This window comes from Elephas maximus, chromosome 22 (assembly GCF_024166365.1).
Source record: "Elephas maximus indicus isolate mEleMax1 chromosome 22, mEleMax1 primary haplotype, whole genome shotgun sequence".
Classification (NCBI taxonomy): Eukaryota; Metazoa; Chordata; class Mammalia; order Proboscidea; family Elephantidae; genus Elephas; species Elephas maximus.
Window position 1 is genome coordinate 5,654,337 of NC_064840.1, and position 69,193 is coordinate 5,723,529.

Below are 69,193 nucleotides of genomic sequence, written 5' to 3' on the forward strand. Positions count from 1 at the left end.
GAGACAACTAGGGAAATGAAACTTAATTTTTGCCAATCTGAGAATAAAACGTGTCTTATGTTTGAATGTACGTTTTCTGGGTTCCCGATGAGGTTTTCCTAAATGTGTTGGCCATTTGATTTGCTCCTATGTGAACTGGCTGTTCGTATCCTTGAAAAAAACCCAGACAACCAAAACCCATTGCCGTAATTCCGACTCACAGCGACCCTATAGGACAGAGTAGAGCTGCCCCCATAGGATTTCCGAGGAGCGGCTAGCCGACCTTTTGGTTTGCAGCCGAGCTCATAACCACTATACCACCAGGTTTCTGTTCATATCCTTACAGCATTTTTTTTTTAAATATTTGCCTTCTTTTTTTCTAAGTAAACTTTTTTATTGAGATGTTACATACATACATAATACAATGCATTTTCACAAACTGAACACAGGGTAACCAATGCTCAAATACAGAAAGGGGGCGTGAGCAGCCCCAGAAAAGCCCCCTTTATCTCTTCCCGTTTACTGTGTCCCCCCTCTCCCAAATTTAGGAGATTCATTTTGCTTGTTTTTGAACTTTATGTAAACGGAGCTTCTTTTGTTCAACATTATATTTATGAGATTCATCCATGTTGTGTATATGTCTTTTTTTCTTCTTGATTTATAGGATGTTCTTTATGTCTTCTGGAGGCTAATTCTTTGGTAAATAATATTTTAGAAAGAAATACAGGAAAATATATTATTACCTACTTAATGTTTTTTTTTAATGTTTTTTGAATGGATGCACTTTTTATTTACTTAAGTAAATCTATTTAAAGAAGAAATGGTAGATCTCTATCATCTATAACTTTTTTTTTGCAAAAATCAATTGAAATTATAACTAAAAAATGTTCATATGTAGACTACCTAAATCCTCTGGTGCACTATTTGTAGATTTTGGTTTATTGTGATTTTTTTTTTCTTTGCAGGATTTAGGGAGCTTATCCAAATTCAATCACACTCTTCACTCATTAATTCCTTCATTCAGCAAATATTTATTGCTTACCTAAAATTTTTTTTTTTTTTTTTACTCTGCAGCCAGAGGTTGTTCTAGGTTCTGCAAGTGTTTTTCTTGGGGCAGTTAAAAAAAGATAACTTTATCCTTTCCAAAATTCTAAAATAACTTCTAGTGCCTTCACCTTTTTGAGTGTGTCAATTTAAATGTTTGCCCTTAACGAAATAATGCTTATTAAAAAAAAAAAGACAGTACGATGTAACTGTCCTATTCCTAAAATAATTATAGGATTCAGAAAATACATTATTTCTGAGCACACTACAGTATAATGTGGTAATGAGAGAGTTTAAAGGTTTCTAACAGGTGCCTGGAGGAGCGCTGGTGATGCCGCTTTGGGGAGAAAGATGTGGCAGTCTGCTTCCGTAAGGATTTACAGCCTTGGAAACCTTGTGGGGCAGTTCCGTTTTGTCCTGTAGTAGGGTCGCTGTGAGTTCGAATAGACTGGCCCGTCAAGGGTTTTTTTTTGTCTTGTTTTAAATAGATACCTTCTTCTGCCTCTGGCTCCGCCCTCCCTGCACCTGGCCCCACCCCTCTGCCCGCCCCTTTCCGCACAATCCCGCCTCCAGCCCCACCCCTCAGTGACCCAGGCCGTCGTAGTTCTCGCGAGAGCTCAACCCGGAAGTCTCACGAGGTAGACGGGTGGTCTGGCAACCCACGTGGGTTGGGCTTCGGACAGTGTTGCGAGTCGGCCCACGGAATCCGAGCGCCATGGGGAAGCTGCGCCGGCGGTACAACATCAAGGGGCGCCAGCAGGCGGGCCCTGGCCCCTCGAAGGGACCCCCCGAGCCGCCTCCAGTGCAGCTGGAACTCGAGGGTAAGGGATCTCGGGACAGAGGGCTGGGAGCCACAAGATGGGTCGCCTAGGGCAACGCCGCCAGGACCCGGAGCCAGGGACCCTCCGGACTGTGCCCTACCTTCCCTACTCTGGGGCGGGGTCCTAGGGAGGAGCCCCCATTTCAGATGACCCTAAGGCAGGAGGGCAGTACAGCCTAGATTTAACAGTGAATGCGGGCCTTGCCTGGATTTCTCTCGCATAGGGTCCGACCCTATATAAAAGCATGAGAATTCGGGCAAGAAAACGAGATAATTTCATCCATTCTGGCGCCTTCGATTATAATCTCCGTGCCAGCGACCCTTAACTTTCAGACCTGTCAGCTCAGCTTCAGGACCTCGACATTTCTGGTCGGACGCCTCCTTTCTAGTAGATTCGCCTGGAGACATAGCAGAAAACAGATTTTAAAGAATCCTGCTTTCCTGAGTTTACATACTTCTGGGAGGAGAGAGGCAAAGATAAACGCTAAGCTGTATAAAATATTACCTGGCTATAAAAAAAAAAAAAAACTGGCTATACTAAGGATATAAACAGAGGAGGTGGGTGGGGGTGGGCTACAGTGTTCCATAGGGTGACCAGGCGGGATAGGGGGGTAAGGCCTCACCCAGAAAGTGTTATTTGCGTCAAACCTGGAGGAGGCCAGAGTGGCAGAAAGAACCGGCCGGATCGTGTAGGATCCTGAAGACTTTGGCTTTCACTCTGAGGGAGCTGGGAGCCATGGGAGGGTCTAGAGCAGATGAGGGACACAACCTGGACTTAGGTTTTTTTGTTAATTTTTATTGTGCTTTAAGTGAAATTTACAAATCAAGTTAGACTTAGGTTTTAACGGCATCCCTTGGGCTGCTGTGTTGAGGGAAATCCTTGGGGACAAAAGGGTGATCGGCAAGGAAGCTGTTTATCACGTTAATTCAGAACAGGAGTCAGTGGTGGAGGAGGTGAGAAGTGGTTGGGTTCAGGATGCATTTTGAAGGTGGAGTTGACAGGATTTTCTGACTGACTCGGTGCCTGTATGAGAACAGAGGAGGAGTTAGGAATGATTCCCAGGCCTCGGGCTCAGTCTCTGGAGGACGCTGGGGGTGGGGGGTAGCCTGGGAATGGCTGTGTATGTGAGTGGTTGGCATGCCCGTTAGATATCCAGGCAGGCAGCTGGTGATTCGGATGCTCAGGAGAGCCAGGTCCAGGCAGAGACAGCGGTTTGGGAGTCATCCTCATCTAGATGGTACTATCTAAAGTCGGAAGATGGGATGGCTCACTCAGGCAGTGAGTGTGGACCAAGCAGGGAAGAGGTCAACGGACTTGAGGCCTGGGGCTGTCAGGACTGGAGGACAGGAAGAGTCTGCAACAGAGATGGAGCACCTGTGAGGAGGGTGGAGAGCCTGGTGGCCCTGGGGACCAGGGAGGAGACTCACCCTCAGAGTCAGGGAGGGAGAGAAGGACCATAAGGTTTATCACTTGGCAGGGGGGTGACCTCGACAGGAGCAGTTTCAGAGGAGAGTTGAGGCAAAGCTGGATGGAGTGGGTTCAAGGACAAGGACGTCTTGCAGGCTCCTGAAACTGCACGTGTACTAAATTGAACTCATCTAGCAGCTTGAATGTAAGCTCCTGAAGGGCCTGGCAGAGTAACCCGCTGCCATTGAGTTATTTCTGTAGCAACCCTGTAGGACAGGGTACAATTGCCGCATAGGGTTTCCAAGGATGTAATCTTTATGGAAGCAGGCTGCCTCAGAGCAGCTGGTGGGTTTGAACTGCTGACCATTTGGTTAGCAGCCAAGAGCTTTAACCACTGCACCACCAGGGCTCCTCCTGGCAGGTTAGGCATTAGGAAAGAATGGGCCCAGATTCTGGAGACGGAGGGAGGGAAGGGGAGCCAGGGCTGCTGGAGAAGCCTGTTGTCCTCAATCCACCAGTGTGTGCTCTGAGGTTCCACATTCTGGTTCAACCTGGGTGGCAGCGAGGGCGCCAGAAAGGCAGCAGGGTGGGATTCCAGTGGCCTGAATTCCCTTCTTGGAAGTGGCGCAGATCGGCTGGGAGTTGAGGCTGATTGACTCTCTGTGCCTGTGTTTCTTTATCTGTAAAACATGACCAATGGTAATAGCTGTCCTACCTGTTCTTAGAGTTTTGGAATTCTGGGGAAACATGTTTATGGCTGAAGTAAGGATGCTTTGAAAAGTGAAGAAGGTGGAGGTGTGGCATGTCCCATGACGGACATCAACCATTGTAGGAACAGCAACAGCTCAGAGCATGAGAGGGTCCCACCAAGAAGGCAGAAGACACCGGGGTGACATTTTTAACTGGGTGATCAGAGCAGAGGGGCTGAGGCCTCTTGTACTCAAAAGATTTGGGAGAAGTTGTTTCTAACATCAAAATGAGACATCTGTGTTTATCCTCGCCTTCCTCAAAGGCCAGTGGGATCTTTCAGCAACATAAGTCAGATTGCACTCCTGCTTAAAACCTTCTAATGAATTTCTGCACATATAGGATAAAATCCTGCCTCCAGCCCTATGTGATCCTGCTGCCTCCGCTCCACTTTGACCTTCTCTGTCCCCGTGGAGCCCCAGAGTGGTGCAGTGGTTAAGTGCTAGGCCACTGATTAAAAGGTTGGCAGTTCGAGTCCACCCAGAGGTACCTTGGAAGAAAGGCCTGGTGATCTCCTTCTGAAAAACCAGCCACTGAAAACCCTATGGAGCTCAGTTCTACTCTGACACACGAGAGGTCACCATGAGTTGGAGTCAACTCTGTGGCAACTGGTTTTGGTTTTTCCTATTCCTATTCCCCCCCGCCCTTTCTGTCTGTTGCACTTATACCAGCATCCTTGCTGTTAACTGAGACACACTAAGCTTCCTCCTGCCCCAGGCCTACACCTGTTGGTTCTGTGTGTACAGGGGTTTACAGATGGGGCAGGAGGGCAGCTGGCAGTGACACCATGGTATGTGTGCATCATAAGTGTCTGGCCTCCGGGGCTGTGGATGAGCCAAGCATATCTTTTCAGATAAGGGGACGTTGAAAGGCATTGATGCAAGCAATGCACTCGTTCTTCTGGGGAAGAAGAAGAAGAAAACCAAAGCCCCTCCCCTATCGAAGAAGGAGAAGAAACCTCTGACCAAGAAAGAGAAGAAAATGCTGCAGAAAATCTTAGAACAGAAGGAAAAAAAGAGCCAGGTACGCCCCACTCTCTGAGGGCTGGAGAGTGGGGAGAGATGTGGGGTCTGCATCCCACAGTGCCATCCAGTAGAACATTCTAGAATAAAGGAAATGTTCTATGTCTGCCTGCATGTGGCTACTGAGTATTTGAAATGTGGCCAGTGTGACTGAGAAATTGAAATTTTTTATTTTATTTAATTTTAATAAATTTAAATTCGGATAGCTATATGTGGCCGCAGTTACTGTACTGGACACACAGTTCTAGAGTGTTCAAACTCTTCCGGCAGGGAGCTCCTTGGGTCTCAGTCAATCTAGCATGTGTCCAGGTATGCTGAGGCCCTGATGTTAGTTTGTTAGCTGGGGAGTACGTAGATCAATGCTCTCTTTTTTTTTTTTTTTTAATTTTTGTTATTCTTGTTGAGAATATACACAGCAGAACATAAACCAATTCAACGATTTCTACATGTACAATTCAGTGACATTGATTATACTCTTCGGTTGTACCACGGTTCTCACACTCATTTTCCAACTTGTTCCTCCCCTATGAACATAAACTCACTGACCCCTTAGGTTCCCTTCTAGTCTTTTGAATTGGCTGTTGTCAGTTTGATCCCACGGCGGTTCTTAAAACAGCACAATGCTCAGACATTCTTTCTTAATTAAACTAAGCTATTTTGTTTTTAAACTTTTTAGGCACTGGGTTAAGCTATTTTTAGGTCATTTTGTGTTATTTATTTTTTAATTTTAGAGAATTTCGAACTGCTTTCCTTATTTTACTCACAGTAACAGTCCTTTAATATAAAATCCAACATTTTCACCCTTCAACGTGTACAGTTCAGTGGGTTCCAGTGTATTCATGGTGTTGTGTTACCATCACTACTGGACCAGCCGCCCAAAGCTTGCATCTGTTAACAACGTGCAGCAGTGCAGTTGTAACCTGACCGTTGATTTAAAAAGACTTCAGGTGTTAGCGATACTGCACTTATCTTTAGAGCCTCACCACCTTTTTGAAGAGAAGGTCATGATGTGAAAAGTTGAATGTACTCGTCCCCCCTCCCCCCCCAGCGAGCAGAGATGCTGAAGAAATTGAGTGACGTCCAGGTTTCGGACGCCGAGATGAAGCTCTTTTATACCACATCCAAGCTGGGCATGGGAGACCGCATGTACCACACCAAAGAGTGAGTCTGTCTGTCCTTTTCTGGAGCCCCTTCTTCCTGCCCGGGTCCCCAGGGGAAGGGCTCACAAGACACAGGCTCTCCTGTGGGTTGAAAAGGAGCTCTGGTTAGTGCTCAGCTGCTAACTGCAAGGTCAGTGGTTCAAACCTGCCAGCTGCTCTGTGGGAGAAGGACATGGCAGTTTGCCCCTGTAAAGATGGGACTGTTCTGTCACATGGGGTCTTTATGAGTCGAAATTGACTAAACAGCAGTGCGTTTGGTTTTGGTGTATGGGTTGACAGGGAGCCCTGGTGGCACAATGGTTAAGCGCTCAGCTGCTAATAGAAGATTGGAGGTTCAAACCTACTAGCCATTTTGCGGGAGAAAGACCTGGCGATCTGCTTCCGTAAATATTATAGCCTAGAAAACCCTATGAGGCAGTTCTACTTTGTCACATGAGATCACCCTGAGTCAGAATCGACTGGACAGCACACAACATGGGTTGACATTGAAAATACATTTGGGTTGATGGTCATTAGAGCTAAAGAGCCTCTCAAGGGTAAAGTCTGCAGGTGCTCCTAAACTCCCTATAGTGCACAGGGCAGCAGAGTTTCACGCTCTCTGGTGATTTCTGTGTTTTCCTGCAACACTGAGTCCTGCTTTTCAGGTTCTCCGGGCTCTGACATGGTGATGAGGCCAGAAACCGCCATCACGTGATCAAGGGTCGATTTGGCCTGTTATCAGGTTTTGTTGGGCTTCTGTGGTGTTATTAAGGCTTTTGGATTGTTTGCCAGCAGATTCGTTTCCTGGGGCTACTGGGAGAAAAGACCACAAACAGCGTGGCTCAAAACAAAATGAAGTTATTTTCTCACAGTTCTGGAAGCCAGAAATCTGAAATCAAGATGTCAGCAGGGTTGGTTCCTTCTGGAGTATCTGAGGAGAAATTTATCACAAGCCTCTCGTAGCTTCTGATCGTTGCTGGCAGACTTTGGGGTTGCTTGGCTTGTGGCAGCGTCACTCCAGTCTCTGCCTCTGTCGTCACGCGGCCTTTTCCCTGAGTTCGTGTCTGGGTTTTCTCTTAGTCTCTGCCTCCATCATTACACAGCCTTCTCCCTGTGTCTGTGTCTCTCGTTTTATCTCAGCCTCTGCTCCGTCGTCACACAGCCTTCTCCTTGTGTCTCTGTCTCTGTGGTTTTCTCAGTCTCTGCTCTGTCATCGCACAGCCTTCTCCCTGCGTCTGTGTTTCTGTTTTCCCTTTTTGTAAGGACACAGTCTATGGATTTAGCCCTAATCTAGTATCACCTCATTTTAAGAAATTACATCTGCAAAAAACCGTATTTTCAAATAAAGTCACATTCTGAGGTTCCAGTGGACATAGATTTGGGGGATGAGGAGACACTATTCAACCAGCACAGGCAACTTATAAGTACTAGGAGATTTCACTTCAAATCAGGTTTCCAGCTGGCCTTGGGCAGTCGGGTGGTCTGGCCACCCCAGGCTCGCAGTCCTGCAGGTTGGCAGGTGGCTGGAGCTGAGGGCTCCTAGCGTTTAGAGGGAACCTGGGTGCTCCTTCCAGCCTAGCCCCCACCCTTCTCTGCTGTCCCACACTTGGCCTGCTTTGTTCATTCATGGTATCACTGACCTGCTCCCTGTAAGCATCATTCACGTGATGGACTCTTACTGAGTGCAAACTCTGTCCCAGGCACTGCTCAGAGCTGTGGAGACAGAACAGTGCACATAAAAACGTCTCTTCCTTAAGGAGCTTAAATTCTGGTGGTGGGGAGATGGGTAGTAATGACTCAGATATGTAGTGTATCTATGCTGAGAAGTACCCAGAAGAAGGGAAAGGAGGAAGGAGGGAGGGGGTAGGTGTTGCAGACTGCCTGGTCTAGGAAGGTCTCCTTGATAAGGTGGCGTTTGAGCAGAGACTGGAGCGAAGTGGGAAGAATTATCTGCAGGAAGGGTGTTTCACACAGGGAGTAGCAGATGCAAAGGCCCTGGGGTGGGAAGGGCCTTGGCATTTGAGTCCTGACCTTAGATCAGCGTGTGGTCACCAGAGCTGCCTCAGATGTCACCTGGTGAGCACTAGGACCTCAGTGCCTGATGCTGTCCTCTCCCTGCAGGAAACCTGACGAGGTAGCCCCCCAGGGCCCAGAGAAGATCAACAGCCTCAGTGGGGCCCACCGGAAGCGCCGCCGCTGGCAGTCAGAAGAGGAGTCTGAGTCCTCCGAGGCGTCTGAGGCTGATGAGGCTCTGGCTGCTAGGCAGGTGGAGGCTGGTGCAGGAACAGCCGCAGTGTGTCTGCCACCAGCCCCTCCAGAGGCCCGGGGCCAGAGCCCAGTGCCCAGCTGTCAGCCCACTTCAGCTGGGACTCCCGCCAAGGCTCCTGCCCCTCCAGCAGCTGCCCCGACCCCAGCCAGGCCCCTGGCGAAGCCCGCCGTCTTCGTCCCTGTGAACCGCACCCCTGAGATGCAGGTTCGCTGCTCCAGTGGTTGTGATTAAAGGCCGGGTCTCCTGGTGAGGGAGGGGCTGGTGGTGTGGAGAGAGGCAGCCTGGTGGTTTGGGGGAGGTTACAGGCCCTCTCTGTCTCTCTCTCCTTACTTGGAAGAGAATGACCATACCTGCCTCCTTGTACCTAATCATACAGTGAAGCCTGTGAGAGCGAGAACTTGGCAGGACTGCCTGGTTTTTCCAGGTCTCACAAGTGTTCTGCCTTTAACAGGGTGCAGTCATCACTTTTCTGTTGCTCTCTATTTAGTGGAAAATATTTGTGTTTTTCTTCCCTGACAGGTTTCCACCTTACCCAGGTTCCGGCTTTCACAGGTTTTACTCTACATCTCTAGTACTAGGTTTCTCCAGGCGTACTACCTGGCTGTTTAGAGACTGATGAGCAAATACATGTGAGGATGGTTTAGAATGATCCAGGCTCATCATCAGGGCTCCTGATAGCAGTGTGTGTCATCATCACCTCCAGCTCCTGACTATGGTCCTAGCCCAGGTCTAATCCAGATAAGAGTTTGGGCCGTGGACTCAGCTAACCTGAAGTCAAGACCTGGTTTCACCACTTTGTAGCTCAGTTCCAGAGCCTTGTTTTCTTTGCCTGTAAGATGGGGGCATTCAGTCTATATAAGGTGCTCCACTACTCCTTGCCCAGTCTCCTTATCTGGTAGTGAGGGTGTCCGTAGGTTATCGTGGCAGTGAGAGGATTTGGGCGTAAGGTATGCAGCCTATGGTTGATGCAGGGAAACCTCGGTGGAGCAGCCACGGGCTGTGTCATCTCAGGGTAGGCGTGAGTTTTTGGTGACGTTGTGGACGTCACCCTATGCGGCCTTTCTTTTTCTGAGACGGTCCCCTGGGATTATCTCCTCCGCCTTTCTGCAGAGAACCCTCCCCTGTGCCCTGAGCACTGATTTCCTCTCTCCCTCCAGGAAGAGCGGCTGAAGCTCCCAATTCTCGCCGAGGAGCAAGTGATCATGGAGGCTGTGGCTGAGAACCCCATCATCATCGTGTGCGGCGAGACCGGCAGCGGCAAGACCACGCAGGTGCCCCAGTTCCTCTACGAAGCTGGCTACAGCAGGTAGGGCTGGCCTGGGGTTCTGGGGAGTCATCCCCACCCAGGGTGCAAGGAGACAGGTCCCTCGGGTAACTGGAAAGTGATCCCCCAAAGTCGTTAAGAGCATGGACTTCCAGGATGGAGCCCTGGCTCTGCCATTTACATGCTGTGTGGCCTGGGGCAAGCTACTTGACCTCGCTGTACCTCAGTTTCCTCAGCTGTAAAATACGCTTCACGATAGCATCTAATTCACAGGTATGGATTAAACGAGTGAGTTCATATAAAATGCTCAGAGCAGTACCTGGCACAGAGCGCGGTGTGTTGACTAGCATTGTTGTGTTGCCTCCCGTTGGTACATTTGGTCCCTGTGTCCAGGGTCTCAAGACCACCCCCAGGTTCAGTGACTCGCTAGCAGGACTTAGCATGTAGCTGTACTCAGGCTTTCCCACGCAAATAATGCGTGCCTTCTACGTTTGTTTGCCAACCGCTCCCTCCCCCGCCCACGATGTATTTTCGTTAGTGTCACCGCAAACAAATATAGAAGGCACGTGTTATTTGCGTAAAAATACAGTATTTATTACAGCGAAAAGACACAAAGCAACATCAAAAGAGGAAAGGTGAGTGGGGCAAAGTCTGGGGAAGCAGGTGTAAGCTTCCAGGGTCCTTTCTCCATGGAGTCATTTCTGACTCAGGGTAACCGCATGTGTGCAGAGTAGAACTGCTCCGTAGGGTTTTCAAGGCCATGACCTTTCAGAAGCAGATCACCAGACTTGTCTTCCAAGGTGCCTCTGGGTGGGTTCAAACCGCCAACCTTTTGGTTAACAGCCAAGCGCTTAACCATTTGCAGCAACCAGGGACTCCCACCTCTTACTAGCATGTGCCGGAATTCCAGACTCCCATGATGTTCAGTATAAGCCACATGGTTTGTACAAACAGTCTAGGCACAGTAAGCCACACTTATCACGATTGTGGGGGGAAAAACCCAAAACCAAACCTGTGGCTGTCGAGTTGACTCTGACTCATAGCAACCCTAGAGGACAAAGTAGAACTGGCCCATAGGGTTTCCAGGGCTATAATATTTACGGAAGCAGACTGCCACATCTTCTTCCTATAGAGCAGCTGGTGGGTTTGAACCGCTGACCTTTAAGTTAGCAGCCGAGCACCTAACCACTGCACCACCAGGGAACCCTCCCTATCCAAATTCATTGTAAGCAAGTCTTTCCAGGGATGGCAGTCTCAGACCTGCTCAGTTAACTCTTCCCTGTGCAGTCTCGAGCCCAGCAGCCCATCCACCTTGGTGGGTTCTTGTGTCTTGCACTGGGCTGAGTCAGGCCAGGCTCCCCCAGGTCCTGTCCAAATCAGCAGCCAGTACTCCATTGAGCCACGACTCCCAAACCACCTGCTGTCTCCAGCATCGACACACAGGCTGCTCCATTTTCCTGTTGCAAGCAGTGCTACTGGGCACAGCCCGGTGTGGGTGCCACGGTGCCCCCGAGGGAGTGTGAGTCGGCTGGGTGCACACCACGTGCCTGGGGACAGACACCACGGATGGGGCAGGCTGATCTGGTATTTGTCTTCTTCCCCTCCCCCAGTGACGACAGCATCATCGGGGTCACAGAGCCACGCCGAGTGGCCGCCATCACCATGTCCCAGCGAGTGGCCAAGGAGATGAACTTGTCACAACGGTGAGGGCTCCTCCTTCTGGGGTGGGCAGGGTGGTCATGTGGCAGGCACGGAGGTGGGCAGTGTGGCAGGTCCTGGTCCATCCGAGGTCCTGGGGGAGAGTGCTGCATGTCAGCTCTGCATGGCCTCCTTGTACGAGGGCCTTCCTGCAGGGGCGTCCTGCACTGGGACAGCTAGACCATCCTGGGGGGTGTGGAACCGGAGGACCAGCCACACCCTCAGGCTTGCAGCATGCAGGATGGCCCTTACAGGGACAGGAGGGCACTGCAGAGCTGCAGGTGGCCAAACTCAGGAAGTCTTGTAATTAATACTCAATTGTTAATTAACATGTAAAAAACAAGTTTTGTCATTGAGTCAGGTCCGACTCATGGCGCCCCCTTGGGTGTCAGGGTAGAACTGTGCTCCATGGGGTTTTTAATGGCTGATTTTTTAGAAGTGGATTGCTAAGCCTTTCTTCCAAGGCACCTCTGGGTGGACTCAAACCTCCAGCCTTTTGTTCAGTAGCCAAGCTCGTTAACTGTTTGCGTTACCAGGAACTCCTTTGTCATACCTACCAAACATGTAATAACTCCTCGATTCTCTTTGGTCCCTGTTCATATGTGCTCATTGTCACAGACCTGGCTGTAACCAAGGTCTACACTCATGTTTGGCTGACCTGCCCTTAAGTCCTTTGCCACCTAAATGGTTCCCCTCCCGCTTCGTATTGGAGACCAGGGCTCTGGAGTGGGAGAGAGGGCTGGGGCTGCCGGGCCTTGTTAGGGAAGCTGGTGGGCCCTGCCCTTAGCCCTGCCAGCCCAGTGTGGGGCAGGACTCCTCTGCTACCACCTGAAGTGGTCACGGGGCTACAAGGGTCTCCCTGCTCTGTGGAACAGCATGCACTGAGCCAGAGCCTGTCCACGCAGAGTCGTCTCCTACCAGATCCGGTACGAAGGCAACGTGACTGAAGAGACGAGAATCAAGTTCATGACGGATGGTGTGCTGCTTAAAGAAATCCAGAAGGTTGGTTACTTGTGTTGTCTCTAAAGCCAGGCCAGAGAGTATGGGGCCCAGCAGGGAGGACATCACCCCTGGTACAAGCAGGCACTGTGCCAACTATGCAAATGTCAAGTGCCACTCTGCCACTGTGTGACCTCGGGCAAGTTACATAACCTCTCTGAGCCTCTGTTTTTTGACCTATAAGCTGGCCCTTTCTCCTGGAATCATTTTGAAGCAGAGATTGTGTGAAGCCTGAGGACAGCTTTGCACAGTGCCTGGCATCAAATAGATGCTCATCCAGTGGGAGCCCGTGTTTGTATTATGATCTGGGTTTCAGAGTTCGTACGTCCGCCATATGTGTACGAACGCATATGCTGTAACACTCTGTAGGTGCTGCCTTGTGTTGGACGGAGCGGTGGACTAAGACACAGGGTGACTCTGCCTCTGTGGACTTCCTGGTCCCGTGGGGGGAATACAGTCCAGTGAAGGGCAGCACCAGGTTGGGAATGGGTGCTCAGCCCTGTTCAGCCATATCAGGGAGGAAGCCCTGGTTCCGGGTCCTGAGCAGTGGTAGATTTGTACATTCCTCCACCATGGACACCTGGGTTCAAAGGGCATTCAGTACATGAAACAGCACACACAGCTGCTGCCTCCTCCAGGCGCTCTGGCCTGCCTCAGGGAGGTTCCTAGGGAGTTGGAACATTCTGGAACCTAGGCTAGTCAGTTCCACAGGGGTGGCGTGAGTGTCTCCCAAGTGCACACAAGACTTGGAGGGCAGCTCCTCCTGCTGGGTGATGTCCCCTCGGGGCTGAGGTGGACAGTGGGGACTCCTGGGTCCTCTGCCTCCAGGGCTGGCTGGGGCACCCAAAGGGTGGCTATGAACATAATATGGGGTGTAAGGCATGTGCTGTCCTTTGCCCAGACCCCCACTCCATGTTCCACTCATTTCTGTTCTTTTCCCCTTCCTCACACCCCAGACACCTGCATTTGTCAGCTCAACCCTTAGGAATAGTAGTTTGCTGTTTTGTAGACTCCACGCCAAGTCCTTGCTAAGTACTTCACAGGTATTAGAAAAAATAAAACCCGTTGTCGTTGAGTCAATTCTGATTCATAGTGAGCCTATAGGACAGAGTAGAGCTGCCCAATAAGGTTCCCAAGGAGTGGCTGGTGGATTTGAACTGCCGACCTTTTGGTTAGCAGCCGAGCTCTTAACCACTGTGCCACCAGCTGTCATCAAATTCTCACCGTGACCTGGTGAGGTGGGGCATGTTAATCTCATTTCACAGATAAGGAGACTGAGGCACAGGGTAGTAGGCTAACTTGCCTGAAGTCACAGGGGCAGGAAGTAGCTGGCCCCTGGCTGAGTGGCTCTGGGCTCCCATTGACATCAAAGTGGCTCCTGGAGCTGGAGGTTCAGGGCTGACCTTCCTTGGGGGGCACTAGCAGGAGATGACCCCCTGGTTCCTTCCCAGGACTTCTTGCTGCGGAAATACAAGGTGGTGATCATCGATGAGGCCCACGAGAGGAGCGTGTACACCGACATCCTCATTGGCCTCCTGTCCCGCATCGTGACCCTCCGGGCAAAGGTGACTTGGGGGCGGGTGGCTGGAGTCCCCAGGCCAGGACTCCCACTGCTTTCAGGCACCTGGGCTCCCTTGGCCTATGCATATTCATTCCCCAGGCTGCTGGTGTGAGGATTCCCCAAGGACATGGGCCCCCCCAATGCCAGGGCTGAGACTCTCTGTGTAAATGGCTGTGCGATTCTGCACACTGCTCCCCCTGGGCCCCTGGGTCCAGCCTCATAAACTAGTTGTCCTCTTCTCCATTCGAAACGAGAGGACCAGGCAAGTAGCTAATGCTGCAGCCAAGCCCCCTGGAGTCTAGCTTTAAAATACCGCTGGGTCTTAGGAATCCATATGACGTACGGGGCTGCTGGCCAGCTCTGAGATGCCTGCCTGGTGCCTGACTCCATGCCAGCTTCACCCTCCTCTGAGCTGGCAGCAGGAGGGCTATGTCCTCCCTTCACCCTCCCATCCCGCCCCTCAAACAGGCAGAAGCAGGCCTCTGAGCCTAGCTGGGTCAGGGGATGCAGCTCCAGGGTTGGGATTGTCCTGGCCCTCCTGAGGCTCGCTGAGAAGGTGACAAATGCAGAATATTCATCATACAGATGTCAACTGGGTACCTGCTGGGTCCGGGGCCTGGTCCATGCACTGAAAATAACACCAGTGAACAAGATGAACAGTCCCTGCCATCGTGGAGCTTCTTATTCAATGAGAGCAGCAGGCAATAAGCAAACACTGTGAGCTGGTGATGGATGGAGCTGGGAGGGGAGGGAGATTGCTAGGGAGAAGGTAGAGGGCTGGGTGGCGAGGGCAGACCTCACTGAGAAGGCAGCATTTGAGCGGAGGGCTGAAGGAGGTGAGGCAGCAAGCAGGGAAGGAAGTTCCAAGCAGCAGAAACAATAGGTGCAAAGGCCATGAGGCAGGAGTCCACATGGTCTTTTTTTTTTTTTTAAATAATATTTTATTGAATTTCCAGTGAAGGTTTACACAGCAACTTGTTTCTTTTCAGCAGTTTCTACACAGGTTGTTCAGTGACATTGGTTACATTCTCCACAGTGTGTGAACAGTCTCGTTTCCGTTCTGGTTGTCCACTTCCATTAATCCAGTTTCCCTGCCCCTTTCTTATTTTTGTTTTAAAGTAATTGCTGACCATTTGGTCTCATATAGATAATCTTTTAAAAGGAGTACAGCAGTTATGGGTGATATTCATTACTTTTTTTTTTTTAAGTAATTTTTATTGTGCTTTAAGTGAAAGTTTACAAATCAAGTCAGTCTGTCACATGTAAGCTTATATACACCTTACTACATACTCCCCTTTCTCTCAATGTTCATTACTTTTTGATGTCTTTTCTAATAGTTTTTTTGAGATACAGCTCACATACCACATAATCCACCCATTTAGAGTGTACAGTTCAGTGGGCTTTCACGTGCTCAGGGTTGTCCAGCCATCACACATCAATTGTAGAACGTTTACGTCATTCCAGAATGAAATCCTGCCCCCTTTAGCTGTCAACCCCCAGCACTAGGCAACCACTCATCTAGTTCTTGTCTCTATAGATTTGCCTTTTTATGGATGGATAGTATTCTGTTGTCTGGATTCACCACAATTTTGTTTATTGGTTTCTTGGTTGATGGGGATTTGACTTGTTTCTACTTTTAGGCTATCATGAATATTGCTCTTGTGAACAGTTATGGGCAAGTTTTGCTGTGAAAACATGTTTTCAGTTCTCTTGGGTGCATACCTAGGAGTGGAATAGCTGGTCATAAGTAACTATGTTTAGCATGTGGAGGAACTTCAGCGGCACCATTTTACATCCCCACCAGCAGTGCACGAAGGTTCCCACTTCTCCGCATCCTCGCCAACACTTGTTATTGCCTGTCTTTTTTATTCTAGCCGCCCTAGTGGGTGCAAAGTGGTATCTCATTGTGGTTTTGATGTGTGCCTGGCATCATATGAGGAGTGTCACGGAGCCCAGAGTGGCTGGAGTAAAGGGAGTGAGGTGGGGAGAGCCAGGAGATGGGGTCAGAGAGGTATAGGGGGTGGGTGGGCCCAGACTGAGGCTATTATGGGGAGTGTGGTGGGGGCCTTGGACCTGTGCTGTGTCTCTGACCTTAGCTTTGTTTTCACCAAAGACACTGAGCATTCTGTAGCTCTTGGGTTTGGGGTTTACCACCGAAGACAGCTGGTTCTGCAGGCTTGGGAACTTACTGTGAAGCACCTACTGAGGCCATCAGGTGCTGCCGTGGGGGCTGGTAACCAGGGAGTACCCACTCCATCCCACCCCAGAGAATGCAGGCAGTACCTTCCTGAACCTCGGGGGCAAACAACTAGCATGAGGGGAGAGGAGTTGGGTGAGAGCCAGCGGCAGCCGTGACCACTTTGGATTTGTTGGACCCTGCTCTCAGCCCTCCTACCTTACATTCTACCATTAACGCTTCATCCCTTTAACAAGCCACCAGTCTGGGAGAGCCACTGCTACTGGCTCACTTTATCCAAGAGGTCTTTTGTATCAGAAGTAGTTCTAAGCGGTGATTTGAGGGGTTCCAGGAAGGCAGAAGAAGCACCTCCGCCCACCCCCCCCCCAGTTTTCCTCCAAACCTAGCCAGGCCACTGGGCGGTTGTGGGTCACCAAGCATCTCCCATCCACAGAAGCACCTGCCACTGAAGCTGCTCATCATGTCGGCCACACTGCGGGTGGAGGACTTCACCCAGAACCAGCGGCTCTTCGCCAAGCCACCCCCGGTCATCAAGGTGAGGCTCAGGCCAGAGTCCAGGCGGCCACTAAAGCATGGCCTGGTCTGTCGCCTTGCCAGATCAAGGACCCCCAGTAGCTCTGTCTTATGGTAAGCCAGCAAAGTGTTAGAGAGGCATTAAAGACCCATTAGCACCAAACTGAGGTGTTCGCCTTGACCCAGGAAGATCAGGAAAAGGGAAGGGACTGATCCTGGACTGGCGACGCCTCTTGCCACCTCCGTCTACCCGCCCCCCCGCTTCTCGGTTGTCTTTCCTAGGTTGAATCCAGGCAGTTCCCGGTGACGGTGCATTTTAACAAGCGGACGCCACTGGAAGACTACACCAGTGAGTGCTTCCGGAAGGTCTGCAAGATCCACCGGATGCTGCCTGCAGGTGAGGCCCCGGCCAGGTGAACAGCCGAGCTTCCTTCCCCTGTCCAAGTCATGATGGGGACAGGGCAGTGTCTACATGTACAATTCAGTGACATAGATTACATCCTTTGAGTTGTGCAACCATTCTCATCCTCCTTTTCTGAGTTGTTCCTCCACCATTAACATAAACTCATTGCTCTCTAAGGTTCCCATCTAACCTTTCGAGTTGCCATAGTCAGTTTCCCAGGGATACTCTTGCTTTGATTCACTTCTAGGGCTTTCACTTGCTGTTCATTCTGGTCGGAGCACTCCCTGCCCTCTGCTCAGCCCCAGCTAGTTCCCACTCCTTCTTCACGTTCCGCTAGAGGCCCCCTCCTTATGGTCACAGGTCATCCTCCCACCACAGCACTCTGCTGTCCGGCTGGATATGGCACTCCTGCTTGCTCTCAGGGTGGGTCTTGGTGGGCTGAGTGTGAGGAGCCACAACACCCCATTCTCCCCTTAGGTGGCATCCTGGTGTTCTTAACGGGCCAGGCAGAGGTGCATGCACTGTGCCACAGACTCAGGAAGACCTTCCCCCGCACCAGACGTGGACCGCAAGGTAAGCCTGGCAGCCCCACCTCTGACAGAGACCTCAGCCCTGAGCGGCGCGCTGGACAGCATCCATGCCTGGCGGGAGTGGCAGTCAACCGTCAGCCTCAGAGTCTCCCCTGTATCAGTCTGTGACAGCCTTTGCCTGCTCCCCCTGCCTGGAATAAATGGTCATTGCAGTGATGGCCTTGCTCTGGACAAGGAAGAGCAAAGTCCCTGGTAACCTGGCCACAAGATGTCTTTTTCCCTCATCCACACATCTTTCCCCAGAAAAGGAAGAACAGAAAGATTCGGTGGAAGAAATGCGGAAGTTTAAGAAGTCACGGGCGAGGGCGAAGAAGGCTCAGGCCGTGGTAAGTAGAGCATTTGTCGGGGCTGCTTGAGACTCGAGATTGCTACCGTCTAATGGCATGGCCACTGGCCTCATGAGGCTATTTTGATTTAAGTTTGAATAAAATTTATTTCTTCAGTCACACTGGACATATTTCAGGTGCTCAGTTGCCACATGTAGCTATTTAGATTTAATTTTAAATAAGTTAAAATGAAATAAAATTAGAAGTTTCTAGAATAGGCAAAGGCATAGAAAGTAGATTAAAGGTTACCACGGGAAATGGGAAGGGGGCGCTATTGCTGAAGGGCACAGCATTCCTGTCTGGGGTGATGGAAAACGTTTCAGAGCGAGACGGTGGTGATGGTTACACAACGTTATGAACGTGTTAGTGCCACTGAATTGTGCGCTTGAGAATGGTTAAAATGGCCATTTTTTTTTATTACATGTATTTTACCACAATAAAATTCTTTTTAAAAATAAAAAATTTTAAAACTTAAGTGAAATTAAAAACTCAGTTCCTCAGTTGCACTAGGCACGTTTTATGTGGTCTGTGGCCACAGGAGGCTGGTGGCAGCCATATTGGCCAGCACACGTCAGAACCTTGCTGTCGTGGAAGAGAGTTCTGTTGGACCGCACCGCTGTAGAGGCCGCACGGCGGCCTGTGGTTTGAAACACATTCAAGGTTCCCTGTGCCGTGGACGGGGAGGAAGCTTCTGGAAGGCCAAGACCTGGTTGCCTGAGTAGGGCCTGGGAGGGCAGGCAGAGCAGGGGACCCCTAGGTGCTTGAAATGGAAGCGTCAGAGGTGAGGCATCCATTTCCGGAAGGAGAGGAGGCTGGGCTGTGACGGGTGCGCACACCCAGGCCATCTGTATGTGATGTTCTCGTGGATCCGTTTACGGTACTGAAACTACTTAGGAAGTCACTCACTTTCCTATGTTGTTAGTTGCCATGGAGTCTATTTCAACTCATGCGACCCCATGTGTGCAGAACAAAAGTGTGCTGCATCGGATTTTCAAGGTTGTGGCCTTCTGGAAGCAGATGGCCAGGCCTGTCTTCCGAGGTGCCTCTGAATGGGTTCGAACTGCCAACCTTTTGACTAGTGGTCAACTGCTTAACTGTCTGCCCCACCCAGGGACTCCTTTACCCTCCTATAAAAAAACCAAACCAAACCCATTGCCATCAAATCAGTTCCGACTCATAGCGACCCAATAGGACAGATTAGAACTGCCCGTAGGGTTTCCAAGGAGCAGGTGCTGAATTTGAACTGCCAGCCTTTTGGTTAGCAGCTAAACACTTAACTGCAGTGCCACCAGGGCTCCTTATCCTCCTGTAGTGCTTACTATGTGCCAGGCAGTGTTCTGAGTTCTTTACGTGTGTAAACTAATAGACCCCTCCCTATGAGAAGAGTTCTGTGATTATCCCCAATTCTGAGATGAGGAAACAGAGGCAGAAGGAAGTTAAGTGACCCACCTAAGGGCGTGTGAGTAGTGGAGCTGGGCTTTGTACTTAACTGGATTTGATTTTCCCTGCCTGTGACACGTTTCCACCCAGGGTCACCTGCAGCCTTGGCGTTGGTATCTTTTTTTACTGTAGACGTTGCCCCAGATTAACTTGGATCACTACTCAGTGTTGCCAGCGGGTGAAGGTGATGAGGACAGGGAGGCAGAGATGGACGATGATGAGGAGGCCCTGGGCTCCGACCTGGATCTGGACTTGGGGGACGAGGGGACAGATGAAGGTGAGACCTCAGCAGAGCTTCCTGTCTTCAGGTCACTCAGTTCACTCACAAGCAAGGTTTGCTGAGCCCCTCAGTGTGCTAGACCCTGTCCTGGGCCCCGGGGAGACAGCCGTGACAACTGACCACCTTGCCTCACAGAGATCATAGTCAGGTTGAGATCACCTGTGTTCCTACAAGCCTTTGAGCCCCGAGAGAGCTGAGCTTCCTGTCTGCTTTGTCACCTGGTGGTTCCCGAGCTCCTGAGACACTGCCCGGCGTGCAGTGTACCAGTTGTCGAGTCAGCTCTGACTCCCGGCAGCCCCACGTGTGTCAGAGTAGAACTCTACTCCACAGGATTTTCAGTTGCTAATTTTTTGGAAGTAGATGGCCAGGCCTTTCTTCCAAGGTGCTCCACCTCTCAAACCTCCAACCTTTTGATTAGCAGCTAAGCATATTAACTGTTGCACCACTCAGGTACCCGTTGGTGCAGAGTAAGCCCTCATGTATTTGTTGTGTTGTTTGCAATGGGGCTGCCACCCATGGCTCCCTTTCGTGGGTAACATGGGCCCTGGGGTAGTTGGGTGGACTGCCCCCTTGAGGTGCTCACTGGGGCTGTGTTCACGTAGATGGGCCAGCTCCTTGCCACGTCCAGCCTGGCCATGTGGGCCAGCCCCAGGGCACCTCTGCCCTGCTCTCAGTGTGTGGCTGCCCTGGGCTCGAGCGGTGCCACGGTACATACTGCTGTATGGTACCCAGTGCACACTAAGTCCACGCGTGCACTGCAGAGCCGCCTGGATACAGGGGCCGGGTCGAGCCCCAGGCTGAGCAGTGCCAAGGCAAGCTTTAGAGTGGCCGTTGGTTGGGTTACTGTGTGTGGAGAAGATTCTGGAGCAGGGTGTGGGGCAGTGGGACAAGGAGAGCTTCCCAGCACCTCTCAGCAGCAGCTGTCTGCTGTGGCTTTGCCCACTCTCTGAGCTGGTCCCAAGGGGTGGGCTCCTGGGAATGGAGGCTGATGCATGGGCCTATGCGGAGTGGGCTGGGAGTGCAGGGCAGCCTGAAGTGTGGGCGGGGGGTGGTGCCCAGCAGGCCTCTACTCTCTCCCCAGGTGAGCAGCCGGACGCCTCCCTCCCGCTCCACGTGCTCCCGCTGTACTCTCTGCTGGCCCCTGAGAAACAAGCACAGGTGACCCATTGGGCGTGGCAGGCAGGGCGTGTTCACCTGGTCTGGGGCGGCTCTCAGGGGCATTGAGGTGGGGCAGGGCCGTGGTGGGGCGGTTAGGAGCAGGGGCTCTGGAGCCACACCCCAGGCTCTGCCTCCTCCTAGCTGTGTGCCCTCAGGCATGTTCCATCCTTGTCTATGCCTCAGTTTACACCCTGTGAAATGAGGTTAGTGATCCTGCCTGGAGCTTAGTTAGCTGCTGTCATCATTATCGTTGTCCTTGCTATCATCGTTATGTATTGGCTTGGCAACATTTAAGTTCCCCAGAAGTTTCCGTGCACTTAACTTTTTGTTTTTCTGGTTTTGGTGCTTGTTATAAAACACTCAGCAGATATAAACTACAAGGTAAAAGACACCTCTGTTTCACCCGGAAATCACCATAGTCTTCCAGACTTGTTAGTGTAAACGCGTAACTAGTATAAACATATTAAAAAAAAAAAAAACCTCGCTACAAGTCAGTCCCGACTCATGGTACGAAAGCATGAGAGACCCGTGTTTGTGGTGCCCTTTAAGCACAGATGCTGTGTGGGACATCGTGACCCTCAGCTGGAGTTTTTGTTGGATCCGCAAAGTATTTTTTTTTAATTGGACCCATTGCTAACGTTTGAGAATTAGGAGACTTGCGGTAAAATTCTCGATCTCTTGTTTTTCTTGGGAGAAATGGAAAGATCTGGCTCCGGTGGCCCCACGCCCCTCTAACAGCGCTGGGCCAGGCTGGGCAGGTGGGTGACCCACACGCCATGCTCCCCGTGACCCCAGCTCCCCCCGTGTGTGTCACCTGTCTGTCTGGACATCTCGGGATTCTTGAGCACTGCAACTTACAGTGACACACTTTTCTTGCAAATGCCCATGGGCAATGTTCTTTTTAAACTTTAAGCTCAGGTTTCTGAATGTGTGTTGAGATCTCCTCCTTGGAGACTACAGAAGCTTCCCTTGTTTTTAGCCTCAGGGTCCTTGTGGCCAGTGGGGAGACTTGTTGATCTGTGCCCTCCCCGGCCTCACCCAGCCTCACTAACCTCACTCTGATGAAGAGAGATTCCTGGCTTGGCCCCTCAGCCACTACTGCCTCCCTCCTGTGGATGCTTTCCTGATTCTGCTGTCTTCTTGCCACCCCTTCCCAATCCCAGGTCTTCACACCACCCCCAGAGGGGACACGGCTGTGTGTTGTGGCCACCAATGTGGCCGAGACATCCCTTACCATCCCCGGCATCAAGTACGTGGTGGACTGCGGGAAGGTCAAGAAGCGTTACTATGACCGTGTCACCAGCGTGTCCTCCTTCCGCGTCACATGGGTCTCCCAGGCATCGGCTGATCAGCGGGCAGGCCGGGCCGGGCGAACAGAGCCTGGCCACTGCTACAGGTGTGCACCTGGGACTTCTGTCCCAGACTTGGTCCCCGAAATGCCGTCCACTGGGGAGCAAGGAAGGGTGGGCCTTTGGGAGCACATCCCAGCTGTTCCTACCACTCTCTGCCCCTCCCCTCAGCAGGGAGTCCTGTATTCCTCTGGAGACTTGTGCCCTTGGGAGGCTCCACAAGCCCTTTTCCTGTTGGCTCACAAATACTTGCATTATTTCCTTATCCTGCTATGGAAGTCAGGCCTCCTTCTTGGCTGCTGTTTCCTTGTTTTGTTTCTGGCTTTATCGAGAGGAAATCCACATACCACACAATTCACCCTTTTAGAGGCACAGTTCAGTGATTTTTAGCATATTCACAGCACTGTGCCACTACCACTGTGATTTTAGAACCTTTCCATCACCCCAAAGGGAAACCTCATACCCATCCGCGGTCACTCCCCGTTTCCCTTAATCCCCAACCCCTGGCAACCACTAAGCTATTTTCTGTCTCTGTATATTTTCCGACTCTGGACCTGTCATATGAATGGAATCCTGTAACACAGTCTTCTGTGTCTGGCTTCTTTCACTCAACATAATGTTTTCAAGGTTCATCCACGTTGTAGCATGAATCAGAACTTCATTACTTTTTAAGGCCCAGTAATACACTGTTGTGTGGGTAAACCAGATTTTGTTTATCCATTCAGCCATGGATAACTCAGACTGTTCCCACCCATGATGCTGCACTGAGCGTTGGTGTCAGCCTGAGCTCTCAGGCTGCACTTACTGGCCGTGCTCTGTCCCACAGGTTGTATTCCTCCGCTGTTTTCGGTGACTTTGAGCAGTTCCCTCCTCCTGAAATCACCCGGAGGCCCGTTGAAGACTTGATCCTTCAGATGAAAGCTCTCAACATTGAGAAGGTCAGCCAAAGGCCCAGGTCCTGCCACCGCCCTGCTGCATCTGGCTTTCCCACTGCTGGGAGAGGCTGCTGTTTTCGAGTCTGGTCTCTAGGGTGGCCCAGCCCCCCATAGCGGTACGGTCCACGTGGCGTTCCCTGTGCTGTGGGTCTGCTCCCGCCTCCCCATGGCACAGGGAGTCCAGGAGCTGAGCCTGGCAGTGCTTACCCAGTGGGGGCAGCCTCTTGCAGGACGTTGCATCAGCGGATGCTCCTGTGGCCTCCCACCTCCTGTGAGCTGCGTCGCCCTTGAGCACCTGGAGCTAGGCCACTTGGGATGTGAGGTCCCGTGCCTGCTCGTAGTGTCTGTCCATGTCCCGGGGATCACAGGATCACCTGTTGCAGCCCTCTGTCCCATTCCTCTGGACAGAGGGATGTCCTAGCATACCCACCAGCCAGGAGCTGCCCCCTCTTCCTGCTCTAGGGAGTGTCCTGTGCCCTGCTGGGGGCTGCCCACAGCATCTCGATCAGGCCCACACCCCATGAGGTAGACACCTGGATCGCCATTTAGCAGACAAGTGCCAGGAACACACACCCAACAAGTGACAGAACCAGGAATTGTCTTGTTTTTAGGAAAAGCATACGCTCACTGGTTTTTCCAATTGCAAACGTAATGCTTACAAAGGCACAGCTGTTCGGTACTTCAGCACAGAGAAGGTGAAGCCCATCCTGGAGATAACCGCTGTCCCCATTTGCGGCCCATCTCCCCAGTGGCATTCCCTACAGTTAGTGCATCGTTACTGCTGCAGCTTTCTGAGTATCGGGGAGCTCTGCGTGCTTTGTTGGGCTTGGTTTTTTTCCACTTACTACAAGTAGGAGCAGCCGTGATGTATCGGGTGCCAAGTATGTGCTCACCACCCCTCTGTGTTATCCTGCTGTTGTTAGCTGCTGGTGACTCAATTTTGACTCGTGATGACCCCACGTGTGCAAAGTAGACCTGTGCTCCACAGAGTTTTCAAGGCTATGACCTTTTGGAAGCAGATCGCCAGGCCTGCCCTTCAGGACACCTGTAGGGGGTTTGAACTGCCAACCTTCCAGCTAATACTTCAGCACTTAACCATTGGTGCCACCCAGGGACTCCCCCATGTTACCCTAGGAGCTGTTGGTTACTAGTATTTCCGCCCCCGTTATACAGACAGGGAAACTGAGGCATTGAGACGTACCTGGCTGTGGGTCATGGGGCTAGAAAGTGTCAGGGCAGGGGTTTGAACTCAGACAGTCTGTCTCTGGGCAGCCTTTTTTTTCTTTCATAGTATTTTATCGCATTTTCAGTGAAGGTTTACACAGCGTTTTAGGTTCCCATTCAACGAGTTCTGTGCACATCGTTCGGTGATACCGGTTACGTTCTTCGCAATGTGTGAACATTCTCAGTATTTCCATCCTGGTAGTTCTGCTTCCATTAACCTAGTTTCCCTGCTCCCTTACATTTTCATCTTTGTTTTAAAATAATTGTTGACCTTTTAGTTTCATAGGTAATTTTTTGTAGGAGCACAGAACTGACAGATGATACTCTTTTTTTGTGAGCCAATCGGTTATGTAGCTAAAAGATGATCTCAAGGGATAGTTTTTGTTTAAGGTTTAAAGAGTATCTCAGGGCAATAGTCTCAGCAAGTCCTCCAGTCTCAACCAGTCCAGTAAGCCTGGTTTTTTGTTTTTGTATTGTTTTTAGGAATTTGTGGTTCTGTTCCACATTTTTCTCTCATTCTATCAGGGTCCATCTATTGTAGCCCTGATGAGAACGGTCAGTAGCGGTAGCTGGGCACCATCTAGTTCCTCTGATCTCAGCGTAGATGAGGCTGTGGTTCATGTAGACTATTAGTCCTACAGACTAGTTTCTCCTTTGAGTCTTTGGTTTTCTCCTTTCTCCTTTGCTACAGATGAATAGAGACCAATAGTTGTGTCTTACAGGCAGCCATTTCTAATGCCTTTCCCTAAGGAGCCCTGGTGCCACAGTGGTTAAAGTGGTTGGCTGCTTACCAAAAGGTTGGCAGCTCAAGCCCTCCAGCTGCTCCGAGGGAGGAAGATGTGACAGTCTGCCGCTGTATAGATGAGAGCCTTGGAAACCCTGTGGATCGGTTCTACCTTGTCCCGCAGGGTCGATACGCATCAGAACCGACTCTGCAGCAGTGGGTTGGGTTTTTCGTAAGTGACACCAGTGACTTCTCTGCTGAACTGTCTTCAGTGGCCTCCCTTCCTCTTGAGCAAGATGCAGAGTGCTTTTTGGGCTCTGAGGTGCTGCATGATCCCTCCCTGCGTGACCTCACCTTCACAGAGGCCCGTGGGAGGCGGTCCCCAGGCGTGTGTCCCTGCCCTCAGTCCTGTCTCCTGCTGTCTCCTATGTCCCCAGGTCATCAACTTCCCCTTCCCGACCCCTCCCTCTGCAGAGGCCCTCATTGCCGCTGAGGAGCTGCTGATCTCACTGGGGGCCCTGCAGGCGCCCCCGAAAACAGAGAGGTAGGGGCTGGGTGGGCAGGGTGGGGGCCCAGTTTCTACCTGTCCTTGGCCCCTCCAAACGCACACACACTCCACACGCACGCACACACATGCACACTCCACTCGCGCCTGTGCACGCACACGCACACCCCACATGCGTGCACGCACACACACACCTGAGCTGACTGAGCACTAGGGCCTCTTGGCTCTGGTTCTAGAATCTCCTCTGGGAGCCTAATCCCTTGCACACTTCCATCCTCCAGGGTGAAGCAGCTGCAGAGGTCCCGGGTGAGCTGCCCCATCACCCTGCTGGGCAGGACCATGGCCACGTTTCCTGTGGCACCCCGCTATGCTAAGATGCTGGTGCTGAGCCAGCAGCACGGCTGCCTGCCCTATGCCATCGCTATTGTGGCCGCCATGACAGTGCGCGAGCTGTTCGAGGAGCTGGACAGGTGTGAGGCTGGGCCTGGGAAGTGTGGAGGGCCGTGTTCGGGCCTAATGAGAATACAGGGGTACCTCGGGCAGGCCTTCCGTCCTCTCTGAGCCCTGCACTAAGCCTCACAATGGGATGGTAACCCCATCTCACACTGAGTGAGATGGTGAGACTTGGGTCTCAGGGAGTCCCTGAAAACTGGAGAGTCTTTGATGTCAGAAAAAGGCCACTTGCAGTGAATCCACTTAAAACAGCCACCAGGGAAAGACACTGCTGTTGAAAGGATGGTATCAAAAATTATAAAAATGTACTTAGTGTCTTGTAGATACAGTGAGATTCAGATTATAGTTAGTTATGGTTACATGCTAGCTCCTAGAGTGAGCAAGTATTAATGTTTTCCTAATGAAATGGCGCAATGGCTTCGAGAGACACCCTCCTTTGTGTGCTTGCCTTTTGCGGCTTGATCATACAAAAGTTCCTTTCTGCCAGCACTTCTGAAGGCACCTCCAGCTCCTCCAAGACGGGCCCTTGTATGTCGTGAATGTCTTATAAACACCCCTGGAGAGGGCACTCGGCGTCGTGGACAGAGCTCTGCCTCTTGAGCCACACGTGCCATGTGAGAATGCCGTGACGTCCTCATTTCTTGTCTCAGTGGCGGTGAATTTTGAGCTGAGCTTAAGAATTCACTTGTGTTAATCAAGGACCCATCGGGCTGTGGCCTCTCTATGACCCGTCCAGGTTGGTGAGTGTGTCTCCTGCCCCTGAGCCCTGAGGGTGGCCAGGCGGTAACCCGGTGGTGTATGTGTTTGCAGACCAGCCTCCAGCGACGAGGAGCTCGCAACACTGAGGGGCAAGCGGGCCCGTGTGGCCCAGATGAGGAGGACCTGGGCGGGGCAGGGGGCCTCTCTGCTGTTGGGAGACCTCATGGTGCTCCTGGGTGCGTGCCTGGCCAGGGTGGGAGGCAGGTGGAGGAGTGAGGGACTGGGATGGGGGTGGCCAGTCGGGGCAGATGGAGGGTGAGGGTGGACGGAGGGGTTGGGGTCAGGGTAGCCAGCGGAGGGAGGCGGAGGGGTTAGGGTGAGGGTGGCCAGTGGGTGAGGGGCAGGTGGGGGGTGAGAGTAGACAGAGGGGCTGGAGTAGGGGTGGCCAGTGCGGGGTGCAGGTGGTGGGGCTGGGATGGGGGTAGCTAGTCAGGTGTGCAGAGGGGCGAAGGACTGGTGGAGGCTGTAAACAAGCACCCCTCAGCTCCCCAATCACCCTACAGCTGCCGTGGGAGCCTGGGAGTTCGCTGGTGGCTCACCCCAGTTCTGTGAAGCCAACGGGCTACGGTATAAGGCCATGATGGAGATCCGGCGCCTTCGAGGCCAGCTGACCACCGCAGGTAGGGCATCCCAAGTGGGTCCCAGCCTGGTTTGCTTCCCTCCTGTCCTTCTGTACCACGGCCAGCCATGCAGAGGGCTAGCTCATCGTCAGAGTTGGAGAGCAGCTGGCTTTGCATCCCTTCAGAGCTTGTCCCTGGCATGAGAGGGGGGTGTCTGGACCTGTCTGTAGCTATGTTGGGCTGTGGTGTGGGCTGGAAGCTTCCAGCATGTGTCGGGAGCTGGGTCTCAGGTGGCTGAGTCCCTGAGGCCTTCTGTGTTCATGTCCTATCCCTAGCATGTGCTTGCTTGCTTCCCAATTCTTTGCTTTTCTGTCTCTTTAAAAAATTTACCAATGGGGGAAAAAAAAAAAAACTTACCAACAGTTTTGTAGGGGAGGCAGGAAGGGATTTTCATTGCATACCTCAGTATAAAACAAATCCATTTCTGACCTACCTCCCTCCTTGGTCTTGCTCCCATCGTTCTTCTTTCTGCCACTTCTGCCTTGAAGCAGCAGGGCCCCAAAGCACTGCCTCACTTCCCTTCCTCCAGGATGTCCCCCCAAACTTAGGTTTCTCTCCCTTCTCTCAGGCAGAGCCACTTCCCTCTATCTAAGCCCCTTGTCCCAGATTCTGTACCTGGCTCATCAACACATGACTTCCCTACCAGCAGCACCCACGGGAAGGCATGAGGAAGGAACGTTCTCCCCTCATCACACCTGCTTGTAGAGGAGACTCTGTATCTTGGGTCTCTGCTCTGCAGGTCTGTTGCTTTCACTGGGGCTAAGGGATTTACGTCCTTAGGTGGCACAGATGGTTTGTGCTTGAATACTAATCTAAAGGTTGGTGGTTCGAACCCACACCATGGAAGAAAGGCCTGGCAATCTGCTTCCATAAAGATTACAGCTAAGAAAAACCCTATGGAGCAGTTTACTCTGTAGCACGTGGGGTCACCACAAGTTGTGGCATGGGAGGTTCTGAAAGGTCCACGGCAGAGCTGGCCCAGGCCCTAGGCCTCTGCCGATGCAGCTGCTCCTTACCTCTGCCTGGTCTCCGCCAGTCAATGCCGTGTGCCCGGAGGCCCAGCTCTTCATGGACCCCAAGATGCAGCCACCCTCTGAGAGCCAGGTAACCTACCTGCGACAGATTGTGACAGCCGGCCTGGGTGACCACCTGGCACGCAGGGTCCAGAGCGAGGAGCTGCTGGATGACAAGTGGAGGAATGCCTACAAGGTGGGCACCCGCTTGGGGTGGGGTGGGGACAGTGGGGCAGCCACTGAGCCCTGGGGCTGTCCCTCCACCCCTGCCCGTTGTCCTGCCAGCCTGGGTACTCCGGACACGTGGCTCTGAGCACATAACCAGGGGCAGGCTGACGGGACCCTTCGGGGCCTGGGTGGGCGTGTCCTCAGTCGCTTGTCCTGCAGCCTCTGGGAAAATTCCCATGGGGATGGGGGAGACAAGGATTGTGTCTGAGTCCTGGCATCTAGGCACACCTGGCCCAGTCACATATTCTTCTGCAAGTTAGGTTCTTTTCCCCCGACCTTTTTTTTTCTTTTTAATTGTGCTTTAAGTGAAAGTTTACAATTCCAGTCAGTTTCCCATACAAAAACTTATACATACATTGTTATGTGACCCTAGTTGCTCTGCCTACAATGTGACAGCACACACCTTTTCTCCACCCTGGATTTCCCGTGTCCATTCAACCAGCTCCTGTCCCTCCCTGCCTTCTCATCTTGCCTCCAGACAGGAGCTGCCCACATAGTTTCATGTGTCTATTTGGGCTAAGAAGCACACTCCTCACCAGTATCATTTATATCTTATAGTCCAGTCTAATCTTTGTCTGAAGAGTTGGCTTTGGGAATGGCTTTAGTTCTGGACTAACAGAGAGTCAGAGGGCTATGACCTCTGGGGTCCCTCCAGTCTCAGTCAGACCATCAGGTCTGGTCTTTTTACTAGAAATTGAGGTCTGCATGCCACTTTTCTCCCGCTCCATCAGGGATTCTCTGTGTGTTCCCTGTCCCCCGACTTTTTTTGGTAACACTCGCTTTTTTGGCCGAGAGCGTATGATTGAATCTTCATGTGGAGGAAGCACATAGGGAGGGCACCAGCGATTGCCTTTCTCCCGGACCCTTGCACACTCGCTCTCTCTGTCCGCAGACCCCCCTCCTCGACGACCCTGTCTTCATCCACCCCAGTTCTGTCCTCTTCAGAGAGCTCCCCGAGTTTGTGGTCTACCAGGAAATTGTGGAAACCACCAAGATGTACATGAAAGGTGCGAAGCCGTGGCCGGCCTGGCCTGCCTTTCCCGGGGCTCATACATGCGGTGTCCACGGGCCCCCAGCCAGGAAGGCGCCTGGTGGGCCCTGAGGAGGACCAGGCTCTTGTCCCCCGGCAGTGGGCCTGCTGTGACCCCAGGCTCCCTCTGTGCTCCAGGTGTCTCGGCCGTGGAGGTGCAGTGGATCCCCGTACTCCTGCCTCCCTACTGCCAGTTCAGGCCACCTGCAGAGGAGCCGCCCCCCGCGTTCTGCCCTGAGACGGGGCGCGTGCTGTGCCACCGTGGCAGCGTGTTCTGTGAGTGGGCCCCTTCCTGAGTGCACGGCCTTACTGCCAGCTGGGCCTCTGGGGTCATTGTCCCACACCCTGCCCCCAGGAGGTGTGCATTGCAGAAGGGTCACCCCAGGCCTCCTCCCTCTGATGGGCAGGGCCTGGTGTTCAGGGCCAGCACTGAGAGGGCGGTCAAGGGGCGGGTGGGGTGTTCCTCCCTGGGCTTGTGCTCACCAGCTCCTGCCATGCAGATCGGGTTGGCTGGCCGCTCCCCGAGGTCCAGGTGGACTTTCCTGAGGGCATCGACCGCTACAAACACTTTGCCCGGTTTCTACTGGAAGGGCAGGTAGGCGGCCAGGTGGCTTCCTTCGGCCATTTTCTTAGGTTCTGTGGGCAGGAGATAAACGGTCTCCCACCCCTTCCCATGGTCTCTCTAGGTCTTCTGCAAGCTGGCCTCGTACCACGGCTGTCTGCTGTCCCGCCCCAGCACGATGCTAAAAACATGGGCCAGGTACAGCCAGTTGTGAGCGCACCATGGTGGCAGGGTGGGGAGGGAGCTTATGGATGTCCAGGGGCTGCCATAACAAGTCACCACGGGGTGGGCAGCTCACAGAACAGCCGCGTATTCTCTCACCGTCCTGGAAGCTGTGGGTCTGAAGTCAGTGTGTCGGCAGGGCCACGCTCCCTCCGCGAAGGCTCTGGCGGGGGATCCTTCCTTATCTCTTCTGGCTTCTGCTGACTTTTGGTGGCATCACTCCAGTCTCTGCCTCTGTCTTCACATGGCTGTCTCTTTTCTGTGTCCCTGAAACCTCCCTCTTTTCTCTTAGAAGAACACTAGTCATTGGATTTAGGACCTACCCTACTCCAGTATGATTTCATCTTAAATTAATTACATCTACAAAGAGCTTATTTCCAAGTCAGGTCACATTCCAAGGTTCCTGGTGGACGTAAATGCTACCCAACCTACCACAGAGCTACCAAGTGTTAGCAGGAGGTGTCCTGCTCGCCTGAAGGAAGGGCAGTATGGCTGGATCAGAGGGCACAAAGAAGTGTTTTATGGATTGAATTGCATCCCCCAAAAGTCTGTGTTGTAAATCCTAACCCCTAACCTGTGGATATGGGAGCCCTGGTGGTACAGTGATTGAGAGCTTGGCTGCTAACCAAAAGGTCGGCAGCTCAAGTTCACCAGCCGCTCATTGAAAACTTATGGGGCAGTTCTACTCTGTCCTGTAGGGTAGCTGTGAGTTGGAATCGACGACAGCAAGGGTTTTTGGTAACCTGTGGATGTGATCCCACTTGGGAACAGGATTCTCTTTGTTATGTTAGTGAGGGTATATCCGTGTAGGGTGTGTTTTAAGCCGATCCCTTTTGAGATATAAAATGAGCAGACTGGGCAAAAGCCAGCAAGCAGGAGTGGGGACAAGATAGATGCCACATGGAGATCTCCAAGGAACACTAGAGAAGCTGAGACAAGGATTTTCCCTGGAGCAGACAGAGGGAGCCTTCTCCTGAATTCAGACTCCCAGTCTCCTAAACTGTGAGAAATTTCTGTTAAGCTACCCACTTGTGGTCTTTCTGTTAAAGCAGCACTAGGAGACTAAGAGGGGTGGCAGGAGAAGGGGAAGTCTAGACTATTCCCCCCCCAGCACAACCGAGAATGGGGCCCCTACTGGACCACCCACAGGGTTCACTCCTCTCCTGGCACAGTTGGTTCGGTGGGGCTGCCACCCTGCTCTCATGCCCCTGCTTCCGGCTTCTACCTGGCAGTGATGGCCCATACCCTGCTCCCCGCTTGGCAGGCTGCAGCCCAGGACAGAGAGTCTCCTGAAAGCTCTGGTTGCCGAGAAAGCAGACTGCCGCGACGCCTTGCTGGCAGCTTGGAAGAAAAACCCCAAATGTGCGTTGGACCAAGGGTGCCCCATGCCAAGGGGGCGGGATGGACCGGGTGGGGCCCTCTGAGGAAGGGGGCTGTACCCTGTGCAGAGACAGCTGGGGCTGGTGGGAGGAACTGCCACATCCGGCTGTGGCCTGGGCTCTTGCAGTGGACAGCTGGCCTCCTCTGCCACCCTTCTCTGGAAGGCCCTTGAGTTCAGAGCTACCTCTGACACGCTGTCCTCCCCTCACCCCGCAGACCTGCTGGCTGAGTACTGTGAGTGGCTCCCTCAGGCCATGCACCCCGACGTAGAGAAAGCCTGGCCTCCCACCTCTGACCGCTGATCGGCACCTGGCTGTGGACCGAGGACTGGTCAGGAGACCAGAGGGCTGGCAGGAGGCAGTGTCCAGTATGGTGACTCCAGCCCCCAGCCTGCTCCCAGGAGGCAGGTCAGGCCTCTGGAGATGCTTGTTCATCTCAGCCGGTTTCTGGACAAAGCCTGCTGTGTCCAGGCAGACTGCCCCAACTGGGACATCTTTGTTACTGTTTGTTATGCAATGAGCCGTTTTATCTCACCTGCTGGTTACCGTGTTTAAATGCTCTCAGACCACATTAGTCACAGGGCTGGAAGTTCAGAAGCAGCAGAGTGTCTGTCCCTTGTCCAGAGGTGCTGTTCACGGCATCCTGGCTGCGTTTCTTCCCTGAAGGTGGGGCCACCGTCCCCACAGTGGGGGGGGGTCACCCCAGTGCCTGGCACTGGCCTCAGGCAAGTGGATAGCTCTGTTCTGACCTTGGGGACCTGGCCAAGGGCCTCCCCCGGTCTCCACACCCTTCTGTGAAAACAGCCAAGTGGCCACTGGACCTTTCCTGTGCTGTGGCCACAAGGACTGGGGCATCTGTCCTCCCTGACCAGATGGCCAGCTCCTCACGTGGTACGTCCGTGTTCACTTCTTCCTGATGCAGTATATCCTTGTTCACTTCGGCCATGTGCCAAGGGCAGGGCTTGCACTGGGCAGGTGCCCACGCATGGCAGCTGCTCTGTGGGCCTAAAGAAAGGCTCCCGCCCGAGCTTCCTTCCCTGGTGGCAGAGAAGGAAGGTGGAGGGCAGAGGAGGTCCCTGGGGGAGAATGAGGAATAAGAAGGCCCCAGTCCTCCGTGGTGAGAGCCTGGCTGGCCCACCCAGAATGCAGCTCCTACCCAGGATGGGCCCAGCGCCAGGTCAGCATCTCACCATAGGTGCGGAGCTTTGGTGAAGAAAGAATTATGACATGACAATGTTCCTTCCACCCAGATGGCTTTGTCCAGCAGACTCAGAAAAAACCCAGGTGGACACTTTGCCATCTCCCTGAGCTCAACTTGTCTGCCAGCCTGGCAGCCTCACAACACTTGCTATCGGGGCTTCTTACGTCCTAGGTGGCTCCCAGAGTCCTTGGCAGGGTCTCTCTTCCCCTCCTGCCCTTAGACAAGGTGCTCAGGTCTCATTCCCCCCACAACCCAGGCCTTCTCACACCACATCCCTCCCTGGAGCTCAGCTACTGCTACCTCAGAGGCGGTGCCCACAGCCCAGGGCAGCCTGCAGGCTCATTTTGTTTCACTCACACCGTGATTGAGGAAAGCTTTAATTCCTTGCTAACATCCAGAATTGGGTTATTTCCCACTCAAAAATCCTGATCGCCAGCTTTTCTAGAAAATTCCAACCACACACTAAAGCATATGTGGAAGCCATTCTCTCAACCACCTTCTCTCTTGGGTACTGAAGCAGCCTCCTAGCTGACTTCCCTGCCCTGCTTCTGCTGTCCTTCACTCAGCCGCCACGGCAAAGGAAGAAAATATGATCAGGGAACTATTTTTTTATTGAGAGATTTTTTGGAGTCTTTGGAGTTGTGTAAACATCATCACTATTTAATTCCAGAATGTTTTCATCATTCCCCAAAAGAAAACCTGTGCCCATTAGCAGTCACCCCCTTATTTTTCCCCAGCCCTAGGCAACTACTAACCTGTGTTCTGTTGCTATGGATTTGCCTATTGTGAATATTTCAAATAAATGGGATCATGCAGTATGTGGTCTTTTGTGTGTGTTTTTCATTGAACTTGCATCCATGTTGTAGCATGTATCAGTACTTCATGCCTTTTATGACTGAATAATATTCCACTGTGTGCATATACCATGTTTTGTTTATCTGTTCATCAGTTGATAGACATTTAGGTTGTTTCCACTTTTTGGTTAAGTAGTGCTGCTATGAAAATTTGTGTACAAGTTTTTGCGTGAGCATACTTTTCAGCTCTCTTGGGTATATACCTATGAGTGGAATTGCTGGTCATATGGTAACTCCATGTTTAACGTGTTGAGGAACTGCCAAACGTTTCTCCAGCAGCTCCACTATTTTACGTTCCCACTAGCAGTGTATGAGGGCCGTCCCAGTTCTCCACATCCTTGCCAACACTTATATTTGTCCTTTTGGTAATAGCCATCCTAGTGGGTATGAGGAAACCCTGGTGGCATAGTGGTTAAGTGCTACGGCTGCTAACCAAAGTGTCTGCAGTTTGAATCCACCAGGCGCTCCTTGGAAACTCTATGGGGCAGTTCTACTCTGTCCTGTAGGGTCGCTATGAGTCAGAATCGACTCCACTGCACAGGGTTGGGTTCAGTGGGTGTGAGGCAGTATCTCATTTCGACTTGCATTTTCCTGGTGCCTAATGACCAGCATCCTCATGTGCTTGTTGGCCATTTGTGTGTCTTCTCTGGAGAAATATCTATTCAAATCCTTTACCCATTTTTTAAAAATTGGATTATTTGTCTTTTTAGTGTTGAGTTGTAAGAGTTCTTTATATATTCTGGATAAGCCAAAACCAAACCCATTGCCCGCGAGTCCATATTCTGGACACTAATACAAAGCATATCCAAAATGCTTTGCAGCCATCCACCGTGATCACGATTGTTAACATGAAGGAGTGTTCAGGACATGTACGCTTAGTGAAGAGAAATCACATGGCAAAACTGAGCAGCATGGTCCTGCATAGTTACATGCCATACAGGAGAGAGTGCACAGAACAGGCTGAGACTGCTTTCCCAGAAAGGCCTGCTTGCACGGTGAGCCCGGGGCTGGGGGCTGGGAACTTGGATTTAGGGAGGGTTCCCTCTGACTCCTGATTAGAGTGGCTCAGTGCAAACCAGTTCCTGAACACCTGCTTTACTTCCAGCAAGCTGAAATGTTGGAGCGTGGTAGGCATGCAAAGTATTGTGCGATATGTTTATACCATAATTAACACTTGTGCTTCAAAGGACAGTATAAAAAGTGAAAAGATAGCTCACAGAATGGGAGAAAATATTTTCAAATCACCTACCTAATTAGGGGCTAGTGCTGACTGCTAAGTCTCTAGCAGGTTTCCCTGGGCAGAAGCGCTGCTCATGTGCTGGGGGAGAGTGTGCTGGGTGTGACCCTCATGGAAGGAGAACAGAAGGAAGCCTCCCATGGGCCCCTCCAGACCTGCCTGGGTGTTTGTCCCTTTTGATCTGGCTGTGTGACCGTGAGTGCAGCTACTTGCTGAGTCCTAACAAATCTCCAGACATAGGGACCTCCAGATATAGACCCGCTCAGACACAAGTATGGAAACTAGTCTGGTCAGATGCCCACGAAAGTGTTAATGATAGTCACCATGAGGTTGCATAGGATATTGGTTTTCCCTCACTCTTGCTTATGTATTTCTCCTAAATTCCTGCTGGTGCCATAACATAAACACATAAATTCTATAAGTGCATAAGTGAAACAAAGACATGTTAGAATATTCCCAAAGCGATTCACTTTCCCCACAGCCCTGCCTCCACCAGCCCCAGGGTGCCCCCAGAATAGGAAGCCTCCCCAAGCCCTCTCTCTCCCATTTCCCACATCCAAGCCACGTGCAGGTCCTGCTGGTACTATGTCCACAGTTTATCCAGAATCCTCTCATCTACTGCCCCAACCAGGACAAGCTTCCACCAGCTCCCACTGGGTCATGGCTGTAGCCTCCAGGGGCCCTTGCCTTCCCGAAGTCTATTCTTCACATGGCAGCCAGAGGGAGCCTTTTGAAACCGAAATCGAACCAAGCCTCAAGCTGCCTCAAGCTTCCAGAGTCTTTGAAGACCAAATTCAACCCTTCTCCTACTCTCACCCCCTAAGCTCCACGCGCAGGGCTTTCTTTCCGTCCCAGCAACATACAGTCTCTCCCCTCCCCTCAACCCCAGGGCCCTGGCACTTGCATTTTCGTCTGCCCTGTCCTTTCCACACACTAGAAATGTCATCTCAGAGAGGCCTCCCCTGACAGTTTACCTAAAGCAAGCCCCGACCCCTTTTCAGCCTCTACCTCCTCACTTTTGTTGTTTTTATAAAACTTACCCCTACTTGCTTATTGCTACTCATCTGGCCCAGAAAGTAAATGCCATGAGTGCTGAGAAACCTCGCTTGTCTTATGCAGGGTTATTAGGGTCCTTGACACTCTACCTAGGCACACAGTAGGTGCTCGATGCAAGCACAATACCTGGCATTAAGCCCTCAGGAGTTATTTAATGAATGGACAATTCCAAAACACTCATTGGAAATCCGGCGTTTATCTGCCTGATAAGAATAACTCGGAGTGTTCGTCTTAGAAATGTAGATTTCCCGGCTTGCCGCCAAACATTAGATCCAAACCTCCAGGGGAGGGACCCGGGCGTCTGTAATTAAGACCAGGGGCGTTTGCTAGCGCAGCTCCTCATTCCCGTATCCCGTGCACAGGGCGGCTGATGGGGGCTCTCGGATCCGGTTCCCTGCTTCCCTGTCGCGGAGCTGCAGTTTAAAGAGAAAGGGAAGATGGGGGAAAAAAAAAAAGTGCAGTGGAGATGCCGGGGATTGAACCCGGGGCCTCATACATGCAAAGCATGCGCTCTACCACTGAGCTACATCCCCAGACGCTAATGCCCCTTTCCATGAATGGTGATACAGGAAATCAGGCCTTCGCGCTGCTTACGTATGTTCCAAGCACATTTCCTCGTTCCTGAATGTTCTGCGCCTCCACCCCCTCAGGGGGGGCATGTCCGCGGTCCGGGAGGCGGCCCACTGTCAGAGACACCGCCCTTGTGAGGAGCCTGATCTTGAATGATAGCCCAAGCGTAAAGTCGCTATATGGGACCATCTGCACAGTAGCAGGTACGGTAGTCCTCGTTAGTATAGTGGTGAGTATCCCCGCCTGTCACGCGGGAGACCGGGGTTCGATTCCCCGACGGGGAGACCAGTGCACGTTTTGTGTGACAGTCCAAACGAAAATGCAGGTGTCTGGCTCGTCGATAAATATATAGGAGAATGTGTACACACGAAAATGCAGGTGTCTGGCTCGTCGATAAATAAATAGGAGAATGTGTACACCTCGCAACTGTTATTCTAACAGTAGATTAGGGCGTTGCCCCTTGCCTGGAACAAACATGTTTCATGAGTGAAAAAACCTGGGTGGGAGCTCAGTGTTGTGGCTCTGGTGGGTTAAGGAATGCCCTTTCTCCTTTTACATAAAAAAAAAAAAAAATTAGATGCTCATCTCCCGTATGCGAAAATAATTTATGGGTGGATTAAAAATGTATATATATTGTCTCGGTTATCTAGTGCTGCCATAACACAAATCCCACAAATGGATGGCTTCCACAAAGGAAAATTTATTCTCTCACAGTCTAGGACGCTAGAAGTCAGAATTCAGGGCACCAACTCCAGGGGAAGGTTTCCTGTCTCTGTGGACTCTAGGAGAAGGTCCTTGTCATCAATCAACCCCAGTCAAGGAGATTCTCAGCACAGGGACTCCGCGTCGAAAGGACTTGCTGTGCCCCCGGTACTTCTTTCTTGGTGGTATGAGGTCCCCATGTCTCTGCTCCCTTCTCTCTTTTATATCTCAAAGGAGATAGACTTAAAAACACAGCTGAATCTTTTAGATTGAGTGCTGCCTCATTAAAATAACTGCCGCTAATCCCGCCTCATTAACATCATAGACTCAGGATTTACAACACATCAGAAAATCACATCAGCTGACAAAATGGTGGAAAATCACACAATACTGGGAATCATGGCCTAACCAAGTTGACACGCAACTTTGGGAGACATAGTTCAATCCATAACATATATTCCAAAGCGAAGGCAAACTGCTCACCTCGCTGCCCTTGCTCCTCCACGCCCTCTGTACCTCTTCCAACCTCATTTTCTTTCTGTTCCTCCAACAAGCCAAGCTTGTTTCAGCCTCAGGGTCTTTCCACTAACTGTTCGCCCTGCCCAAAATGCCCTTCCTCCACATCTTAACAGGAACTTCTCAGGTCTCCCCTTTTACTGTTTCCCCACCCCAGATATTCCATCTCATTACCACGATGTATTTATCTTCTTACCATTTGCTATTGTACCACACTATCTTGTGAAGGTATTTGTTGATGGCCAGACGGTCGTTAGGTGCTCAGCAAGTATTTATTGAATAACTTCAAATAAGGAAGGACCTCCCTCCTCCCACTCCCTCATCCTGTCCCAGACAACACCGCATCCAGCCACCTACTTCCCAAAGGGAAGGGAAGCAGAGAGCCAAGGCCGGATATTGACCGTCCTGTAGGGTCGCTTTGAGTTGGAATCGACTCGATGGCAATGGGTTTGGTTTTTGTTTTGGTTGATTTCTTAATACCTCAAAGCTGAGCAGGAGCCCAAAGGCGTGGAGGCCATGTTTGGAGGCCGGATGTGAGTCACTTAGCGCCCCAAGGAAAGCCACATTCTGGTCGGTGTGTCCTCCCACAGGCCTTGGTGTGGTCAGCATCCCTGTCACACCTTAGGCTGTTCCGGCAGCTGCACCCAAAGGTGACCTTATTCTTTTGCGCAGAGAAGCAAGCTTGAGAAGATGAGCTCTGAGCCAGGAACGATTCAGTCATTCGTTTGTCTTTCGTTTACTCAACAGATATTTATTGAGCACCTACTATGGGTCAGGCACTGTGCTAGGCACTGAGGGATACACTAGTGACCAAAGCAGGCGATTTCCTTGCTTCTCTTGGGGCTGTCATTCCAGCTGCGGAGGCAGATAATGGACGAAGAAATCCGGAAATAAGCTAACAATATATAATTAGTGGTTCTGACCGTGTCGGGAGGCGTGATCAGGGAACGTTTCTCTCAGGAAGGGCCGTCGCACGTAGATGACACATTCCAGACTACCAATATCAGCCCAAACCGGCTCAAGAGCAAGGGCCGCGGGAACGACGAGGAGGAAGAAAAAAGACAACAGTGTTCCCGGTCGCCGAAATAGCTCAGTTGGGAGAGCGTTAGACTGAAGATCTAAAGGTCCCTGGTTCGATCCCGGGTTTCGGCAAGCAGTTGCCTTTTCTTTTCTTCCCCCCCCTTGCCCCTTCCTTTGCGCGAGAGAAAATCTTTTTTTTTTTTCTTTAAATATACGAAGCTGTTTCTTTCCAACTAACAAAGGGATTTAATTTTATTTTAAAAAGTCCCGAGTAGTATCCATGGGAAACCAGAGAGGATGGAAACTTTCCCCAACTCCTCATTTGGGGAAAATTTAACAAAGACAAGTTTTTCTTGGCTCCTTTTATTTCGTACATTCTTCATTAATTTTTGCTTTGCGTTTATTAGTTTCTGTTCTCTAAACTCTCACGGCTAAATCAAGAGCTGAGCAGGAAACCGACTCCTTAAAAAAAAAAAAGAAAGCCTTAAGATAATATTAAGTCGGTGTTTTAGTTGTTTTGTACAATAGTTATGTGTCTGGGCCACATGTATACCTTAAAAGGAAGGATTGAGAGCTTCTTGACGTGGCACGTCCTCGTTAGTATAGTGGTGAGTATCCCCGCCTGTCACGCGGGAGACCGGGGTTCGATTCCCCGACGGGGAGGCCGCGGGATGCGTTTTACTACTTTCCTCAACTAATTTTCTTAACTTTTAAAGAAAGAAACTCATCATTTTTCCTTGGAAGAATAAACCCAGCAACCAAGCGAAATTCGGTCTTGCGATTTTCTATTGACTTTCTGCATGTCTCAGTCACGCTCTAGTTTCTCAACGGTTAGCTACACGGTTAAAAAAAAAAAAAGACAAAATTCTCACATTTAAGCGTTTTTTTTCCATTCCTTGTAACCCCACAGCTCTGCCATAAATTTTTTGGTTTCTATAATGGTTTCCCAGAATAAAATAGTCAGCTTCTAAGGTCAGGGACTGATCAGTCTGCTGCAAATGTTTTATCTTATGTTTTGGTCTAGCCCCAATGCTGGCTCTCAGAAAATGTTTATGGGTTTGAGATGGTGAGGTGAGGTGGCTCCAAGCTGAAAAGTTTTCTTGTCTTTAATTCAGTTTCGGACTCAACTTCCTGAATACAGCTATGATCCTTCCCAGGCTCCTATTCTTTCCTTTGTTTGTTCATTTATTTTTTCACATTCATTCCACAAATATTTTCTGGGGTTTGTCTGGATTATGTGGCAGGCGTGTTGCAGGCATTGAGAATATAGCAGGGGACAAGACAGACAAGGCCTTGCCCTGCTGAGCTTGCATCTAGTGAAGGACACAGGCAGTAAACAAGCAAGTAGTATAAAGGTAGGTTTACTGTGTGATAAATGCTATGAAGAAAATCAACAACAGAGGGTTTGACACGGAAAGAGTGGGATTCGTAGGCCCCCACAGAGAGGTGGCCAGGAAGGTTTTTCTGAGGAGGTGATATTTGTGCCAGTACTTTGACAACGAGAAGAGGAAGATCTCAGGAGCAGCATCCCAAGCAGCGGGAACAGCAAGTGCAAAGGCCCTAGGTGGGAGGAACGTGGCCAGGAGGCCGTAGGTTCTGGAATGCCCTAAGGGAGAGGGGTAGGAGAGGAAGTGGGAGAAGTCAGCAGCGCCAGCCACGTGGGGGCCTTGTAAACCACGGTAAGGAGGGCGGATTTTATTCTAAGAGTTTTATGCATAATCAGGTGAGTTTTAAGCAGATCACTCTGGCTGCTGTGCAGGTGGGCAGAGAGAGGAAGCAGAGGCACCTGCTGAGCCATCCCTTGGGTTCCTCGTAAGTCATATTCATAATAACACCACCTATGGCGCCATCCTTCTGTTTCGCTGGGAGTGGGGAAGGATACCCTTCGCATGGTCTCCAACTTCTTTTGGAGGAAGTGGACAGAGGGTGCCTTCCACAGGAGCCGCATTCCGCTCACCAGAATAGGGTCAGCAAAGCATCAGTTAACCCCTGGGGTGAATATGAGTAGCAGCACCCTTTCATAAAAATAAATTAAAAAAAAAAAAAAACTGTTGCTGTTGAGTAGATCCCAACTCACAGCGATCCTATAGGACAGGGTAGAGCTGCCCCAGAGGGACTCCAAAGCTATAATGTTTACAAAAGCAGACCACCACGTCTTTCTCCCACCGAGTGGGTAGTGAATTCCAACTGCCGACCTTTACGGGTTAGCAGCCTAGCGCTTAACCGCTTCGCCACCAAACAATATTTATTATAATAATAACTCACGTATCAAAGCACTGTTCTAAATGTTTTATCTTTAACTTACTGAATTCTTACAAGGACCGTATGACTCCATTTTACAGATGAGGGAACTGAGGCCTGGAAAGTTAAGTAGTAACAGAACCGTGGCTGCCGTGTACGGAGTCAGTGCCGCCAGGAAATCTCCAGCCCTGGTGAAAAGAGGTGCAGACTCTGTTTTCTGCTCTCTCCAGGTCTCTAATCCACTCCTTCACCTCTGAATGGCCCCTTGATGAGTTGAAGGGCACTAAACCTTGTGGCTTCTCTGCTCTCTTCTCTAGTGTGCTTAATAAGCTCTCTTGAGGAAGCCAAAGTACCCAAACCCATTGCCATCCAGCCATTCCAACGCATAGCAACCCTATAGGACAGAGTAGAACTGCCCCATAGGGCTCCAAGAAGTGCCTGGTGGATTCGAACTGCCGAGCTCTAATCTAACAGCAGCCAACCACAAGGCCACCAGGGTTTCCCTCTGAAAAGCGGAGATGCTAATTCATAACGACTCTTTTCGGTAGAATACCGCCTCCTTCCTCTGAATTTAAGCCATGGTTCTGGAGTTTGGATCTATTTCTTTTTAATTTGCCCATTCTTATATTTAGCAGCATTTCTTTCGGGGAAAAAGTCTTCAAGCAGGTGTACAAACGTCAAGGTCCCTGAAAGTTGAATGGTTTTAAAGGAAGAGAAACCAGAAATTTATAAGCGGTAGTGCAATCGGGCAAAGTCAATTTATTGGAAAGAAACTCATTATCCTTTCCCCCTTTTCTGTCATGGGAGGTGCAAATGTAAGAATGGGTTGGTTTTGTTTGCTCCTTGGTTCTGGTATTGACCAGCATTTTAGCTGCAAGGCTATGAAGAACTGACTTGTTTGGGAAACATAAAATGATATAATTTGGTTTGCTTTTGTCTTAACGGCAGCTAATAATAACAACATCCAATTAAATATACAAAAATTTAATTCAGGGGTAAAAACAAAACAGGTCAAGAAGAGAGCATAGCAAAGATTTTCAAGAAAACCGTAGTTGTGGGTGGGGGTGTAGCTCAGTGGTAGAGCGCATGCTTTGCATGTAAGGCCCCGGGTTCGATCCCCGGCATCTCCAGCGGTTTGTCCTTTATTTCCATCTGTGGTTTTCTATCAGAAGTTCAACTTGAAAACACCATGGACGTCATTATCATAAATTACTTTCCCACTTCGAAATCTTTAACACTCCAAATGTATATTAGTTGGAACAGGCAGGCAAAGAGGAGTAGTTGGCAAAAAAAAAAAAAAAGGCAATAACGTAATTTGATGGTTGAAAGCACCGCAAAAATGAGTGGAATGATCAGCTGGGACTTTACTAAACGTTTCCTGGCATTGTGACAGCTGTAAAAGTCCTCTTGACTCATTTCTGGCCATCAGAGTGCGAACATGGAAGCCATTTCAAGGTCTGAGCCTTTTTGCCGACCATATCCTTTTGTGTTTTCAGTAATAGCCGTTTTTGGAGGATAGGTTAGTTATCTAGTATTGCTGTAACAGAAATACCACAAGTGGATGGCTTTAACCAACACAAATTTATTCTCTCACAATCTAGGAGGCTAGAAGTCTGAGTTCAGGGTGCCAGCTCCCGAGGAAGGCTTTCTCTCTCTGTTGACCCTGGGGTAAGGTCCTTGTCATCAATCTTTCTCTGGTCGAGGAGCTTCTCAGAGCAGGAATCCTGGGTCCAAAGGATGCGAGCCCCTCTCAGTGCTTCTTTCTTCATAGCACGAGGTTCCCCTCCTCTCTACGTGCTTCTCTCTTTTATATCTCAAAAGAGATTGACTGAAGATACAGCCTAACCCCATAGACCGAGTTTTGTCTCATTAACATACCTGCCTCTAATCCTACCTTATTAACATCATACCGAAAAGCAAAACCAAATCCACTGCCTTTGAGATTCCGACTCATACAGGATAATCACGTCAGATCACAAAATGGAGGACGACCACACAATACAGGGAATCATGGCCTAGCCAAGTTGACACACATTTTTGGGGGACACAATTCAATTCATAACAGAAGGAGAAAATTATGAATTAGTGGGTTTAGTGCAAAAACTGTTTATATTTGTACACTATCTGAAACCTGGTATATTTTAGCACTAAAATTAAAAGAGTTACTTTTATTGAAAGAAAGGATTCTATGGGAATAGTTCTTTGCTGTAATAATGAATTTCTCCCCTCTTCACATCCATTCTCTAATTTGACTTGACCTCATAGTGTTAATCATAAAAATGTCAAAACTTAGATCTGGAAGGTTCCTGAGCCCAAAGCCTTCATTTTTGAGATAAGGAAACTGAAATTCATGAAATGACTCACCAGTTAGGTGGTGGCGCATTGGTGACAGCTTGTGTCTAACAAGCTTCAGTAAAGGTTATTTCTCCCTAAATGTCAAAGTTCTGAAGGAACAAAACATTGAGGTGATTCCTAAGGCGATCAAGCCTAACACAAAACTAATCATATGCTTCTGGTTCACTTTGTATCTTGTACGTAACTGTTTCTAATAGTTAACTGAAAGGGAAAAAAAAATACCCTAAGAAGTTGGTGGTGGTAAAGTTTTGTTAGGAAATGGAGTTTTCTAGAAGAGTTGTTGAATCGTTGAGGAAAAAGAAGTTATTCAACTGTTAAATATTATCTTACATTTTAAAAAGCAAAGCCCAAATAGGTTCAATAACTTCCTGAAGTTCATAAGGTACTATTTGACAAATTTGGAGACTAAAATTTCAGTCTGATTTTCTGACTGGCGGGAGATAAAATTGGTCATTTTTAAGTTGAAAGAGTTTGTGGCCTGCCACACAATTCAAATGTACCTGTGTAAACAGGAAAATGACAAAATCCCATGGGCTTTATTTTATTTTTTTGCAAGTGTTCTAACCTGCAGATCTCCTTGACAACCTTTTTTGGTTATATAACCAATGACAAAGCAAGGCAAACTTTCCCCATCTAGCTCTCACATTTCCTCCTCTCTCTTGGGGGAAAAATGTTTGCTGACTGTTGCGTTCTCAGACAGTTTTAGGATGTTGAATCAAGTCACATACAGGGCTGTGACCTTCAGGGGATCTGAAACCTTTGGGGGAAAGGAAGAAAAGCAGACAAACGGGCACCAATCCAACTGCCCGCTCCCCACCCCCACCTTCAGGTGCAGCCAAACACCCTGGCCCTTTGTGAGCTCAGCCCATCACGTGCGCACATCTGCTAGCCAATCCTGCCCTGTTGCTGGGCTCCTGTCACTTTTCCATTGGTGCCAGCTCTGAAGCAATCTATTCTGGGATGCTTGCAAAGGATGGATCTGTGGGTGGAAAGAACTGGAAACAGATCCAATGACTAATCCTGCTTCTCGCACATTCTAGTACATTGCATTGTAGGTCAGGGGTTTTAGGTTTTAGGAACGTGACTTGATACCTGACTCCAGAGTCCAAGGGGGACATTCAGACTTTGGGCCTTGGTGGCCTTCTCAGCAAGTAGAAAAGCAGTTGTAACAACAAATCCTTCTGTAGAGCAGCGATTGTCAGTCTCAGCCCTGTTGACATTTTGGGCTGGATAATTATATGTTGTGGGAGGCTGTCCATTTTAGAATGTTTAGCAACATCCCTGGCCTCTCCCCACTAGATGCTGGTAGCATTCCATAACCCACAATTGTGACAATCAAAAATGTCTCTAGACATTGTCAAATGCCCCGTGGGGGACAATATTGCTCCTGGCTGAGGCCTACTGCTCTAGGAAACCACCCACCTCTTTAGGGAGGCCATTGCTGTCCCCTAAGCTCCTTCTCCCCAACTTCAGGGTCCTCAGGGAAATGTTTACTTCTTGTTTGTTTCAACGATAACCCACTCTCGGACTTAAAGTTAGGGAATACGGGGGTGTTTCAGAGATTTTTTCTGCTGGAGACAATAAGTACCCTCCCAACTAACAGGAACTTTATTTTCTTTGTGGAGGTAACCCTTGGCCTAATCCTTTCCTCCTCTTTCTTTTTTCCTCTTTGCCTTCTCTTCCTCCTCTTCTCTCTCCCCTGCCTCTGAAATCAGGGATGTTTTTCTCTGTACCTTTTGACTCTGAAGATAACCATGTCACATAGCTCGTGACTCAGCCTTTAAGCAACAAGAATTACAAGACTTGCAACAGCCAAAAGCAAACAGGGTGTGGTTTGAAGCAGGGCCTGGTCACCTTAGAAAGAATCTGTTTTTCGTTCCTTTAACCGAAATTTAAAGAGAAATAACCTCATAGCGAACCTCAACTTTTTGTTTCTTTAACGTCTCTTTCCAGAAATTTAGAGAGAAATAACCTTCACAGAACTCTGTATTGGAAGGCATTGAAAATGGCATTCCATTCTTTATAACTCATTTTTAATTTTCCAGTAACACATTACTTCATTGTCTTGGAAAAATGCTTAAAATTACAGAGGTTAAAATCTATTTTGAACAGCACTCAGATCTTTTGTGTTTTCATAAATACATACACAGGCAACCATAAAAAATATATATAGCATTTGTTTTGGTTTGATTAAAATTTTAAGTGTGTTTAAAAATAACATCTGTAACTTAAAACAGGAATGTATTCTATTCCTGATAGCAGAAAAATTTTTTCAGTCAGCTGGCTCTTCTGTCTCTTGACTTTTTTAAGGTTAGAAATTAAAATACGCACATTTGTAGATGCAGGGAGTATTTCTAGAAGAATCCAGATGGAACGGTGGCCAGACAATTGAGGGGAAAGAGGTAGATTTCACTGTGAACTTATAAAAACCTGTTCTGAATTCTCACCGTGTTAATATATTTTAAAACAGTTAAAAAATAAGCTGAAGAAGTGACATAGAGATCATAAAAATAAAAATCTGGGCTGGTGATCGTTTTTCTTCTCTTGTATAAAAATGGAATTTGCCTGTGGAAGTAAATTTCATACTCTGGATATTTAAATTTTTTTTCCCAAAAATATACAAGGCTGAGACTCAATTGGTGTCAAATTTTAAAATGAGTCCTAACTGCGTTCGATTTCTGAGCTGAACTGAACATCAACAGAAGTGAAATTTCGAACGCCTCTTGTTTACAGTGAAGTGCAACCTTTACAAAAACCCAAGGCCCCAGCGAATAAACAGGAAGCTAAAGAACAGCCTAGAAATTTCTGTGTGTCAGCTTTCAATTCCAGCGCAAATAATTAAAAAAAAACTGTGGGATTTCCTTTCTTTTTCCTAATTCAATCCAGGCACGCACATTCATTTCTCCATTGGAAAACTGTTTCGTTTGTTTTTGAAGATTTCCTGTCCTTAGGACCAGACTTTAGTTGAGGCCTGGATTTTGGCCTTGGCCTTTGTCCTGGCCCAGAGGCTGGGCCGCAAATCTGAGATTTGTCGAGTCATTCGCCTTGTCCCCGTGCCAGCTCCGTGGGGGGTGGGCAGGGCCGCCTCAGCAGGGGTGCTGGGAACCCAGGGGACCCTCACGACAGGCCTTGGTGGTGGGGGGACACAGTGAAACAAACACTATAATTATTTCAAATGTGAACCAAAATAACGACCCCTGGCTTCGGATGGGGGCGGGGCGCGCCAGAGGGGAGGCGGACCCAGACTGAGGCGCTCGGCCCGAACCTGTCGCCCGCCAAGAGCTGGTGTCGCCAACGGCGGGGACGGTTGCTGTGGGGAGGGGGGGCGTCGGGGTCGGGCTACCGGCCACGGAGGCCCACCCGCTCCGGACACCCAGGCGGCTCCGCGCCGGGTTTTCGCGCCGCCGCGAGCCGCCCCCACCCGGCACCCGCTCCCTCTCCCTTCCCCCAAGGCGTGATGCGGTCACGTTCGGTCGCAGCGCACTGTGTACGCGCTGATTCCTCCGCCAGGCCCCTCGGGACGGTGATCCGCTGCCCACCCGACCCAGCCCGAAAGCCCCAGTCTTGACAGGAGAGCATTTTATGAGGGGACTTGGATGAGTTTGGGGTCTAGTTTTCTTTCTAGGTTGCCAAAGGGGCTGGGTAAAATAGTTCCTTCTCGGCGTTTCTGCGGAGGAATCTCCCTGGGGCGGAGGCCTGCTATGACTATATAAAGAAGCGCCGGGTGTGGTGCAGGGACGTCCGTCGAGGTCGGTGTTCGTTTCTGTTTCTCTTTGCGTTCTCTGTTTCCACAGCCGCTTGGTGAGTAGGATCCTGCTATGCTGGCCCGGGAGCCTCGGGGCCGTCCGGCTGCGAGGGGTGGGGGACAGACAGTGCTGCTCGCTGCGGGCGAAGGGCAGCCGGGGCTTTTAGTCTCCTGGGTCCTGCAGCAGGGTGGCCGTGAGGGGGACGAACGCCGCAAAATGGCGGTCGCTTCTGACTGAAAGGTCGGAGAGAGGAAACTGAGGGAGGGAAGGTTGTGAGGGGAGAGAAGCGCCAGGCCGCCCCCAGGGCTCAGCGGAGGGAGAGCGAAGCTCAGGTGGGCGTGAGCTTAGGCTTCTGTCGGGCGGGCTTGGGCAGGGGAACCTGACGTTGGCGTCTGAGTTTTGGGGAGTGACTGGGAGTAAAGGCCGGGTTGCCGGCCGCCGTGGCCGTGGCCAGCTCTGCACCTCAGCCCCCGCCGGAGAGGGAGCCCGCGGCCGCAGCGCTGGAGCGTGACGTCACCCGCTCTGTTCGGCGCACAGTCTGGGGTGGGGCCGCCTGCCCGTAAATGTGTGGGGGAGCTTTGTGGCAGTCACGGGGCGACGCAGAGTGTGGGCCTGGGGGAGCCCCTGCTGAATCGACGGGGGACAGACGTTCTGGCGGGGGAGGCTGCCGAGTTTCTACGGTCAGGGTGCCTGCCAGCCTGCCTTCGTGAGGGGCTAAAATCTGGGGTTTCAGGTGATTTGTCATATCTGTTAGGTTTGTCACTGGTTATATCGTGAAGTTTTTTGGGAGAGAATTGTTTTGTTTTTTTTGGTCTAGTAAAAAATTGTTATTTTTTGGGTTAGGAACGTAGTGACGTTTGAATTACCTGCTAAAGTTTTGGGTCCTTTGTTTCTTTCTGTTCTCAGACAATGCAGATCTTTGTGAAAACCTTAACGGGTAAAACCATCACCCTTGAGGTAGAGCCCAGTGACACCATCGAGAATGTCAAGGCAAAGATCCAAGACAAGGAAGGCATCCCTCCTGACCAGCAGAGGCTCATCTTTGCCGGGAAACAGCTGGAAGACGGACGTACCCTGTCTGACTACAACATCCAGAAGGAGTCCACTCTGCACCTGGTTCTCCGTCTGAGAGGGGGAATGCAGATCTTCGTGAAGACCTTGACCGGTAAGACCATTACCCTTGAAGTAGAGCCCAGCGACACCATTGAGAATGTCAAGGCAAAGATCCAAGACAAGGAAGGCATCCCTCCTGACCAGCAGAGGCTGATCTTTGCCGGGAAACAGCTGGAAGATGGACGTACTTTGTCTGACTACAACATCCAGAAGGAGTCCACTCTGCACCTGGTTCTCCGTCTGAGAGGGGGAATGCAGATCTTCGTGAAGACCTTGACCGGTAAGACCATCACCCTTGAAGTAGAGCCCAGCGACACCATTGAGAATGTCAAGGCAAAGATCCAAGACAAGGAAGGCATCCCTCCTGACCAGCAGAGGTTGATCTTTGCCGGGAAACAGCTGGAAGACGGACGTACCCTGTCTGACTACAACATCCAGAAGGAGTCCACTCTGCACCTGGTTCTCCGTCTGAGAGGGGGAATGCAGATCTTCGTGAAGACCTTGACCGGTAAGACCATCACCCTTGAGGTAGAGCCCAGCGACACCATTGAGAATGTCAAGGCAAAGATCCAAGACAAGGAAGGCATCCCTCCTGACCAGCAGAGGCTGATTTTTGCCGGGAAACAGCTGGAAGATGGACGTACTTTGTCTGACTACAACATCCAGAAGGAGTCCACTCTGCACCTGGTTCTCCGTCTGAGAGGGGGAATGCAGATCTTCGTGAAGACCTTGACCGGTAAGACCATCACCCTTGAGGTAGAGCCCAGTGACACCATCGAGAATGTCAAGGCAAAGATCCAAGACAAGGAAGGCATCCCTCCTGACCAGCAGAGGCTGATCTTTGCCGGGAAACAGTTGGAAGACGGACGTACCCTGTCTGACTACAACATCCAGAAAGAGTCCACTCTGCACCTGGTCCTCCGTCTGAGAGGGGGAATGCAGATCTTCGTGAAGACCTTGACTGGGAAGACCATTACCCTTGAGGTAGAGCCCAGCGACACCATTGAGAATGTCAAGGCAAAGATCCAAGACAAGGAAGGCATCCCTCCTGACCAGCAGAGATTGATCTTTGCTGGGAAACAGCTGGAAGATGGACGTACCCTGTCAGACTACAACATCCAGAAGGAATCCACTCTGCACTTGGTACTTCGGCTCAGAGGTGGAATGCAGATCTTTGTGAAGACCTTGACTGGTAAGACAATCACCCTTGAAGTAGAGCCCAGCGACACCATTGAGAATGTCAAGGCAAAGATCCAAGACAAGGAAGGCATCCCTCCTGACCAGCAGAGGTTGATCTTTGCCGGGAAACAGCTGGAAGATGGACGTACCCTGTCTGACTACAACATCCAGAAAGAGTCCACTCTGCACCTGGTCCTCCGTCTGAGAGGGGGAATGCAGATCTTCGTGAAGACCTTGACTGGGAAGACCATTACCCTTGAGGTAGAGCCCAGCGACACCATCGAGAATGTCAAGGCAAAGATCCAAGACAAGGAAGGCATCCCTCCTGACCAGCAGAGGTTGATCTTTGCCGGGAAACAGCTGGAAGATGGACGTACTCTGTCTGACTACAACATCCAGAAAGAGTCCACTCTGCATCTGGTCCTGCGCTTGAGGGGAGGTGTTTAAGTTGTTCCCCCTTTTCTCTTAAGCTTTCAAGAAATTTCATTGCACTTTTCTTTGAATAAAGTTGTTGCATTCCAAAATACTGTTCTTTATTTTTAGTGCTAAGTCACGTTCCTTTGGGGCTTGGTTGGGGAATTAAGGTTTACGGTTTTTGAAGTGTTCAAGTGGGAACCTTGAGGAGGTGAGATGTTGGCCTTGAAACATGACCTCAATACATAAATTAAGTGGATGGCTAGAAATAAAAACTAGTGTATTGGGAGGTTTTTCCATATGTACACTAACATGGAGATTTACTTACAAGCTGTTGACTTTAAAAAACACTGGTGTGGGGGTGATGCAGGGAACCTGAGAATGGGGAAAGTTATGGGAAGATCAAAAAAGAGGTATTTAAATGGGCTAGGAATGGTGGTGGGAAGGAGCTACAGAAAATCAGCTTTGATACATAAGACAGCTCTACATAAATTCACACTGAGCTGTAAAAGTCATGATTTGGTCAGATTTAAAGTGGGGTGTATTCAACAAGGTATACTGATTAAACATGTTAGAAAGTTCAGAGGAATTGGGTAATTCGAGAATGAAAACTTTCAGTTAAATTACTGCTGGGATAAACTCGTCAAGATGGAACTTAGGATATGGTGTGACGACTACATGTGAAGGGTCTAACTATTTTGATAATTTAGGAATATTACAAGGTGGTGGGTGAAGGAGTTAGGTTTTGGGCTGCACAAATGTACGGTAGTGGTATCTGCCCCACCAAGTCAACATTTGAACATGGGATGGTGCTTGTAAGGAATTAGCTGTCTATCATACTGAGAACTGGAGTTGAGAGTTGTAGGGAAGCTGGCTTAGTAAAGAGCTGGCACTAGGCAGTGGGCACTCCAAAAATCATCCAGAGGCCTGTTCAAGGACCTGAAGGAAGTTTTTGACAAAAAGCACACCCTCTCCATAATCTCTGTGGTACAGGGAATTTTGTGCTGTTGAATTCTAAGAAAATACTAAACCCTGTGCCTCAGTTTACAGGAAAATGGGCGCCATTTGTGAAATCCGTTAATCCTATGCGTGTTGACAAGTGGCAGTTTATCACTTTTGACGAAAGTTACTCACTGAATTTCTGTAAGAACCCTGTGCAGTCAGCACATTGCAAGAAACATGACCAGAACCCTAGGAGCTCCACCACCTGTGATCAATCCCTATTGCTACAGTAGGGACTTGTTCTGTGGGGAGTATGTAAACTGTCATAGGGTAGAAAAAATTAAATCTAGGCCTTTTAAGTGTATAGGTATTGCAAGTTTCTAAGTGCTGATTAGCGAGTATCTCTTGAAAAGGGTTCAAAATTAGACCCAGAAATCGAGTAAAGCGCTTCAGTGCCTCGTAATGCTGGGTCATCTCAGTGTTCCAACTGGGTGCGTCGTAGATGATATGGATCTTCCATGCTTGCTGAGAGCTGAGCCTGGTACTGGAGCACCTGGGCATCAGTCTTACCGACTGCGATGTAGGGTTTGCAGGTGGGGATGCTTACTGGAAACTGAAGATCATCCCTTGGCTATTGCAAACTACAAATTTTCTGGGAAGTAATTATAGGGGCTATACGAGCACATTAATACATGTATTGATACAGGAAGTTAAAATTCCAAGTTCACTGACAGGAAAAAATAGGAGTGTATTTGCCTCTTAAATGTTCCTAGTCATTATACATAGAAGTTTATGAAGTCAAAAAGTAATAGTAATCCACCGAAGTTCCTAACCAATTGCATGTTTCCCCTTTCCAGAAAAGAGAGAACTGCTTTTGACAGATTGGTTGTATTCTTTCAGACTTTTACCCTGTGCGATAAACGCATGCAAAAATAGGGCCATTTTCAACATGCTTTTTGTTTCCGACAGGCAGTTATGGACATCTTTCCATGTCGGTTCATATAGACCTATTTCAGTCTTTTTTCTTTAATATTCTTGCTAGTATTCTGTTGTATGCATGGTGCGAGTAGTTTAGCCTGTCCACCAAACATTTGTTTCCAGGTTTTTGGTATTACAGTAGTACCGCAAAGTACTTATACAACTGTCTTTTGCGTACTAATACGACTTTTTGTATACTACTACATGCACACTCTTCTAGCCACACTCTGAGGGGTAGATTACTAAAATTGTAACTGCTGAGTTACAGGAGTCACACTATCATACTGTTTTATTTGGACTTTTAAAAATGCAAAATGCAGGGTTTTTAAAGGGGAACTTGACAATGCAAAATCTTTTTATAAAATCCTTTTAAGAACACACTTTAATGATTTTTAAAGGATAGCATAAATACAAGGGTTCTCTTCAATGAGATTTGGGGATAATTAAAAACGGCCAATTTTAGAAAATATTTTTGTAATTCACGATTATTGTTCCATTTCTTTTCTAATTAAATTTTTTGAATAGGTAATACTTTTCACTCATTTACAAACATTTAAAAGTTTTTTTAAACAGTGTATAATGAAAAGTGGCCCATCTCTGTCCCCCACCTACCCAGTTTCCCCATGCTTGTATTTACTTTCGGAGTTTCTCTATGCATATACAAGCAATAATATATGTTAACACCCTTCACACAAAAGTAGGGTACTGGTGTGTTCAGCCTGTCCTGCGCCTTCCTTTCTTCACTTTATATCTTCTATAGTTTTAACAGTTCTTTAACATCCTTTCATTTTGTATAAAGGGAAAAGGTCTTTTGTGTCATTTTCTCAAGGATAAAGAAAACTATCAGGGCAACAGAGTTCCTAGTGAACATTTAGGGGCCCCCCCAAGCAGTAAATACGTGTCAGGCGCTATAGTGATGTGATGATGAGTGAGAACATGTTTCTGCCATCAAGGTCTAGTCAGAGGACAGAGATGCTGGACTTTTTTAGTCTCACTGAGTGGTTGGTAAATCTGAAGGCATCTCCAAGTTTGGTTTCACACTTGAGTGCTAAGTAAGGATTCAGTAACATAGGCGTGGTCGTGTGAGTCAAATAAATCTGAAGAAAAGTGCGTTGTATTTATTTAAAGCAGTGTTCCTTTTACGTATTTTTCTTTCTGAAGGCACAACAAAATCCTCACCAAAAAAAAAAAAAAAAAAAGCTATTATAAATACGCAACTTCCACAGGTATGTTATTCAGAAATTGGCAGGCGTCTTTCAATTAGTGAGTGGGCCAGCCAACTTAGCCTGCAGTGCTTCCACCTGCAGGAAGAGGGGGCTACCGGGACAGACTTTGGTTTTAGTCGTGAAGCCTGCAGCGCCCCCAAGCGGTTGTAGCGTGCTTTTATCTCTGCTTCTAAAGGCTGGTTTACTCATCAGTAAAAGTTGTTTACTGTCCCCCCAAACGCCTTTTACTTCCTTTTTTTGCGTAGAATGAGCTGCTCTTCTAGTCTGGCAGCCCTCTCTCCATCCCAGCTGGAATTACTCCATAAAACCTATTGTAAGTAACAATTGTTCAGTGAAGACCCTCATCTTGTCATACTCCTTCAAATGCTTTCTTCCCTGCTTTCCTCAGCTGCTGGTCAAACACTTTCTTTTTCCCATGTTCTCCCTGGCATTTGCCACCTCCTTCCTTCACTCAAGCTGTTCCCTCTTTCTAAAATGCCACCACCCCCATCTCAACAAATCAAGTCCTACCTGAGGTCAGGACCTAATTCAAAAATTCCACAAAGCCTTCCACAACCATCCCAACTAGATACATGTCTTCCCTGAAATCTCATAGCTCTTTCTATTTTGTATTGAAGCTCTTTATTCGAATGACTTAGCTCTGTTCCTTTATTTCACAATAACCCCTAATTACACGCCTCAGCAGGAGCTATTTGAGACTGTCAGGTTGAATGGGAGAGGTTTGAGACCCGACTTGTGATCAGATGGTCAAGAGAGGCCTTTCTGAGGAGAGATTATTTAAGCCGAGTCCTGAAAGGTGAGCTGGAGGTAGCTTTGGAAAAGGTGGGGCAGCAGAAAATAGTGCAGGAGCCCTGGTCCTGGGAAAGAGTTTGGCATACTTGAGAGAAAGGAGACCAGCATGGCCTAAATTGTAGTAAGCAGGCTGGGAGATGGGGCTGGAAGGCTTACGGCAAATACTGAATGCTTGGTCTGGAGTAGGGCCCAGGCATCAGCGTTAAAAAAAAATTCTGCTGAATCTAATTTGCCACCAGGATTGGAAACCACTGTTTTTATTAAAGAGTTATTGTCACTAAATGGGTGAAATGCTTTTTAAATGAACCAGTGCCTAAGAATAGTCCTAAGGAATACCAAAAAAACAAACCCACTGGCATTGAGTCTATTCCAACTCATAGTGACCTATAAAAAAAAAAAAAGAGTAAAACTGCCCTATAGAGTTTCCAAGATGTGCGTGGTGGATTTGAACTGCTGACCTTTTGGTTAACAGCTGTAGCTCTTAACCGCTGCGCCACCACAGTTTAAATCAGGTCCACTTCGTCCTGGTTAGAACCCTTGCTGAGAATTTGCATTTCCACCCCAGATATACTGAATCAGAATCTACATTTGAACAAGATCCCCAGGTAATTCTTATGTTTGAGGAATTTTGAGAACCACTGCTCTACTGGTGGTTCTCAGAATTGGTCCCTAACCAGCAGCATTAGCTTCGCCTGGGAACTTGTTGGAAATGCAAATTCTCAGCAAGAGTTCAAACCAGAACGAACCGGTTCGAAGCCCTGCTTCAAACACATTAAAAAATAGTAAATTTAACCACTACCAGCTACCATTTGGGATCTTATTTTTAGCAAGTGTAGTTACCCATTTAATTAAAGCTTTACTGAATCCCTGCTATATCAGTTAGGGTGCTTCCAGCTTCAGTAAGAAAACTTAACCCAACTGGCCTAAGCAATAGGGAAATAGATTCTCTTGGTAACGAGTGCTAGGTCAGGTTCTGCCTTCACTTTTCTGTGATTCCCTAATTTCTGACCTTCTCTGGGTATGTGGCCTTTTTTTCTCAGGTTGAAGGCAAGGTAACGCAGCAGTTCCAGCCATCACATGTTCCAGGGAAATGAAAGGTAACATCTCTTTCTTGTGACTCTTATTAACCAAACCAAACCAACTGCTGTCCAGTTGATCCCAACTCATGGTGACCCCATGTGTTTTAGAGTAGAACTGTGCTCCATAGGGTTTTCAATGGCTAAGATCTTTGGGACGTAGATGGCCAGGCATTTCTTCTGAGCTGCCTCTAGGTGGACTCAAACCTCCAGCCTTTCAGTTAGTAGCCATACACTTTACCTTTTGTGTCACCCAGGGACTCTGTGACTCTTACTAGGAGCAAGAAAATCTTTCCCAGGAGTCCCCTTGAGCAGACTTGTCTTCATTGTCCAGAATTGGGTCACATGCCCATTTTTTGTTGTTGAAATTGTATAAGCTTTTTTTTTAGTGCTATTTTTCCTCTTGTATTTAGAATACAAGTTTTAGGACAGGGAACAGATTCAGACACACACCTCTCTTCCTCAGAGATGGTCATAGAAAAACAGGACATATTTATAAACCGTCAGATTGATCTTAAAATGTGTAGAAAACCCCGAACTCCAGGGAGTAAAGGGTGAAGCTGGTTAGGATAGACTGCGGCAGGGGAATGACCAGTTTGAATGTGGGCAGGAGGGTGCAGGGAGGCGCGGCTCGGGCATCTGTGTTGGCCAGTGTGTAAAGGTCAGCATTTCCATTAAGGCCCATCTCACAAGCAAGTGTCCTGCCTTGGGTGTGATACCTGTAGGAAGTCCACCCTTTCACCTGTTTCCCCTCCCGGCATTGTTGGGGGCTTCAGAGGAATGCTCTCACCGCCCACAAATCTGTGCAAGTAGTCACTTGTCACTCCTGCCCCAGGAGATTCTGCCAGGGACCTCTTGCCGTCCTGTGCATGGCTTCCCTGGGCTGCTGCTACTCTCTCTGTGTTGCCTCAGGTGCCCAGGCTCTTTCCTCAGCTCCCCAAATTGCAGCCAAGTCCGGGCTGTGAGGTTTTTTTTCAGCCAGGCACAGGGGTCCTCCAGGGAAATCGCAGCATAGAGAGGTTGCTGCAGGTGTTAATGCTTCTTCCCTGGGAGACCCTGGTGGGCTTTCTCTCCCTGGCCCTGACCTGGCATCCTTCCTTGTCTCTGGTGGACTTTGGGCTACCTCCTCCACAGCCGGAGTCAAACCCCATGCCTTTCTCTGGGTCCCAGTGTAAAGAAAAAAAATGATCTCATACCCAGACGACAGCATCATACCCTCTCAGACACGGAATTCCACCCACAAGGAAGACAAAGCCGACATGAGTTTGCAGGAATGTTAGCTTCTTGGACTTCACATTTCATTCCAGGATACAATTTTGGCTTTTCCTTTGGGCCGAAACACTCACTGAAGTATTTTCCCCAAAGAAGAGTTGTCTTTCGTCAGTGACAAGTTAGAAAAAAGGCTGAAAACTTTCAAATAACAGCTTCCGGACAAGCAGCAAACGCTTATTTTTAAACCATCTGCCCGTGATGGAATGAGAGGACCCATGAGTGACCAAGGCTACCTGTTTTGTCTTTTGCGGGTGGGATCAGCGTCCCTGAGTCAAAGAGACATGAGGAGAATTGTTAAGCAGAATTGAGAATCTTCAAGAAAGAGAGGACAGGTGGGACAGTTGCTGAGTAGGTAGCCAGCCGTGTCTCCTACACCTGTGCTCGCTATTACCTACTGTGAGTACCTGTTGTGTTAGCTATATAATGCTGTGTAATAAATTACCTCAAAACTTAGCACCTTACGCACAAAGATTTTGAGGGTCTGGAATTCAAGTGTGGCTTAACTGGGTGGATTGGGCTTGGGTCTCTTGCAGTCTCACCTGAAGGCTTGACTGGGGCCGGAGGATCTGCTGCCAAGATGGCTCCCCTGCATGACTGGCAAGATGATGCCGACTGTTGGTACCTCTCAATGGTGCTGCTTGAGTGACCTCAAGACACGGCAGCTCGCTTGCCCAGAGTGAGTAATTTAAGCAAGCACAAGGTGGAAGACGCTATGTTTTTTACGACCAGCCTTGAAAGTCACATACCTACATTTCTGCATTATCCAATTGCTTACACAGGCCAGCCCAGCTCAGTGTGGGAGAGACCACACGACTACGTGACTATCAGGAGGTGGGAATGTTGCTGTCATTTTGGAGGGTGGGCACCAAACCTGCATTGAGCTCCTGACGTATTATTATTATTTGATCCTGTCCAAAATCAATGAAGACACTCTCACGTTGTCTTGGTCTTTTAGCATCTTCTTTCAAACAGACGTTATAACTTTTTAAATCAAAGTTAACTGCTTTTGTTTAAAAAAAATTCTTGTTTGAGACCTTAAAATTTTTTTTACCCAATACATGAAAATTATTGACTTAAATTTAACTAGTTAAAAATTTATAAAAATGTAACTCGTCAAGTGCTACCCAACTCAACTCTGATTTCGGGAATTATATTTAAGGTGGATACATTTTACCACATGACATAATATGAAAGGTTTAATATTTGGCTGTGGCAACCAAAGCAAGAACGTCTGGGGCCCACAAAGGGCTTAAAATGGCCCTGCTCTTGCTTTTTTTTTTTTCCTTTTTAAAGTGTATTTTAAAACAGATTGGAATTTTTTCTTCAAACGTTTTCTGGCCAAAAGAGAAATCTGAAACTTTTGGGAATAAATTGTCTGTGGCATCCACATGATAATTCTGGATGGAAGGGATGAAAAAGAATTACTGGACAACAGATCACTTGAGACACTGCTGTTTCCCTGGCACATAGCCGCATTTATTAAGTGTGGGATATAGCCTGTATGGGCTTGTCATTAGTAGTCCTCAAGACAAGATAGTTATAAACGAAAAAAAAAAAAAAAAAGCCCATTACAGTCGAGTTGATTCTGACTCATAGCAACCCTGTAGGATCTTTAAATGATTCCTACTGAGCCTCCTAATTTGCTTGAAAAAAAAAAAAAACAAAGCTAGATTAAGAGCCGTGTTCTTCTATTAGGCCTAGAACTAGAAGACGGAAACAAAACACTGTGTTCTACCCTGAGATGGGTACTCTGCATCTGTCGGGGCAATTAGTAAAATGGCTGGGTTTTATGATCCAAGGCTTTGAATGAATAGTAAAGAGGCTTTTACATGAATAGTAAATTAATAGTAATAAGTAATGTTTTCACCCCTAAATACTTCAGCTTGGCTCTCCTAAGAAGGACATTCTCTTGTATCACCACGATGCTATTACCACATTTAATAAAAGTTCATCCCATAATTTTATCTAAAGCATGTCTGTTGTAGGTGGTTTATCTTTTGAGCCAGGATCCAATAAAGATTGATGCTTTGTCTGAGTTATTCTATCACTTTTGTCTCTTAATCTAGAGTAATCCCCTGCCTTTTTTATTTCCCGTGACATTGGCGTTTTGAAGGATCCAGACCAGCTGCCTTAAGAAATATGCCACATTCTGGATTTCTCTGCTTGTTTCCTCGTGGGTGTGTGTCAGTTTGAAAGGTATAACATACAGTAGAAAGCGCTTATCTTCTCTTGATTTGCACTCCCTTCTCCACCTGTCCCTCCCTTTGTCTTTTCCCACTCAGGTAATATCTCTGCCATGTTTTCATGTTTAGGCCAAAAGTCCTGACCTCTCTGCTCCTCTCCCTTCTCCGGTCCAGTTCACCAGCAAATTCCATCCACACTGCCCCCAAAACTTACCCAGCTTCATCCCTCTCAGTTTCCCCTGCCAACACCCTCATCTGAGCCATCATTTTCTCTCGCTGACTGTCCACACTAACCTCCTCACTTCCCTCTCTGCTCCCAGCAGGGCTCTAGGCAGTCCATTCTTCTCTCAGCTGTCTGGGAACACGCAGATTTCTAGACTGCCCACACCCCTCATTCTTCCTTCCCAACTCCCTTTTTCTGCAAATACAACAACCAAGAGAGCAAAGTACATGGGATCTGAAAGGTCTAGATAAGGGGCTGAGCCGAGGGACCACCAGAGGGGAACCGTTTGCCGGCACACTCACCACCAGCCCACACGTCACTTAAGTCTTCCACTGCTTGCTGTTCTGCCAGTTCTGAGTTAGCTACTGGAAACACGAAGCCCTCCCCTGCTTAAAGCTTCCCGGAAGCCACCACCCCACTTAAAGTCTCAGCCCTTGGCCTTGGCCAACAGGGCTCTTCTCCTGCCATTCTATCCACCCCCCATTCACTCCCTTAGCCACACTGTGTTTCGTTCTGCTCCGTGAACATGCCAAGCTTTTTCCTGCCCTGGAGCCTTTGTCTTTGCGTTTCCCTCTGCCTGGAATGCCTCCCCTCCACCCAGATCTTCCTACATGCATTCGTTTACTAGGGCCACCACAGTGGGTAGCTTGAAACAACAGACATTGATTCATTCATAGTTCTGGAGGCCAGAGGTCCAAATTCAAGGTGTTGGCTAGGTTGGTTCTCTCTGGAGGCTCTGAGGGAGAATCTGTTCCTTGCCTCTCTCCTAGCTTCTGGCGGCTGCCAGCAGTCCTTGGCGTTCCTTGGCTTGTAGGCACCTCACTCCAGTCTCTGCCTCCATCTTCACATGGCACTCTCCCTTATGTGTCTGTGTTTCCTCTTCTTATAAGGATACTGGTCATATTAGATTAGGTCCCACAGTACTCCAGGATGACCTCATGTTAACTGGTAACATCTGCAAAGACCTTATTTCCAAATAAGGTCACATTGACAGGTACCGGGGATTAAGATTCAACATATCTTTTTGGGGGACACAAATTAATCCACAAAACCATAGACTCCTTCTCCTCTTCCAGGTTTCAGCTCAAACCTCCTTTCCCTGGTCACCATTTTAAACTAGTCCATCTAACCCCCCAGCAGTCACTGTCTTATCCCATTATCCAGGTTCATGTTCTTACAAGCAAAGACGTTACTTTGAGGACTAAGGTGCGCCTGACCCATGCCATGGTATTTTCAGTTGCCTCATATGCATGCGAAACCTAGACAATGAATAACAAAGACTGAAGAATTGATGCTTTGAATTGTGGTGTTGGCAAAGAATACTGAATATACCATAGACTGCCAGAAGAACGAACAAATCTGTCTTGGAAGAAGTACAGCCAGAGTGCTCCTTAGAAGCAAGGATGGCAAGACTTCATCTCATGTACTTTGGACATGTTATCAGGAAGGACCAGTCCCTGGAGAAGGACATCGTGCTTGGTAAAGTACAGGGTTAGGGAAAAACAGGAAGACCCTCAATGAGATGGATTGACACAGTGGCTGCAACAATGGGCCTAAGCAAAACGATTGTGAGGATGGCGCAGGACCAGGCAGTGTTTCATTCTGTTGTACATAGGGTCGCTATGAGTCGGAACTGACTCCACGGCACCTGACAACATGTCCTTATAGCACTCATTACTGTCTGGAATTTTCTCACAAGTTGCATTCATGCACATTGTTAGTTCTCCCATCCATTAGAATAATTAGCCAACATCGATCTCGCACTCACAACAGACCAGGTACTGCTCTAATCACTTTAGTTTGAAACTTTATAACTCTATGGCGAAGGCACAGTTCTCATTCAGTTCTTATTTATGTGGAAACTGAGGCAAGGAGAGGTAAAGTGACTTGCCCAAGGCCACACTGGCTATTAACTCCAGAGCCATACTCTTAACCCTCATGCTCTCAGATCTCCACTAAGCACCATGAGAACTGGGTCTTCTTTTGTTGTGGGTTTCGCTGCTACAACTGTAGCTTCAGCTCTCAGAGCCTCTAAAATGTCTGAATCAGGCTCCAACTCCAAGAAGTACCATTTTATCTCCTTGTTCCATTTCATTTTAGCAAGCCAGAGGCATCAGGAATAGTTTTCCAAATACCACATTTAGGAGAAGCAGCACACACTGCCTCAGGGAATTCTTAGGTCTACTTGATAGGTGTGAAAAATGAAAGCTGAGGCCAAGTCGTCGGTCACAGCCTCAAAGCTTGACTCTAAGAAGCCAGCCACATGGGGCTATTTAAATTAAAAGTAATTAAAGTTAAATAAAATTCATTCCTCAGTTGCACTAGCCATATTTCAAGTGCTCAAGAGAAACACGTGGCTAGGGGCTACAGTCCAGGAGAGCATGGATTGAAAACACTTCCATCGTGGCAGAAAATATACACCAATGAATCATAGTATAGCTTCCCTAGAAGTCAGTTGGTGAGGTATTTCTTGAAATTATTCATAGGACATTGGCCAGCAGTGTGCTTCTTCCTGTGGTGGACAGGGCACATTTGATCTTTCTCCCAAAAACTGTGTCTTCGGTGTTTCAAACTCAGCTTCTGTATTTCCAAGATTTTGTGTACAGTGGGGTGCCTGAGTTAAAGTTTGGAAACCCTTTTGGAGTAGTGGTTAAGAGCTACAGCTTCTGACCAAAAGGCCAGCAGTTCGAACCCACCGAGTGCTCCTTGGAAACTCTACGGGGCAGTTCTACTCTGTCCTATAGGGTCACTATGATTCAGAATCAACTTGACAGCAACGGGTTTGGTTTTTTGTTTTTTTTTTTTTTAGTTAAAGTTTACTCCAAAAAGGTTAGATGCTTTACAGAGCATCACTGGCTTGGTCAGGCAGGTGTTTGATTTGTAGAAGCCAACAGCAAACCTCTCCTGGGAACACAATGTTGCCGGCCAACAAGCATTCTGGAAGAAGCAGAGGCTGGGATGAGCCTGTTAGCTGCAGCTTTTTTCCTTTTTTTTGTGAGCCTCTGGGCCCTTACACAGCTGCCTGTGGGGGATACGAGCTGACCCCAGCAAGCTGGCACATGTGAGTAGCATTTCATGTGGCCTGTTCATTGTCAAGCTACACAGGTGAGTTCTGGGTTGGGCCAGTGAGTCTAGGGACAACTAACAGAAATAGTTTTGTCTGGGAGGTGGTGAGTGTTGTTGGAAGCACGTAGAAAATGTTTTTTGTTGTTAGGTGCTGCCAAGTCATAACCAAACCCAACCTATTGCCATCAAGTCAATTCTGGCTCAGAGCGCCTCATATAAAAGATATAATACGACAAAGCATTACCTGGTCCTGCGCCACCTTTACGATCATTGGTATGTTTGGGCCCATTGTTGTGGCTATTGAGTCAATCTTTCTCATTGAGGGTTTCCCTCGTTTTCCTTGACCCTCTAACAACAATGATGTCCTTTTCCAGAGACTGGTTTTTCCTGATGACATGTCCAAAGTAAGTGAGCCAAGGCCTTGGCATCCTCACTTCTGAAGAGCAGCCTGGTTGTATGTCTTCTAAGGCTGATAAAATGTTTATTAAGCTTACACTGTTTCTAAAGTCTGCCAGTGCTTTGCTGAACCCAACTAAAAGAATTCCTGTTATTAGAATTAAGGCAACTATTTTTAGAAAGTAATACATGTAAAAAATAAAAAATAGAAGAGAATAAAAAATAAATTTTCCTTTTACCTCCAGCCCCCAGATCTTTTCCCCCACGGTGACCGGTTTCTCGCATGTCCTTTCTGATATCCTGCACATTTGGAAGACTATTTACACGTCCTTTTTCCATACATGAAAGACAGCAGACTGTACACATGCTTTCTGCCTTACTTGTTTAAGATTATAATTTGAGAATAATCAATATGTATAAAAAAACTCACTGCCATCAAGTCGATTCCGACTCATAGTGACCCTATAGGACAGAGTCGAACTGCCCTATACGGCTACCAAGGAGTGGCTGGTGGATTTGAACTGCCAACCTTTTGATTAGCAGCCAAACGCTTAACCACAATGCCACCAGGTCTCCAGGCAATCCATACGTATAGATCTGTCTTATTCTTGTTCCCAGTTGCAAAGTATTCTGTTGTGTAGATCCGCACTGTACAACACCGTATCCACTAATTGCATGTGGCTAAGTAAATTTTTTTTTTAAGTAAATTAACTAAAATTAGTTCCTCAGTTTCAGTAGCCACATTTCATATGCTCAATAGAAACATGTGGCAAGGGGCTACTGTACCGGACAGCACAAATACAGAACTTGTCCATCGTTGCAGAAAGTTCTTTTGGATGGCACCGGTGTAGATGGACCATAATTTAGTTGAGCTATGCCCAGCCATTGGACATTTAGGTAGCTTCCAATGTTTTGCTACTATAATCAGCACAACAAAGACGATTCTTACACATAGATCTTTGCCCACGTATATGTGTATATCTGAAAGATGAGTTTCTAGAAGTGAACTTGCTGGGTCAAAGGGCGCATGCATTTAAATTTAGACAGGTGTTGCCAAATTCCCCTCCAAAGAGGTTATACAAATTTACAATCCTGTCAAGAGTAGTCAACGATGCCTGTTTCCCCACAGCCTAGCCCACACAGGGGATTCTCACACTTTAATCTTTGCTGATCTGACAGGGAATGGTAACCATGTCTCAGGATGATTTTAATTTAAAAAATTATTTTAAATTTCCCCAAACACAGTAAGGACCGCAGTAATTGTTCCACTTGAGAAAATCACCTCCAGTATGAAGAACTTTCCTCGAGCCCCTTTGTATCCCGGCTGGGGACTTTGCCCTCCACAAGGGCATCTAGTTGTCGATACGGATTGCCTCATCTGTCACTTGGACTGTGGCGTTGCTAATTATTACCTATGCTGCATCCAGAGCGAAAGGCAAAATTGGATATTAAATGCCAAAAGCTGTGACGAACCTTATGTCTGACTGGCTGCTGCCTCTTTAAAAAAATTTAGGTTGTTTCCCAGTGATCACTTCGATAGTTGTCAAGTGGTAGTACAGCTTGTTCATTTACCTGCCCCTTCACCCTCAGTGACTGACCGATTAGTTCTTAGACTCCAAGCTTTATGGAGCAGCAGAGACAGAGGACCGTTGGCTTGGCACATGCATGAGATAGGAAAATGTATAGAGACCAAAGCTGATGCGTGGTTACCAGGGCTGGGAGGAGGAGCAGCGGGGAGGGGTTGCTCAGGGGCACCGGGTTTCCGTTAGTGGTGGTGGGTAATTTAGAAGAGGATAGTGGTGATGGCTGCATCACGTAATGAACGTAATCAATGTGACTGAATTTCACTTGTAAAAATCGTTGAATCTGGAAATGTTTTCTTATATAATATTTCTACCACAATTAAAAAAATAAAATGCTGCATTAAAAAAAATGTGCGCAGTAGCGAGACGTGGCTAAGTGCTTGGGAGATGCGGGTGGGCGACAGACACTTGTAGAGTCTCCCGTTTGGGAAGCGTTTTAAATGTTGCCCAAAAGACAGACCACAGTGTCAGGAAGATATGTGTCCACGAGCTCCAGGATGGGACAGTGAGTTGGGGACTGTACAGGGGGTCTGATGAAAAGTTATAAAGCCTAACTTGAAAACTGCATTGATCTGTGAGCTGTGCTCCCGTGGGTGTCTTGGCACCGTACTTCTCTCCAAGGCTGCTGTGGAAACTTCACCAGCCACAAGGGGCAGAGATGAGACAGTTCACTACTAAACCCAAAACACCCATCTGAAATCACCACAGGAAAGAAGTGCGGGAGAGCAAGGCTTACTCACGGGCCCACGCCTCCTTTTTGTCCCTTCATTCCTCTCTTTCTCTCTCTCTTTTTTCTTTTTATTGAACTTTATATAAAGGTTTACAGAACAAACTAGTTTCTCATCAGTTATGTGTGTACTAACATTCTTGTATGACATTGGTTAACAACCCCAAGACATGTCGACACTCTCCCTTCTCAACCCTGGCTTCCCTATTACCGGCTTTCCTGCTCCCTCCTGCCTTGCAGTCCCTACCCCAGGGCTGGTGCGCCCCTTTAGTCTTGTTTTGTTCCCTGGCCTTGTTGAATCTTTGGCTGAATGGTAAATCTCAGGAGTGACCTCGTTACTGAGCTGAAAGGGTGTCCGGGGGCCATACTCTCAGGGTTTCTCCAGTTGCAAGTCCGGTCTTTCTTTCTGAGTTAGAATTTTGTTCTACATTTTCTGCAGCTTTTTCGGGGACCCTCTGTTGTGTTCTCTGTCAAAGCAGTCAGTGGTGGTAGCCAGGCACCATGTAGTTGTACTGGACTCAGTCCGGTGGAGCCCGTGGTAGTTGTGGTCCATTAGACTTCATTCCGCTCTTTCTCTCTCCCACCTTCCCCTCCTTCCTTCCTTTCATTCCTTTCCTTTTTTGTGGTAAAATATACGTAACATAAAATGTAATGTTTTAACCATTTTAAGGTGACAATTCGTTGCAATTTACTACATTCACAAAGCTCTGCACTCACCATCTCTGTCTACTTGCAAAACTTTTTCATCACCCCTGCCTTAGTCACCTAGTGCTGCTATAACAGAAATACCATAAGTGGATGGCTTTAACAAACAGAAATTTATCCCCTCACAGCCTAGTAGGCTAGAAGTTTGAATTCATGGCGCCAGCTCCTGGGGAAAGCTTTCTCTGTCAGCTACGGGGATGGTCCTTGTCATCAATCTTCCCCTGGTCTAGGAGCTTCTCAGCAAAGAAACCCTCGGCCCAAAGGATGTATTCTACTCCTGGAGCTTCTTTCTTGGTGGCGTGAGGTCCCTCTCCTCTCTGCTGTCTTCTTTCTGTTATATCTCAGAAAAGATTGACTCAAGATATAACCTAACCCTGTGTATTGAGTCCTGATCCATTAACATTACTTCCTCTAACCCTGCCTCATTAACATCATAGAGGTACGATTTACAACACAGGATAATCACATCAGATCACAAAATGGAGGAGGACCACACAATACTGGGAATCATGGCCTAGCAAAGTTGATACTCATTTTGGGGGGACACAATTCAGTACATGACAACCCCCAACAGAAACAATGTACCTATTAGCAGTCCCTCTCCATTTGCCCTCCCTGGCCCCCGCCCCTGGCAACCGCTAAGCTACTTTCTGTCTCTATAACGTTTGTCTATTCTGGATTTTTCATGTAAATCCAGTCCTGTAATGTGTGTCCTTCTGTGTCTGGCTTTTTTCACTTAGCGTAATGTTTTTGAGCTTTACCCTTGTTGTAACACATATCAGAACTTCGTTCCTTTTTTGGGTTAATAATATTGCATTGTATGGTTACACCACATATTTTCTGCATTCATCAGTTGATGGACATTTAGGTTGTTTCCACCTTTTGGCTCTTGTGAATAGCGCTGCTCTGAGCATTTGAGCACACCTTTTTGTCTGAGTCCCTCTTTTCAGTCCTTTTGGGCTCATACCTGGGAATGTAATTGGCTAGGTCATGTGGTAACTCTGTTTCTCTGTTTTCTCCTCCTTATGTTTTGATTTTGATGAGCAAAACTTCTCAACTTAAAAAGATTTCAGCTCTTATTTGAAACCCCCCACTCTCCACAAACAGCCAGTGATTCCTTTAAAACGTATGAGGGATTCTTGGCCCTTCCCCATGTAAACCCCTCCAGGACTTCTTTACCATAGCCTACAAGGCCCTGTAGGATCAGCCATGCCTGTCCTTCCAACCTCACCTCCCACTTCCCCCTGCAGCCGTTCAGGTCCACGTCAGTCATTTCCTTAAAGAGGCTTCAGGGTTTTCCCATCCACTGTTTCTCCCATGTGGTCGCTGTCAATAGACATGTGACCCCGATTTTGTTTGTTCATCATGTTTCCTCACCTCACTTACTGCAGCCTGAGCAAACTAGAATGGATGACACCTCACCATGCCTTTGTGCCTGCTGCTACCTTGCCCCAAACACTCTGCTCTCAGATATTTACATAGTGGGCTCCTTCTCAATCATTCAGTTTTCACTCACTTTCTCACTTCCTTTGGTCTGGAATGTGGGCATGGTGCTGGCACCATAGCTGTGGCCCTGGGGATGATGGGGCAGCAAGAGAATTAGGCTCCACCTTTTGGTGGGAGACATGTCAAAGAATTCACGGATATGTTTTACAGCCACTGCACGCATAAAAGAGTTTCCGGCAAAAAGTCAGTCTCACTCCACTTTGACTGCCCTCCCCAGAGGCAACCCAGTTGCTTGTGTAGCCTTCCAGAAGTTTCCTACGAGGCCTTCTGATGTAAAGTTTCCATAGAAATTGTGCAGAGCTTGTCACTACTTATGCAAAGTGAACCGAGAAATGGATCTTGGCTGTCTCAGGTCTCTCAGGGTCTCAGCCTCCCTGTTTGTAACCTAAGGGAGTTGGAGTGAATAATTCCTAAGGATCCTACTGTCCAGCTCTGTCATAGATGGACACAGGCCACATGCTGGGGACCGGGACTTTCCCAGGCACTCCTGGGGACACGAGTACCGGCCTCCTTTTAAACTGGTTTTTGGAGGTTCTGACACGACTTAAATGGCTACTTCTTAAAGGAGAGAGCAGTGTGCGGTGAACAGGGTCTAGGTTGCTGTTCTAGAGGATTACAAGAGTCCTCACTTATTCCACTGAGAGCTCAGCTTCCTCTTGTTGGCTATATGCTGGAAAAAACTAATCTCAGTTCTTTATTTCTCAGAAATTCAAGAGAAAGTGAAACACGGCAACAGAAAGAACACACAAGTGCTGCCTGTCATAAGATTCTTATTTGATCTGAAATTCTTGCCCGTGGGCTTTCAGTTTTTGGTGAAGGTGAGGCCTAGGTGGGATGGCATGGGGAAGAGTCCTGCTTGTTCCCTAGTTATTGTTCCTCATTTTAATTTAAGAATGTCTAGAGTTTTAGCAGAGCCCTGGTGGCACAGTAGTTAAGAGCTCAGGCTGCTAACCAAAAGGTCGGCATTTTGAATCCACCGGCCACTCCTTGGAAATGCTATGGGGCAATTCTACTCTGTCCTACAGGGTCGCTATGAGTCGGAATCAACCCCACAGTAATGGGTTAGAGTTTCAGAGGGGCATATGGCTGCCCAGATGTCTTTCAGCCTCCACTGAAGCTGGGTGTGACCTCAAGGTTATGTGAGGCCTATAAGATACAGGGGTAAGTGATGGGAGCCACTCCTAGGCTAGCTGTCCTCCTTTCTCTCTTCCCTGCTTCTGTTGGGCTAGAATGTAGACATGGTACTGGTGGCCCTGCTCTGACCCTGGGGGTGACTGAGCAGCAAGACAGCAGAAGGCTGGGTCCCTGGATGACCATGTGGAGCCAAATCTCCTACTGTTAGGGGAGAGATAAATGAATCTCCAACTTGTTAGAGCCACTGTATTTTGGGGTCTCTTTGTTACAGCAGCTTAATTTAGATACTCACATAGGTGACTTTCCCCTTCTTATGCAATCTCAATTTTTTACTTTTTTCAACAGCAGTTTTTACAGAAATACGAATTCCATGAGAACAAGAACTGTGCCTGGTTATTCACCATTATATTCCAGTGCCTACCCCCAAGTAGCAGTTGAATGAAAACGGTACTCAGACTTCAGTGTGCACTACAATTAGCTGGATCATGGATTGACAATGCAGATTTCTTGGGGTTTTAGTAGGGTCGCTATGAGTCAGAATTGACTCAATGGCAATGGGTTTGGTTTTTTTTGTTGTTGTTGTTTTAACCCAAACCTACTGAATCAAGCTTTGGACCCAGCTTTAAATATACAGCTTCACTTATAATGGAACAAGAGATCCACTTTACAATAGCAATCATAATGATAAAATATTTAAAGGATAAAACATCAAACTTACAATAGAAATTTATTCTCTCACCGTTCTGGAGGCTGGAATTCTAAAATCAAGGTGTCTGCTGGGCCACACTCCCTCTGAAGGCTCTGGGGGAGAATCCTTCCTTGTGTCTGCCAGCTCCTGGTGGTCTGGTGATTCCAGGGGTTCCTGGTTTGTGACCTCTTACTCCAGTCTCTTCCTGCATCTTTACATGGCTTCTTTTCTGTCTCTGTGTGTCCTCTTCTTCTTGTGAGAACACTGGTTATTGGATTTAGTTGTTGTTAGGTGCTGTCCAGTTGGCTCCGACCCACAGCAACCCCATGTACAATAGAATACTGCCCGGTCCTGTGCCATCCTCAGAATCATTGCTATGCTTAGCCCGTTGTTGCAGTCACTGTGTCAGTCCATCTTATTGAGGGTCTTCCTCTTTTTTGCTGACCCTCTCTGTTGGTGTCCTTCTCCAGGGGCTGGTCCCTCCTAATAACATGTCCAAAGTACATGAGACGAAGTCTTGCCATTCTAGCTTCCAAGGAGCATTCTGGCTGTACTTCTTCCAAGACAGACTTATTCGTTCTCCTGGCAGTCTATAGCATATTCAATATTCTTCACCAACATCATAATTCAAA

At 48.7% G+C, this 69,193-nt stretch overlaps 2 protein-coding genes, 1 long non-coding RNA gene and 5 other non-coding genes across 12 annotated transcripts; 7 read left to right on the plus strand and 1 right to left on the minus strand.

Moving 5' to 3' along the window:
* Window positions 1-1,651: 1,651 nt before the first annotated feature.
* DHX37 (DEAH-box helicase 37) lies at window positions 1,652-32,166 on the plus strand. Of its 4 annotated transcripts, XM_049867001.1 has the most exons (27): window positions 1,652-1,844; window positions 4,852-5,021; window positions 6,069-6,181; window positions 8,281-8,632; window positions 9,586-9,734; window positions 11,303-11,395; window positions 12,296-12,392; window positions 13,841-13,954; window positions 16,581-16,682; window positions 16,943-17,057; window positions 17,541-17,636; window positions 17,897-17,979; window positions 19,552-19,696; window positions 20,781-20,857; window positions 22,021-22,253; window positions 23,033-23,144; window positions 25,527-25,633; window positions 25,876-26,064; window positions 26,858-26,982; window positions 27,310-27,426; window positions 28,463-28,635; window positions 29,560-29,674; window positions 29,836-29,973; window positions 30,198-30,292; window positions 30,384-30,457; window positions 31,746-31,843; window positions 32,078-32,163. In XM_049867001.1, the coding sequence occupies exons 1-27, from the start codon at window positions 1,739-1,741 to the stop codon at window positions 32,161-32,163; spliced, it is 3,474 nt and encodes a 1,157-aa protein (XP_049722958.1). In that variant the 5' UTR covers window positions 1,652-1,738. The 4 variants fall into 4 exon arrangements, with proteins under 4 accessions (XP_049722958.1, XP_049722957.1, XP_049722961.1 ...); XM_049867000.1 differs by having other exon boundaries at window positions 30,198-30,457; window positions 32,078-32,166; XM_049867004.1 differs by lacking the exon at window positions 32,078-32,163 and having other exon boundaries at window positions 31,714-31,792.
* Window positions 32,167-36,669: 4,503 nt separating this feature from the next.
* Window positions 36,670-36,741, minus strand: TRNAA-UGC (transfer RNA alanine (anticodon UGC)). Its single transcript has one exon. It is a non-coding gene; the product is annotated as a tRNA-Ala (tRNA).
* A 65-nt stretch (window positions 36,742-36,806) lies between these two features.
* LOC126066129 (uncharacterized) lies at window positions 36,807-57,266 on the plus strand. The gene is made up of 4 exons (XR_007515002.1): window positions 36,807-36,981; window positions 37,493-37,648; window positions 55,043-55,099; window positions 56,884-57,266. It is a non-coding gene; the product is annotated as an uncharacterized LOC126066129 (long non-coding RNA).
* Window positions 36,991-37,062, plus strand: TRNAD-GUC (transfer RNA aspartic acid (anticodon GUC)). Its single transcript has one exon. It is a non-coding gene; the product is annotated as a tRNA-Asp (tRNA).
* On the plus strand, window positions 39,076-39,148 carry TRNAF-GAA (transfer RNA phenylalanine (anticodon GAA)). The gene has a single exon. It is a non-coding gene; the product is annotated as a tRNA-Phe (tRNA).
* Window positions 39,608-39,679, plus strand: TRNAD-GUC (transfer RNA aspartic acid (anticodon GUC)). The gene has a single exon. It is a non-coding gene; the product is annotated as a tRNA-Asp (tRNA).
* On the plus strand, window positions 42,318-42,387 carry TRNAA-UGC (transfer RNA alanine (anticodon UGC)). Its single transcript has one exon. It is a non-coding gene; the product is annotated as a tRNA-Ala (tRNA).
* UBC (ubiquitin C) lies at window positions 47,306-50,176 on the plus strand. Of its 2 annotated transcripts, XM_049867011.1 has the most exons (3): window positions 47,306-47,413; window positions 48,265-49,227; window positions 49,456-50,176. In XM_049867011.1, the coding sequence occupies exons 2-3, from the start codon at window positions 48,268-48,270 to the stop codon at window positions 50,095-50,097; spliced, it is 1,602 nt and encodes a 533-aa protein (XP_049722968.1). In that variant the 5' UTR covers window positions 47,306-47,413; window positions 48,265-48,267; the 3' UTR covers window positions 50,098-50,176. The 2 variants fall into 2 exon arrangements, with proteins under 2 accessions (XP_049722968.1, XP_049722967.1); XM_049867010.1 differs by having other exon boundaries at window positions 48,265-50,176.
* Window positions 57,267-69,193: the final 11,927 nt, after the last annotated feature.

Excerpts from the sequence above, each read along its gene's own strand:
- UBC (XM_049867010.1), top strand. The coding sequence starts at position 48,268 with ATGCAGATCTTTGTGAAAACCTTAACGGGTAAAACCATCACCCTTGAG.
- DHX37 (XM_049867000.1), top strand. The coding sequence starts at position 1,739 with ATGGGGAAGCTGCGCCGGCGGTACAACATCAAGGGGCGCCAGCAGGCG. Across the intron at positions 17,980-19,551 it reads CGAAGAAGGCTCAGGCCGTG|ACGTTGCCCCAGATTAACTT; the intron begins GTAAGTAGAGCA and ends TTTTTACTGTAG. Across the intron at positions 29,675-29,835 it reads CACCAAGATGTACATGAAAG|GTGTCTCGGCCGTGGAGGTG; the intron begins GTGCGAAGCCGT and ends TCTGTGCTCCAG.